This window comes from Nomascus leucogenys, chromosome 18, assembly GCF_006542625.1.
Source record: "Nomascus leucogenys isolate Asia chromosome 18, Asia_NLE_v1, whole genome shotgun sequence".
Classification (NCBI taxonomy): Eukaryota; Metazoa; Chordata; class Mammalia; order Primates; family Hylobatidae; genus Nomascus; species Nomascus leucogenys.
The window spans coordinates 38893709-38955900 of NC_044398.1; the positions used below are offsets into that span (position 1 = coordinate 38893709).

The following is a 62192-nucleotide window of genomic DNA, read 5'->3' on the forward strand; positions in this document are numbered from 1 at the left end:
CTGCACTCCAGCCTGGGCGACAGAGTGAGAATCCATCTAAAAAAAAAAAAGGTAAAACTATTAAATATATAGAAGAAAATACAAGAGAAAATCTTAACATTAGGTTTAAATTTTTTTTTAGTTAGGACACTATGATGGCTAGAATATCTGTGTTCACCAAATTCATATGTAGGAATACTGACCCCTAAGTTGATGGTGTGAAGAAATGGGACCTTTGGAAGGTGATTAGGTCATGAAGGTAGAGACCTCATGAATAGGATTAGTCCTTATAAGAAAGGTCTAGGTCTTCACAGAACAAGAAAAAAATCCTAAAGTTAACATGAATGGAACCAAAAAAGAGCCCACATAGCCAAAGCAAGACTAAGCAAAAAGAACAAATCTGGAGGCATTACATTATCCAACTTCAAACTATACTATAAGACCATAGTCACCAAAACAGCATGGTACTTGTATAAAAACAGGCATATAGGCCGTGTGCCGTGGCTCACACCTGTAATCCCAGCACTTTGAGAGGCCGAGGTGGGTGGATCACTTGAGCCCAGGAGTTTGAGACCAGCCTGGCCAACATGGTGAAACCCTGTCTCTACTAAAAATACAAAAATTAGCCAGGTGTGGTGGCACACACCTGTAATACCAGCTACTTGGGGGACTGGGGCACGAGAATCGCTTGAACTCAGGAGGTGGAGGTTGCAGTGAGCCTAGATGGTGCCACTGCACTCCAGCCTGGGTGACAGAGTAAGACCCTGTCTCAAAAAAAACAAAACAAAACAACAACAAAAACAGGCTTATGGACCAATGGAACAGAATAGAGAATCCAAAAGTAAAACCAAATACTTACAGTCAACTGATCTTCAACAAAACAAACAAAAACAAAGTGGGGAAAGGACACCCTAATCAATTAATGGTGTTGGGATATTTGGCAAGCCATATGTAGAAGAACGAAACTGGATCCTCATCGTTCACCTTATACAAAAATCAACTCAAGATGGATCAAAGACTTAAATCTAAGAACTGAAACCATAAAAACTCTAGAAGATAACATTGGAAAAACCCTTCTAGAAGTTGGCTTAGGCAAAGACTTCATGATTAAGAACCCACAAGCAAATGCAACAAAAACAAAGATAAATAGATGAGACTTAATTAAACTAAAAAGCTTCTGCACAGCAAAAGAAATAATCAGCAGAGTAAACAGACAACCCACAGAGTGGGAGAAAATCTTCACAATCTATACATTTGACAAAGGACTAATATCTAGAATCTAAAAGGAACTCAAACAAATCAGCAAAAATAAAAACAAACAATCCCATCAAAAAGTGGGAGAAGGACATGAATAGACAATTTTCAAAAGAAGATATACAAATGGCCAACAAACATGAAAAAATGCTCAACATCACTAATGATCAGGGAAATGCAAATCAAAACCATAATGCAATACCACCTTACTCCTGCAAGAATGGCCATAATCAAAAAATAAAAAAAAATAGGTGTTGGCATGGACGTGGTGAAAAGGAGACACTTTTACACTGTTGGTGGGAATGTAAACAGTACAACCACTATGGAAAACAGTGTGGAGATTCCTTAAAGAACTACAAGTAGATCTACGGTTTGATCCAGCAATCCGACTCCTGGGTATCCACCCAGAGGAAAAGAAGTGATTATACAAAAAAGATATTTGCACATGCATGCTTATAGCAGCACAACTCGCAATTGCAATAATATGGAACCAGCCCAAATGCCCATCAGTCAACGAGTGGATAAAGAAAATGTAATACACACACACACACACACACACACACACACCATGGAATACTACTCATCCATAAAAAGGAATGAAATAATGGCATTTGCAGCAACCTGGATGGAATTGGAGACCATTATTCTAAGTGAAGTAACTCAGGAATGGAAAACCAAACATTGTATGTTCTCACTCATAAGGGGAAGCTAAGCTATGAGGACGCAAAGGCATAAGAATGATACAATGGAACTGGGCATGGTGGCTCACACCTGTAATCCCAGCACTTTGGGAAGCCAAAGCGGGTAGATCACTTGAGGTCAGGAGTTCAAGACCAGCTGGACCAACATGGTGAAACCCCATCTCTACTAAAAATACAAACATTATTTTGTATGGTGGTGTGCACCTGTAATCCCAGCTACTCAGGAGGCTGAGGCAGGAGAATCGCTTGAACCTAGGAGATGGAGGCTGCAGTGAGCTGAGATTGCACCACTGCACTCCAGCCTGTGCAACAGAGTGAGTGAGGAAAAAAAGGAAAAGAATAAAGAATGATACAATGAACTCTGGGGACTCAAGGGAAAGGGTAGGAGGGGGGTGAGGGATAAAAGACTACACACCGGGTACAGTGTACACTGCCCAGGTGATGAGTGCACCAAAATCTCAGAAATCAACCACTGAAATTCATGTAACCACACACCACCTGTTCCCCAAAAACCTATTGAAATTTTTCAAAATTAAATTAAATTAAAAATTTTTTAAAAGAGAGGTCCGGGGGCAGACTTGTTTGCCCCTTCCACCATGGAGGGCACAGCAAGAAGGCACCATCTCTGAGGAGGCCAGGCCTTTACCAGACACCAGATCTGCCAGTACCTTGATCCTAGATTTCATAGCCTGCAGAACTGTGAGAAATATTACAAGCCACCCAGTTTATGGCATTATGTTATAGCAACCCAAACAGACAAACACAAATGATTAAAAATGATAAATTGAACTTCATGAAAATAAAAATCTTTCACTCTTAGTGAAATTTAAAATACAAGCCACAGACTGACAATATTTGCAAAATACATGTGGTAAAGGACTTGTTTCCAGAGTATATAAGGAACCCTTACAACTCAATAGGGAGCAGACAACTCATTTTTTAATTAAACTTTTGTATCTGATATCACTGTAAATTTGCATGTCATCATAAGAACTACATCACAGAGAGCCTTTATCCATTTTTCTCCAATAATAACATCTTACAACACTCTAGGATAATCACAACCAGGATACAGTGACATTGATACAGTCAAGAGACAGATATTCCATCACAAAGATCCCCTGTGTCTTCTCCTCCTGGGATTCCTGTTAGATGCAATATCAGCACTGTGAAACTCCTATGTTCTCCATGTTTCTTTAAAGAATTTTAAAATATACATATTTGTTCTTTGTTCAGCTTTCTTCAGAGAATTCCTTGGGCTTGTCTTCAAACTTATTTTGTATTTCAGCTGTGTTTGTTCTGCTATTCAGCCTATCTACTGAGGTTTTAATTTTGGCAAAATTTCATATTTTCTTAACGTCCAATTATTTTAAAAATAGTCAGTTATTATTTCATAGCAACAATATTCTCCTTGCCCTCTGAAGTTACTACAGTTCATTTAAAGCCTTCTGCTTGTTCCATGAGCTTGTTTTATTTCCCAGAGTTAGTTGTTTTTTGTTTTTTTTGTTTTGTTTTTTGTTTTTGAGATGGAGTCTCGCTCTGTCACCCAGGGTGGAGTGCAGTGGTGTGATCTCAGCTCACTGCAAGCTCTGCCTCCTGGGTTTACACCATTCTCCTGCCTTAGCCTCCCAACTGGCTGGGACTACAGGCGCCCACCACCACGCCCGACTAATTTTTTTTTGTATTTTTAGTAGAGACAGGGTTTCACCGTGTTAGCCAGGATGGTCTTGATCTCCTGACCTCGTGATCTGCCCACCTCGGCCTCCCAAAGTGCTGGGATTTCAGGCTTGAGCCACCGTGCCCGGCCTCTCAGGGTTAGTTCTTATGTTTATAGGGTTTGGAGCCTTTTGTTTTGTGGTTGGTTTTCCCCAATTTGGTAATCTGGTGGTTACGCCTCTTTCCTTTTTTTTTTCCTAAAGAGACAGGGTCTTGCTACGTTACCCAGGCTGGTCTTAAACTCCTGGGCTCAAGTGATCCTCCTGCATCAGTCTCCTGAGTAACTGGGACTATAGCTAGGAGCCACCATGCCTGGCTGATTGTACCTCTTCCTGCAAGAGATGACCCCCAGCCTATCTACAGCCTTCCTGTACCCACACTGAGGAAGGGACTGTATGCACCTCAGGCAGGCCACATCCACCATCTGATCCCCAAGGGCTCCTGCACAGCCCAGGTGCCTCACCAGTTGCTGCTTCAGCCAATCGCAGGGAAAGCCCAGACTAGTGGATCTCTGTGGGGCTAGGAATGCATGGTATGGGAAGAGCTGATTTCCCCAAGGGAAGCAATGTGGTCTTGTGGACAGAGGTGAAGTCCAAAACCACCACTTCCTTAGCAAGTGACCTTGGGCAAATAACTTTATATGAACCTCGATTTCCTCATCTATAAAATGGAAATATTCCCAACATGCAAAGCCATGATGTAGACAGTGTTTAATTATACACGCAAAACATCCAGCAGAAGGCCCAAGAAACGACAGACACTAAATGGGGGCTAAAATTCTTTTCACTTTATGTCACTTTGAATGTCCCTGTGGTAGAATTCAAAGTATAGGATTCAACAAGATATACTCTGTTTTTTTTTGAAACGGAGTCGCTCTGTCACCCAGACTGGAGTGCAGTGGCACGATCTTGGCTCACAGCAACCTCCGCCTCCCAGTTTCAAGTAATTCTCCTGCCTCAGTCTCCTGAGTAGCTGGGATTACAGGCACGTGTCACCATGCCCAGCTAATTTTTCAACAAGCTGTTTTTGAGGCTGATGAAACTTAACACTCCACTGTCCAACCTCATGCTGATTGTTCTTTTAGGTTGCTCATGCCAGCCCTATGGTCAGTATTTCTGTCTGTTCTAGAGAGGTTCATCTCTCTTCCTCTTCCTTCAAACACCACCTCTTCCAGGGATCCTTCCCTGACACCCAGAGCCGTCTGCGTTGACCTCCAACATAACTCATAACTCAATGAATTAAACAGCTGACATGTCTCCCCACTGGACTCCCGATGCGAAAAGCCAGCATGCAGACGGATGCCTTCCACCCAGGCCCCAGTGTCCCGCATGGAGGAAGTGCTCTGAGAAGGGGATAAATGAACAAATGATCTGTTCCAAGCAAAACATCCCTCCTCTGTGGCAGCTTCTCCAGTATCTCCACAGGGAAGCAAAGCCAACAAAGGCCAGAGTAGAGAAGCCAACAGACACTACCTGGTGCTTAAATGAAAATCTGGCGCAGTGGCTCACACCTGTCATCCCAGCACTTTGGGAGGCCAAGGCAGGCGGATCACTTGAGGTCAGGAGTTCGAGACCAGCCTGGCCAACATGGTGAAACCCTGCCTCTATTAATAATACAAAAAAATTAGCTGGGCGTAGTGGCGCGTGCCTGTAATCCCAGCTACTCGGGAGGCTGAGGCAGGAGAATCACTTGAACCTGGGAGGCGGAGGTTGCAGTGAGCCAAGATCGCGCCACTCCACTCCAGCCTGGGCGACAAGAGCGAAACTCCATCTCAAAAAAATATCCATGGAGGCGGATATTTTCTTCTCTCCATTTTTTTAACTTTCTCCCCATTCCCTACTTTCTCTCAACCGCCTATCCCTCCCCCAATTTTACAACATGAAATGAAAACAGCAAATCTCTCTGAAGCATGTTTTTATTTCTCTGTGATTTGGTTTTCTACTTTGGTACACGAGCTGTGGCTGCATTTCACACAGAAGCTCACACATCTCGCAGGAATGCCCCATAAAACAGAGCGCAAACACATCACCCAGCAGGTTCACTTCACCTGGCTATTACTGCTGAACTCCCTACTTATAAGAGCACAGAAGAGAACATCGCTTTGAATCTACAGATGAGTGAGGGTGGGGCGAGCGGCAGCCAGGGCTGCCAGGATGGGAGCGGCCACAGACACAGGCCCCCGGGTGTCTGTCTTGAGACACAGGTGGAGAAGCCGCCCAAGAAATTCCAGCAAGATGGGAGCAGCTGGGGGATGCCCCAGCACAGTAGCCTGCCTATAGGACTCCTCTGGCTCCCTCAGTCCTGGTAGATTCTGGCATGACACCAAGGCCAGCAGTGCTGGCTCTTTGGCCCTGTCACTGTGTGAGTCTGTTTTATCCTGGGGCCCCCGCAGCCCCTCTCCTGGGCAGGAGCTCCGCCCCTCCCCTTTTCATCACCCCCTTGGTCCCCAGCCGACCCACAGCAAGACCTACACAGGTCTTGCCCAGCTCTAAAATGTCTTGCCCTCAAAGGCCTGGAGATTGAAGGCAGTATCCAGAAACTTCTTCAGTGACACCAGGTGAGTGTTCCTGTTTCCTGTGGCTGGTGCAGCCGCTGGGTCCCGGCCAACATACCTGCAGGAGAGACAAGCTAAGGGGAAGGCGGAGCCTAGCCACCCCCCGACCCCTGCCCTCACCCCAGGACTGCAGGGGGGCACGCATCTGAGAATGGCTGACCTCGAAGCCATAGACCCTGCCTTTTGGCCCTGGCACCACTTCCAATGAGCTGCGAAGCCTGGGTCAAACTCAGTCACCCAGCCACAGAAGAGTGGGGAGAAACTGTCCCTCCATTTCACTGCACTTGCCCATGAGGACAACAAATGAGGCAACAACTCAAAGACTTTGGGGACAAACACAGTTTTGGCTTCTTGGAGTTTCTCAGGACCCTCTCCCATCTTCCCAGGGACACATGATGCCAGTATTGAGCACCCACCATGTGCCAGGGCTAACACATACATCGGATCTAATCTTATCACCACCCTTTGTAGAGATGCAGGGACTAAGGCTCCAAGGACTACATAACCGGCCTAAGATCTAAGGCAGGAGTTTTGAGACATGTAGCAGGTTCCCTAATTCAGTTCTGGCTGCAGAACAAACACAAAGCCAGTACTGATGATGCCCCACCATTGCTCATCACAGAGAAGGGGAGGGCCAGTTCTGGGTAGCATGGCCTATGGGACAGACGGAGCCAGGACAGAGCCTCAGGGCTGAGGTGAGGGGCAATCAGCGGCCCCACCATGTACCATATGGGCCGCGCACGCCTCAGGATGGTCATGAAGCGTGGGCTGATGTAGTCATAGTAGCCCATGTTCTTGTGCTCCTCCTGACACCAGGCCAGCTCCGCACCTGGGTACTTCTCTGCCTCCTGCTTGATCAGGTCGAAGGGGAATGGAGAGATCTGGGGAGGCAGAAACAAAGGAGCATGGCCAGAGGAGGGGCGGTATGTCCCCAGCACCCCCAGACAGGAGGCACAGGGCCTCACCGGCCTTCACCTGGCCTGCCTGGCACATTGGCCAGAGCCGGGGCCAGCGACGTGAGCTTGCCCGTCACTTGACTGTGCAAGGGGCTCAGGCGCACCTGCTCCAGGCGCGTGATGGCCACTTTCTCCTCCAGGCCCTGGCTGCTCCGCTCCTTCACCAGGTCATAGTACACCTTTCCCGTGCAGAAGATGAGCCGCCGCACCTGCTCAGGGGCCCGTGCTGCGGCCCCATCTTCAGGAATCACCCGCTGGAAGCTGGTCCCTGAGGGACCAACAGGACACGGCAGAGGTGTTGGTACCCAGAGGGGCTGGGGCAGCTCAGGACCAGGCCTGCATCCCCAGGCTCTCCTTAGCCACTGACACCAACTGCAGGTTTGGACCTGTGGCTGCAGTGGACACCTCTTGAACTAAAAAATGGAGCAGGGGGCAGATGACACCCTGAGCTGTCATAGGGAGAGGGGTGGAGACACCCAAGGGTTGAGCCCTGGAAGCATCACGTTTAAGGTGACCGGAGACGGGGGTACAATGAGAAGCACCCTGAGGAGACAGAGAAGGCGAGATGATGGCATCATCCTTTGCCCCAACCTTGCTTCTGCCCAGCTGTGCCCACCTCCTGCAGAGCACTGCAGTCCCCCACCACTAAGCAGATGTCCCAGGAGGCTGCTGCATGCTCTTCCTCTTTCAGCCTGGCAGCTGAGCTTCACCTCCAACCCCAACCATTCTTCCTTCCTGAGTCCATGATCCTGACCCCAGGTCACGCACATTGCAAAACCTCTCAGGAAGCTACTGTAGTGTCCTCGCATCCCTGCATCTCAGGTGAGGACTCTGGGGTAGAGAGGACCTATGGATCCCAGGCCCTCAAGAGAGAAGCCAGCACAGGGCAGGTAGCCCAGGTAGTCCAGTCCCGACATCAGAGCTCTAACAGCCGCCCACCTGCACAGAGGGGACATCCAAACACACATGGGAGAAAATCCAACCCCTGTCCATGCTGAGGCCCTTCCCAGCCCTCCCCCTTCTGCCCAGGACCATTTTCCAAGACAGCTCTGCTCCACCAGCCTCACACCTGTCCTTCCCTGGACATAGTCACCTCTCAATTGCAACTATAGGTGTTTTATCCGATCCGACTCCCAGGTAAATGAGGCCAAAGACTCCTGGAGGGGACATCAGGACCCCACGGCCTGTAATGTCTGTTTGGCTCACGAATTTTTAAAATGGACAAATGAATGAATGATAACTCAATATCTTGCGAACTCAGCAGGCCTCTGCCAGGCCTCGACCAGCCCTGCTGGGGTCTAAGGGGGCCCCAGTGGACTCTACCATGGATGCAGCCCACATGACCTGAGCTGGCCCAGGTCAGCCACTGTGCCAACCTCCCAACCCTATTGCTAGTGGGACCATGCCAGGAGCTGCTGCAGGTCAGCAGAACCACAGGCAGAGGGGAGGATGGAGAAGCCCCAGAAGCAGAAGCCACATGATGGGCCACCGCCCCAGTGTGGGCTGCCCCACACACCCAGGCCAGGCACGTACCGGATACCATTTGGTCAAAGCTGGACTTGGCCTCTGGGTGCCTCAGCAGAGATTTAGGTGTGAAGATAATCAGCTGGAAGGGAAACACACGCCCAGCTGCCAGCTGGCCCTGCCTGGCCAGGGCCCCTGCGTGTGACCCCTGCCCTGGGACGGAGACTCACCGGCTTGCGGAAGGGCAGCAGGATCTGCCGGCGCAGCACGTGGAAGTAGTTGGCCGGTGTGGAGCAGTTGACCACGATCCAGTTGCAGTCATAGAGCTGGCTCACCTCGAAGTCCTTGGTGAATGCCTGTGGGGATGAGATGCATATGGCCAGGGTGGCTGTCTGCTGCACCCACACCCTGGACCCTTAGCCCTGTGGGCACAATAGGGTGCGTCCCTGTCCTGGGGACAGCGGCAACACTCACAGGGTAGGCATCCGAGTCGTCATTGCTCATCTGCAGGAACCTCTCGGGCCTCGCTGATGAGTGCTCTGGGCCCTGAAAGCAAACGCCAGTCGGCCAAGGCTGGACCCAACCATGGGACTGACATCTGGCCCTGCAGGGACCCCAGGCTCAGGGGAAAGTCTGGAGGGCTTCTCAGTGGAGGTGCCCTCGCCCTGGAGCCTGAACCACAGAAAAGAACCAAGAATGTGGAACAAGGGCAGAATGGGAATCCTCAGAGTGGGGTCCGCCCAGAGCTAGCACAGTACGTGAACTTGCAGGGACAGAAGAAAAAGCAAAAAGCCCACACTGAGACGTGCTTTCTCTGGAATGTCCTGGAACAGTGGCTGCCACTGACTGAGCACCTGCTGTACAGGAGGCGGAGTTCTAGGAATCCCACATGCCTTACTCGCTAACCCCCAAAGTAGCCCCATGATGCAGACACTCTTCCCCACTGCACAGATGAAGAGGCAAGGAGAGGGTAAGAAACCACCCATGACCACACAGCCAGACAGGGGCCGACCCAACTCAGCCTGGGCCTCACCCACCCTCACCGACATGGACCGCTCTGCTCCATGAAAGCAGCAAGACAAGCCCAGGGGCATCTCCAAGCCAGCTCCGGCAGGACAGGGGTGACCCACCCCACAGCTGCCACTCGCCCCCTCTTGGTGGGGATGGCCAAGGACCCAGCCCCCCACCCCCAGCCTGGCCCAGATCCTGCCTCCCAAGAAGCTGCCTTCACAGCAGGCAGCCCCAAGCAGGGAGCCTCACCTCCCTCCTCACTGACCCCCTGTGTTGTGAGGATGCCGAGTATGCAGCCTGTAAAGTGCTCATAACTAAACATGCCACTCAGGGATAATGGTGGCGATGAGCCCCCTGCCTGTCTCCCTTCTGCCTGATCAGGCCACCTGCCCACCAGATGGTATCACATGACACCCTGCTCCTTCCTCCCTTCCTGCTAGCCCAGGAGCCTCCGGAGGATGCACCCAGCCTGCACGTCTTCCCTCTGCCCCACGTGTGGCTGCAGAGGCAGGTCATACAGGAGGGGACCAGAGGACAGGCAGTACTGCACAGGATAGCTTCAAACCCCAGCTACTAGCTGTGAGACCTTGGGCAACCTACTCCCCAGCTCTGTGCCTCAGTTTCCTCATCTGAAAAGCAGGAACAGGGCCTACTTCATTAAGTTGTATGGATTGGAAGAGTTAACATTCAGAAGTGTTGAACAGTGTCTGGCGCACAGCAAGCACTCATGCGTGGTAGCGCCTTCTGCTGCCAGGGGTAGCATCGTCGTCTCAGCAGCTGCAGCACGCACATGTGCAGACCCCACCCTGCACAGACCCACATGCTCCAGGGGCCTGGAAGGCATATACCGTCCAACCCGACAAGGGGCCCAGGGTCCATCCCGCCCCTCCGAGGCCCACCAGAGCCCACCAAGCCACCAGCCACCACCGCAGCCCTCACCATGCCTTCCATGCCATGGGGCAGCAGCAGCACAATGCCGTTATGCCGCACCCACTTGGCCTGGCCGGTGCTGATGAACTGGTCGATGATGCACTGGGCCGTGTTGTGGAAGTCCCCAAACTGGGCCTCCCAGAGGACCAGGGCATTGGGGCTGGCCATGGCATAGCCCAGCTCAAAGCCTAAACAGAAGACAAGATAGAGCTTGCTGCACGCGGTCACCAAGTGGCAGTGGCTCCAGTCAAACTCAGCCCTTTCTCAGTATATCCTCCATGCCCCCACCCATCCTTCTCACAAGCCAGGACGAACCCGGGGATTCCCTGGGATTCAAAGGGTACAATGTACCATCCTGGGGGCGGACAACATGTCCAGAGATGCTACCCTCGGCCCTGCTATCATGTGTGGTCAGGTTCAACCTTATTTAGGTATCCTGGGAAGGCAGCAGGGACCATCTGTCAAGAAGAACTCCTTAAAAACATGCAGAGCTGCTAAGGAGAAGGGGCAGAAACAACCCTAGAGGCATCTGCCTTGGGGCAGGGGGCTGCCTGGCCTCTAGGGGCAGGCAGTGAGGACGAGGTGAGCCAGCTAATGATGCATCTGAGGGAGAACATGCACAGGGGACACAGGCAAGGAAGCCCAGAGCCCAGAGAAGGGATCTCAGTGCAGTGTTCCTAGGGTGCAGGGCAGAGGAGGCAAAATGGGGCTCAAAGGAATGCGAGACGGTGGGCCAAGACTGGACTGCTCAGCAGCTGGAACCCACGCAGACTCTGTTGGGCTCTCTGTCTGGCCCACTGGGGCCCTGATACCCACAGAGCTCCCTCAAAGCAAGCAGGGCCGCCCAACTGGGATCCCCAAGGGGCCCAGATGGGACATGATTTCATCTCCCACATGGCCTTAAGGTGAGGGCAGCCCAATCACCATCCCCCAGGGCCATCCCCTAAGGGCCTCTGAGCATCTCTCGCCCCTCCCAGGCCCTGGCCCTGGCCCCTTCCCAGCCCATCTCTGGTCCCCAGGTGTCTGGGGCCTGCCTGGCCTGCAGGAGAGCATGGACCCACCCAGGACTCCGTACTCCGAGAGGGAGCTGTTGCACACGGTGTACGGGGCCTGGTCAGGCCAGAGATGATTCATAGGCACACACGTCCTGCGGTCAACCTCCTGGTCATGGAGAACGTGGTGCCGGTGACTGCAGAGACACAGACCGGGGCAGGGACAGAGGGCAGGTGGGCTGGCACCTGTTCACCTGGAGCAGGGGAGCTGGGCAGCAGGAGGCAGGCAAGCCTCCGTCACTGTCCCAGGAAACCTGCAGGGTCCCAAAGGATGGCATCCAAGAAGGCTGTGGAAAACCAGAGCCATGTGGTCCCTCCTGCAGCCTGTCCCCCGCCAGGCCTCCCCAGTCTGCCCCCTGCCTGCCAGCAGCCCTCACACACCACGCACTGGGGGGTCTGGGGGAAGGAGCTGTGAGTTGTGCCACCTCTCTGAATGTCAGCTTCTCACCCATAAAGGGGACCTGATGAGACACTTCCCAGGTGCCAGCTAGAGCCAGAGACCCTAGGAGGCCACTTCCCCTGCCCCATCTTACTGGCTTCTTTACCATCTCACCAGCCCTGTCCCAACTCACAAGAGACAGAAACCACTGTGCAGTAGCCGAGGTGGGCACAGTAAGTGAGGGGCACCTGGCTGAACCCCAGTCCCTAGCAAGGACTGACATGTAGCTCAGGGTGCATCAGAGGGGCCACCTGGGCCCTGGTTGGAGCAAGACCAGCCAAGATGAGCAACCAGGAATGAGAAAGCCAGCTGGTCAAGTCCTGGAAGCCACACCACCCTGGCTTGCTAACCAGGAGTGGACTGAGGCAGGATCTAGAACATTTTAGGAACCCGGACCAGAGGAAATGTGATGTGGACAACTGACAAGTGTCAAGTCCCCATTTGGATTCACAAAGACAACTGCAAACGAGCAAGATAGGGGCTGACTTAACAGCAGTACACACACACACACCACACACATACATACACATGCCACACATACACACACATACACATCCCCACACACCAAAGACATACATACGCACACACACCACACACATACATACACACACCACACACACCAAACACCACATATACACACACCACACATACTACACACATACAAAACACACCACACACATACACCACACATATCCACGCACATACACCAAACACCACACACACTACACACACCAAACATACACACCACACACACTACACATACCACAAAACACACACCACACAGACTGCACACCACAAACACAATCACACACACCACACACTACATACACTACACACACTGCACACACACCACACACACCCCACATATATCACACACCACACACGCACCAAACATGACACACACCACACATATCACACGCACACACTACACACCACACACACACTCCACACATACCACACACCCACCCTCACACACACCATACACACCCCCCACACAGACACACATACACACCACACACATACAAACACTGCACACATACACACCCCACATATACAACACACACACGACACACCACACAGCCACACACAGACACAAACACATACACCACACGCACCACATACACAACAAACATGCCACACACAAATAAACACACACCACATACACACACCCCCCACTCACCACACACCACATACACACCATTCACACCACACATACACTCCACACACACACACCACATACACACCACACACACCACACATATCCCCACACCATACATACACACCCCATCCACACACACCACACACCCACACACACACCACACACACACCACACACTCCAAACTCCACACACACACTCCAAACACCACACAAACATACCTACACACACATCACGCACCCACACCACACACACACCACACAAACACGCCACACACATACCCCACACCATACACACCAAACACACCACACATACGCCAAACACACCACACACATGCACCACACACACACCCCTTACACTCCCCCCACTCACCACATACCACACACACCACATACACACTAAACACACACACCACACACACACTAAACACACACACCACACACACACACAACTTGCCCACACTCACCACACCCCCCACACACACACGATCCTGAGGACCAGACAGCCACCAGCTTGACCTTAGTGGACAGCTTGGGCCCAGCAGTGAGCTCTGCACACTTGCCCCGGGGGATCAGGGAGGTGGCTATCTGATGATGCCGCCAGAAGGCAGGGGCTAGGGATGCCGTGAAGATCCCATCCCAACAAAGGCCCCCTCGGGATCCCCAAGCCAGGCCCAGCTTCTGCTCCAGGTCTCCTGTGCGGATGCTGAGCCCCACTGCGCTCACCTGAACGTGCCCCTCTCCACATCCTGCCCGCTGAGCCGCACGTGGATGCCCTCCTTCAGCAGGGAGCCAAAGGCCATGTACTCTGCCAATGCCCAGTCCACCGTCCGGTTCTTGGTCATGTCCGCACGGCCCCGCAGAATGCGAGAGAGGCCTGTGGGAGGGGAGTGCTGGCCTGAGGGCCACGGGACAGCCAGCCCTGGGGCGGGTACGTAGGTGCCCACCATACACCCCGCACAAAGCAGGGCAACCATCTATTGATTTGGTCGGAGGGCAGGGATGCTGCAGGAGGGCCCAGGGCCAGGCACCCCTCCTCCAGCTGAGACAAGGGGCCACCCTGAGCCTGTGGAGGGGTGGAGCAGGTACCACTTGGCAAGCATTGGCCACGTTCCAGACACCATCAGGCTTGGAGTCATTTACTCAGATCACACAACTATCAAGGTACTCGGATTTGACCCCAAGTCCCCAGGCCTATGCTGTGCTCCTATCGGCCCCACACACAGAGGCTAACACACAAACAGAGCGGGCACATGCCCCAAACGCTGTCAGCAGCTGCCCCAGGACATTCGGTCTCAGCACACACTGTAAGGGAACCCCCTCAGAACTCCTCCAGGTGGGTCAGAGGGTGTGTAGGCACCCCAAAACAGCCACAGGGGACCCTCTGGACTTCCCAGGCAAAGGTCACAGTGACCCCAGCCAAGGGGTGCAGTCGGTGGCCACCCACATTCCAGTCTCACCCCGGAGTGGGGGGGCTGCCCTTGGTCATTGGTCCAGGCCCTGGCAAGCCGCCGTCCTTTCAGCTGCAGAATCCTGCCCACGTTCCAGGCTGCATTCCAGCCCCTGTATGGGAGCCCTTGCTTTCCTGCTCTTCTGCCTGACCCAGGGACGCCCCGGCAAAGGCATTTGGAAAATCCAAGTTCCCCAACCTAAGACTAATCAGTGGTACCCAGCTGGGAGTGTGGCATCTGGAGCTGCCCAGCTCACCACGACCACCCCGAGAAGAGCTACTGTCACGGGCACAGACGAGGTGCCGAGAGCTACGTGGACCCACTGCAGACTGAGCAGGAATGCGACACACCATCTCTCTTGCATCCCAACCAACCTCCCTTCAAGGCACAATGTTGAGGTAGGACCAGTAGCCTGGGCTGCAGCCTGCCCAGCAACCTCACCGGTGTGGATCTTAAAGTCCTCCAGGGGCACAGAGCTGGCCACACTGCCGATGTGAGTGAGCATGTCCTCAGGGATCCCCGTGGCTGGGCACGTCATGCTTTTGGGCTCCCCATCTACGTTGAAGAAGCCTGAGAGGGAGAGAGGCTCTGTCCACACTGTGTCAGCGGTGGGCTCTGATCCCCCTGGCCAGCCTGCCTCCCCAGGACTGAGTGGTCCATGGCTTCCCAAACTCCACTGGCACTCAGACTCACCCTGAGCCCACCCTTGGGAACCGGGACAGCTGGACAGCCACAGCTGCAACTCCCCCACAGGCCCAACACCCACCTCTGGGCCCCAGGGTAACAGCTCTTCTAACCCTACCCCCCAGGGAGGCCCTCTGAGCACCCTGGCCCCAAGCATCCAGTGCCCAGGGCTTCCTCTCCCACCTGGCTGTGCCCTCCCTTTTCAGTGAGCACCTGGCCATCCATGCTCAGAGGGCAATGCTATCCTTGACTTGCAGGAATCGGCCCCACGCAGCTTTGGGGCCTCAGGGACAGAGCCTGCAGCCTCTAGACTAGGCAATGACAGCTGTCACCCAGGGCCATTCCAGTCCTGATCCCAGGGCAAGACCTCAAGGCCCAGGGGAGTCCCTCTGAGCCACACACTGCTCGCTCACCAGGCCAGGGGGAGTCCAACCAGTGCTTTATATGCAGGATCTTTTTATCCTTGGACCTGCCATAAGCCTCCTCACAGATCCGGTCATATTTGGCAATTTCTTCCTGGAATCAGGGTGAAGATGTGGACAGAGCAGCAAAGCCCTGGGCAGCCAGAGGCCCAGTCCACTTGGACTCACAAGTCCTGGTCCCCAACATCAAGTTCTTCTAGAACTCTCTGTCTCTGGCCTATAGGGACCTCATGGCTAGAAGCCAAAGTCTCAGAGTTCAGGGGATCCTGTTACAGGTACCCCGAGGCTGGGCAGGCCTGCAGTGCGCTCAGCAAGGGGCTTGGAGAAGGCTCCGGAAACTTGTAGTCCTTGCTCTCAGAGCTCCATGAAGGTGGAAGGACCAACACTCCACAGATAATTATGGGGACAACCCCAGCTCAGGGCCGCCTCCTACAGGAAGCCCTCCCGCACTCCTGCTCAAGGCTGGGCTTCCCCCACATTGCAGTACCCACTGTGTCCCACTTGACTGTAACTGCATCCTTAGTTCTTGGTCCCCTTTGGTAACTGGGGCCTCTTGGGGATAAGGACCATAGTGGCTACTTCTTTAAATCCTTAGTGCCCAGCACTGGGCTGGCAACATCTACAACCCCTCCCCAGGGTCCCCACCCAAAGTTTGTCTTGGGCGCCCCTGCAGCCTGCCTGCCCACCTCAAACTCCTGCAGGGTGACTGTGCCCTCGGCAATCAGTTTGTCTGCATACTTCTTCAGCACAGGCACCTGTCTGTGGATCTGCTTGTACATGAGCGGCTGGGTGAACATGGGCTCGTCCATCTCATTGTGGCCGCGCCGGCGGTAACAGACCTGCAGGAGCAGCCAGAGGGGCTCAGGCCCTCCCCTACGCTGTGTGGTCAATGTAGCTGCTGCAAAATTGGGGAATATCTGGGCAGGGCACACCCACTGGGAGCCCTTTGAGCTCCACTATCACCTCTCACCAAATGAATGTCCTGTCCCAGGCCTTTGCACAGATTGCTCTTGGTGGCATAAATCTCTCATCCAAGAAGCACTCCCAGCCCTGAGTGCTGAAGATGCTGAAGACCTGGCTGGCTCAGCACAGCAGGGATGGGCCACCCACCCATGCCTTGGCCTCAGTCCCCAGACCCACCAGGTCCACGACAACATCTTTGTTGAAAGTGTTTCTCCATTCGGCTGCCACACTGCACACGTATATCACAGCCTCTGGGTCATCGGCGTTCACGTGGAAGATGGGCGCATTGACCACCCGGGCCACGTCAGTCGGGTATGGTGAGGAGCGGGCCATTCGGGGGTCTGTGGTGAATCCAATCTGCAGAGGCAGTTGAAACCTGCTGCGCCTCTCAATTTACTTACAGTGAGATAGAAGGTGCCAGCCTTGGAGACTGAGCAGGGGATGGATGCTCAAGGTCCATTGAGGTGCCCAGGAGGGATGTGGGACATAACAGGGTGATGGTGAGCAGCCCCACAATTAGACACAGCAACAGCTCCCACAGGGACGGCAGGGACGGCAGCAACACCAGCCGGGTGGAGCCTGCTCTTTTTTGCCAGTCACTTTGACACACTGGTAGTGAGGAACATAGGCCTGGAAAATCCCAGTCCCAACAACTGCTAATTGCAACCTGGGGCAAGGTGCTTACGTTCCATCACAGCCTGTTTCCTCATCTATAAAAAGGGCTCACTTAAATTCCCACCTCACAGGATGTTCAAGGACGATGACGTGACTTAATGCAAACAAGGCAGTGAACACAGGGCTTTCTAGACTCCAGATGAGCTGTTAGAAGCTCAGCTGCCTTACAGAAAGGGCACCAAGGTCCCTGTATCTAAGACTGCCCATGCGGGGCTGCACACGGCCAGCCTCCATGAGGCACTCGCTACACAGGTGCTTCTTTGGTCCTTCCAGCCCTACTTATCCCTCCCTATTGTGTCTTCCAATTTCACAGACCAGGACACCAAGGCTAGGAAGAGCAGGGTCCTGCCTGGTAAGCAGCACAGCAGTGGGCTCAGGGCCAGGAGCATCTCACTTCCCCCCAAGCTACTGCCTGGATTTCCAGGGATGCTGACACTGTGAGGCCCAGCATGGAGCCTACACGCTCACCTGGTTGTTGACGACGACGTGCACGGTACCGTTGGTAGTGTAGGAGGGCAGGTCGCTCAGGTGGAAGGTCTCATATACCACGCCCTGGCCAGCAAAGGCGGCGTCCCCATGAACCAGGATGGACATGACCTGCAGGGCAGGTGTGAGCCAGGAGGGGCTGCGCGCCCCAGCCCATGTAGCCCAGCCCCGCACCTGTACTGTGGAGACCCAGGGCCCAGCCCAGCCCTCTGGGCCCGCCCTGAAGGGCCCAGGTCCTCGGGGCTCCCCTAGGTGAGCTCACCTTCTTGCCCTGGGCATCTCCACGGTAGAACTGCTCTGCCTTTGTCTTCCCCTGCACCACAGGGTCCACTGCCTCCAGGTGGGAGGGGTTGGCAACCAGCGACAGAGTGATGTTCCGGTTGGTGACGCGGTTGATCCTCTCATGGTACATGCCCAGGTGGTACTTGACGTCCCCGGAGCCCTGAAGGTGGAGATGGGAACATGATGGATCCTCCCCTCCCACATCAGACAGGCAGACACACAGGCAGGCACTGCAGCCCACAGTCAGGCTGGCACATTCCCCAGATCCCACTGCCTCGGAGGGCCAAGCTGTCCCTGACCCCTCTTCTCCTTATCATACTGCCCCTCCTCACTGGCCTGAGGGAGGAAGGCAGGGACCCCGGGCCTTGGCTCAGAGCCTCTCTGTACACTGACCACAGAGCAGGAGAGCATAAGAGTGGGGAAGGCCATCCAGCGGCAGGGAAGCCATCCAGCAGCGGGGAAGGCAGGGAGAGAAGGGCAGTGCCTAGGCATCAGTGCGGAGACCCTCGGCCAGGCCGCCAGCAAACACTGAAGCTGAATCCCCTGACTCCTCAAACCAATGGCAGCAATGAGGGACACACAACATTTTATGACCCTGAAGCAAGGAAGACTTACAGCATTCTACACAATATCCTAAGACCAGAAAACACAAAAGACACCTAAATTCTGACAAATTTGCCATGAGGAAGCAAACCTCACCCAGCGACAGGGGAAACAAATCAAGCTGAGAAAAATATTCATAAACAAATGCAGGCAAAGGGCAAATTCCCTCAATGTACAAAACGCTTTTACAAATCAGGAAGATAAAGCCCAAAAACTCCATAGGAAAATGAGCAAAAGCCACAAGCGGGAATTTACAGAAAAATATGAATGGCTCAAAAGCATGTGAAAAGATAAGCAACTGAATTCATAACAAACAAATGCATTACAACAAAATCCTCTTTTGAACCTATCATATTGGCAAAGATGGAAGGATTCGAGAGCATGTGGGAGGAAGTGGGGTGGGGGCTCTGGCACCATCACACACTGTGGATGGGCTCGCTGACATCTGCCAGCTCCTGGGAGGGTCGTTCAGTCCCACCCCCTTAGCTCCAGCCGCTGCACTGCCGGAACACCATCTAACAGATTCACTCACACATGTGCAAGGACCCTCATTAGAACAACCCAATGTCCAGCACGAGGGATGCTCTAGCTGTAAGAAGCCTGGGGTAGCCCATGTGTGCAGGCAGGAAACAATGACAACTTGTTAAGTGAAAACAGCAAGGTGCCACCCGGCGTCACAGCTATGCCCATGGCCTCTTACAAATAAGTCTGCACTGGACAAAGAGGTTTGTTTGTATCAGCATGAAATGTTTCTAGAAGTACACACCTAAACACGACAGAAGCACACAAACAAAACTGGCCACAAGAATGGAGTCTCACTGATGAACATATTCTCATTGTATTAGCTTTGTTCTGTTTTATTGTTTTCACAATGATCAAATTTCTTTTTCAGTTGAAAAAAATAGTAATTTCATTTTAAACATCCTTTGGCCAAGTTTTCCAGTATACACACAGGTCATCTTTGACTCATTGCAACCATTCTGGGCATGCACTTTTATCCCTGTTTTATGGAAGAGCAAACTGAGGCTTAGAAGGCTGAAGGTGCTAGAACAAAAGGAACAGGATGTCAGAAAGACCTGGGATAGGAGCCAGTAGGTATGGGTCCACACACACACACACACACACACACACACACACACACACACACACACACACACGGCAGCAGGCTGGAGACAGCAGGAGAGATAGTCCTGAGGGCAAAGGGACACAGAAGAGGGAGCGACAGGCTCACTGCCCAGAGGACCCAGAGAGCCACCGAAAGGGAAGATGGGCAGGACTTTGAAAGAGGCTAGGCAGTTGGCCGGAAGCGGTGGCTCCATGCCTGTAATCCCAGCACTTTGGGAGGCCGAGGCAGGCAGATCACCTGAGGTCAGGAGTTCAAGACCAGCCTGACCAACATGGCGAAACCCCATCTCTACTAAAAATACAAAAATTAGCCGGGCGTGGTGGCGCATGCCTGTAATCCCAGCTACTTGGAAGGTTGAGGCAGAAGAATCACTTGAACCCAGGAGGCAGAGGTTGCAGTGAGCCAAGATCACGCCATTGCACTCCTGCCTGGGAAACCAGACCAAAACTCCATCTCAAAAAGAAAAGCAAAGAAAGAGGCTAGGCAGTCTGGGCTGAAGGCCTGGCCAAGGCCTCCCAGGGAGGGGGTGGGAGCAGGAACAACATTTCCTCAGCAGGTCGATGGGTACGGAAAACCATCCTCACCTCCCAAGGCTCTGCTGGGCAAACAAATGAGCAAGGGAGTCATTCCTGGCTGGTGGACAGGACTTTGGACATGGAGGCACAGCCACATGAGCAGAACTGAGCAACTTCCAGCAAGCCTTTGCATCTCTGGGCTTCAGTTTCCCTAGCTCAAAACAGGGAGGTTGATCTGGATTATCTGAGGGCCCTCCCAGCTACCACAGACTGCAGCCCTTGCTCCAAAAAGCCTTAGGGGCCTCAGGCAAACACCCAGCCTCTCTCCTGCAGGCTTCTCCAATGCATCCATCTCAAGGTTTATCTCAGCCTGGAAGCTCCCAGCTCAGCCCCTCTCCAGTCCACCTCCCAAACACCCAGCTCTCCAAGGGTGCCGGGACCTGGGCATGGCACCCACCTCGTCCGCCGCCTCCAGCTTGGGGTCAAACTGGCAGAAGATCTGCTCCAGGTCCTTGCGGATCACGTTGGCCAGCACGTTCAGCCTTCCCCTGGAGCCAGAGGGGCCGGGCTCTCACCTGGCAAAGCCCGCAGGCCTCAGGGTTCCCTCCCCCACTGTGGAGGCCTGGCCTGGCCTAATATAGCCCCTTCGTGCCCAGAGCCCTCCTCAAGCCACCCAATCACCAGGCACCATCCTCTCCTACTGCTGTAATGGCCCAAGGCCTAAAGCCCTATGCTTCCTTGCTGCCTCAGGCCACTAGGCCAGCTCTGCCTAACTCTCTGGCCAGACACTGGGCATTCCCAGGCCCCCCATGACAGACAAACCCCAAGGTCCTGGCAGGCCAGCCATGGATGGGGACCCCTGCACCATGCATTTGGATGCCCTCATGCTGATGCGGCCCTGGGCTAGCCCAACCACAAGCAGCTCCCTGGTCATGGGAAAAGCCCAGGGCCCTTCCCACAGGCCACTCTGCACATCTGCACACGCCCACTCAGCAGGACCCCTGGCCACAGAGGTCCGTCCCCCAGACTGCATTCCCCCTCCTGCATCCCCACAGGCTCCAGCTCAGAGGTAACGCCCCACTGCTGAGCAAGCCTCCCAGATCTTCATCAAGGTCAAGGGAACACGCAGTCAGCTTGCAGCCAGGTCAGAGACCCTCAGCTCACCTCCACAAACCTCCCTGTGGGGGACACGACCCGGGAACAACTGCCCAGGCCCTGTCCTCCCTTCTCTGGAAGAAACCCCTCCACCTCTCCTTGTCCACAGGAACCTCAAGAAGTATCGTGCACCCCTTTCTGAAATCTCACCCTTGCTAGGGACAGCGGCAACATGGCCAGGGAGAGAGGGTGCCTGATAACCTGGTTAGTACCCGGCCCCAGGTGACTCTGACCAAGTGCCTAGCAATTTCTGTGATGAGCAGGCCAGGCCCAGGACTCAGAACTTTCCAGGAAACCCACTTCTACCCCCAGGCCCCACCAACACCTCTGCTCTGATTTCCATCTCATCTCTACCACCTCTGTCCACTGAGCTGGAGGAGAATGCGCAAGGCATGGCAGGGAGGGGGACCCACCTGTGTGGCATCCCCAAGATGACATTCTCGATCCCCATCTCACTGGATTTGTCGATGATGGTCTTGAGGGCAGGAATCATCACTTCACAGCCCTCCAGGCCAAACCGCTTCTCCGAGGACCATTTCCGGGCCAGGAAGTCTTCAAACCTGCTTGGGGAGAGGATGGGGACAGGAGAGGGAAAGGGATGGAGAGGGAGGGGACTGGGGCTCACAGGGGCTGTTCACGAGTGCTCTGAGCTGAATGCTGAGGACAGAGGAAGTCACAAACCCTCCTTCCATCTACATGGTCCAGGGCCCACCATGGATACCACACCTGTCCCACCCAGCAAAGGAACACAGGGTTAGGGGAGGCTAGGCATCTTCCCAGCTGAACCAAAGGCCTCTGCCTACACCCCTTCCCAGCTGCCGCCCTCTCTCTTCCTCATAGCCAAGCTCCTCCAACAGGCTACTGCCCACCAGCTCCTAGCCCCACTACCCTCCTGCCACCGTCCAAGGGCTCTCTTCGCCAAGTCCCAAAGATCTCCACCCAGCCGGATCCAAACTCCAGCCCGCACCTCGCTGCTCAGGAATCCACTTTGCATCCAGCAGCTGAGTCAGGTGCTCCCCTAGCCCCTGCAGCCCTGGGGGACCCAGCTTCAGAAAAGTCCAGTGAACAGACAGGTGGTACGGCCACACTCACTCCACACCAGGGAAAATTTTCTGCCCAAACATTCCCACAGCCACTTCCCGCCACTTCTGGCCTTGCTCAGTGTCCCTGCTGTCTTGTTCTCCTAGAGCCTCATCCCTGCCCACCTGACCTGCTCTGCCTTGGGCCAGCTCTTGGCCAAACTGCCTAAACACCTGGTCCCAACTCTCCTCCCTGCAGCCAGCGGTGAGACCGATCCAGTCCTGCCTTCCTGTGGCACCCTCCTGCTCTCTTAGGCAGGGTGTGGAACGTCTCATAGAGCCCTGGAGCAGGACCTCCAGCCACTTGGCCCTCCGGGTGGTGCCAACCTCATGGAGCGCACCAGCCGGGCCAGCAGTGTCCGCTTCTCCTCACTGGAGAACTGCATCACACCAGGGGTCTCAAACTTCTGCCGGATCCACTGGCACTGCTCCACATCGTTGATGAACATGAACTCCAGGCCAATGTGCTGGCAGTAGGTGTTCTGGGGAGACACATTGGGACCCCATGAGGAGCGGGGAAGAGGGATGGCTGACATCCCTGCTGTCTGGAACAAAAAAGACAGTGCCTTCCCATCCTCTGGCGAGCTCGGAAGAGCTGCTTCAGCTGCACCCCACACACTCGCCTGTGCTCACCTCCAGGCGCCGAATGATCTCCCGCAGAGAGAGGGTGTTTTCAGAGCCCCCAATGAAGGTGGTCGTCGGCAGCTGGAACTCCTTATCAAGGTCAGCCTCCTGCAGGTCATAGAAGGCTGGAGAAGGAGGTGTGGCCGAGCCCCGGGCAGCAGAGTGGAGGGAGGGAGGTCAGGCCCCGCAGTCTCACCAGACCTCCCAGTCTCCCCAGTGCCCTCCCTCTGGGTCCGGCCTGGGTAGCAGAAGTGAGAGTGAGCCCAGGGAGGCAGGGTGGACAAGCCTCTCAGGCTTGAACACATGGGGCACAAGCTAGGGAAAGTGGCAGGCGTCCTTCTCAGGAACAACAGGCAGTACACAGGCAAGGTGGAAAGGAGGCCCTGCGGGCTGCTCCCCAAGCTCCATGGATTCCCGAGGATCAGGCTGTCCCCAGGGCCCATGGGCCCCTTACTGGGCCACCCACACAGCACTGCCATGGCCGTCCTGATGAAGGCTCTTACCCAGTTTATCAATGGTTGTGATCAAGTCTGAGGGCACGAAGGAGTCCAGGTCTGCATCCAGAATGCCCAGGGGGTCCAGCTGGGCCACATGGTGACCCCGGATCTGGGAGGAGGGAAAAGAGCAGGGTGGGGCTGGGACCCAGCTGGACAGACCTCCTCCAGGGTAAGGCTCTGGGCCCCAGCCCCTCTCTTCCCATTTCCAAATGTTAAGCTCCCCATGTCTCTGCCCCGCAGCGACTTCACTGCTGCTTGTGAGACCCCAGCCACAGCCAGTAAGGTGGCAGGAGCTCAACCTGGTTTAGAAGTACAACATGCACCTGGCAAAAACAGGAAAAAGACCTATGCACGAAGGTGTTCACTGCGGTGCTATCAGTAATAGTGAAATTCTAGAAACTTCCCCACTGTCCATCAGCAGGAGATTGGTGCATGGATATGGGCGATCCACACAGCAGAGCACTCCAGAGCCATTAAAAGGAAGAAGAAAAATCCCCATCCGATACTACAAGGTAGTCTCCAAAAAATATTGTTAAGCAAAAAAGCAAATTCTAGCAAAGTGTGTATGGTGAACTACATATTATCTAATAAACAGGAGACACAAATAAATATATGCATTACAAGGGCAAATCGTAAAATTTAAAAAACCATAACATAAGAAAAATTATCATCTAGGGGAGGGGACAAAATAGGATAGAGAGGCAGGGCTAGGAGCCAGATTTTTAAGAACTTATCTTGCTTTGAAGATTTGACTTTCAAACCTAGTAAATATTTTACATTATTATAAAACAAAATTAAGTCTTAAAAATTGAAAGTGAAATGAATCAAATGAATAAATATGTCCACTTAGTGGCATAAATACACAGAGAGAAACTATTCCAATTGACTAATGGAATATTCCCTAAAGACAAACAGAAAAAAACTCATAAAGTCTTTTTTATTACCAGTCAGTCGTAATAGTGTTAGAATTGTTATGCTGGCTGGGCACAGTGGCTCACACCTGTAATCCTAGCACTTTGGGAGGCTAAGGTGGGTGGATCACCTGAGGTCAGGAGTTTGAGACCAGCCTGACCAACATGGTGAAACCCTGTCTCTACTAAAAATACAAAATCAGCTGGGCGTGGCGGCACATGCCTGTAGTCCCAGCTACTTGGGAGGATGAGGCAGGAGAATTGCTTGAATCTGGGAAGTGGAGGCTGTAGTGATCTGAGGTCGCACCACTGCACTCTAGCCTGGGCTACAAGGAGAAACTCCGTCTCAAAAAAAAAAAAAAAAAAAAGAACCGTTATTCTAAGATTGTTGCATGTGAGCTGTGGGAAATCAAACAAGCCATTGTACTGGCATCTTTGAGAACCTCTGTTTTTGGCATATCTAAAAGGCAATGGTGCCATAAGATTGACAGCGTCAAGGACAAACCCCAAATCCCACATTTGCAGCACGTTAGAAGCATCAGTATAAACCCTTTCCCGGCTCTGATTCCTGAAAAGGCCCAGAAGTAATGATCAAACCAATAGCAGGAAACAGCCAGAGACCTGGACAGTTCCGGAATAGGCAGAAACGTACAAGCTGAGCTTGGAGCATCTTGTTATACTGACATCAAGGCAGTGTTCAAACACCACGAGTGCTGGGAATAAGGACAAGTTTTGAGCAACTATAAGGACAGTATATCTACAGCAGATTGAAACTCATCAAATATGTTTACACTCATGCATTCATATGAATCCAAACAAAGGAAGATAAACTTTCATTAGTCACTTTTGGAGTGTGCTAGGGAATCACCTCATAATTTTGAAAATCACTGAATAAAAGAAAAAACTCAAGCAGTGATCCTGTCTTTCCTATACAATCTGCACCTCAGGATAAACAGAGTTAACAAACGGAAGTTTCTCCTGATAGCGGGACTTCAGTTAATAAAGAAGGGAAAACAGAATTGGCATATCACCATTTTTGCAACCCCTAGTGAGTTAATGGATCTGGGAAATCACTATCCACAGCTGCTAACTGCTCAAGTGCCATCACCATCACCACCAGGAAGCTGATTTTGAAAAAAAAAAATTGAGCCTCTAGATCTAATTGTCAAAGTACAGAAATTACATGGGACAATGGGACAGATGAAATGACATCATGAGGAAGCCATCAGCAAAATCCAGACTCAGGAAAACCCTACAGGACAAACCACCTGGTTTTTCCACATCATAAAAAAAAAAAACAGAGAGGAACCTGCAAAGTACAAGAGACGTAAGAGCCACATCAGCCTATTGCAACCTGTGGATTTAGCTGGATCCTGCTTCAAAGAAGCAGTAAAAAGAAAGCACAGGCTGGGTGCAATGGCTCACACTGTAATCCCAACACATTGGGAGGCCAAGGCGGGCAGATCACTTGAGGTCAGGAATTCAAGACCAGCCTGGCCAACATGGTGAAACCCCATCTCCACTGAAAACACAAAAATCAGCCAGGTGTGGTGGCAAGCACCTGTAATCCCAGCTACTCAGGAGGCTGAGCCAGGAGAATCACTTGACCACGTGGGGCAGAGGTTACAGTGAGTTGAGATTGCATCACTGCACTCCAGCCTGGGTGACAGAGTAAAACTCCATCTACAAAGAAAAAAAGAAAGCACAGGACAAAAGGCGAACACAAATGTCAACTGCATATTTGATATCAGGCATTATTATGTTTAGATGTGATAATTGTATCATGGCACATTTTTTAAGGAGTGCTTTTCTCTAGACATACATACTGAAATGTTCAATGAATGAAATGCTATATCTGGGATCTGCCTCAAAATAATCAGCAGTGAGCGGGGGCTAAGGGGGAAATTGATGAAACAAGGCTGGCCATGATTGATGGGTGGTGGGCTCACTACACTATCCTTCTGCCTTTTATATGTTTGAAAATGCTTTTAATAATACAGTGTTTTTTGTTTTTTTTTTTTCAGTACAGTGTGTAGGTGATTCTAACCACAGCTGTGCCTGCTACTGGCCTGTAAGGGGCTGCAGCCCTCCTGGTGGGAGCTCATCCACACCAGGCACAACAGAGTAACACACCTGAATCCAGAGGCCACCCTGCCAGGAAAACTCTCTAATGTCTCGTCTTGATTAATCAAAGAACAAAGAGCTACTGAAGGGCTGAGACCTGTGCTTAGAAGATAAGGCCCTCGGGCAGCACCCTGAACATTTCCCTGTATTTAACATACAGTTTTACATCCTTGTTCTTCATTTTTGAAGTCAAGGGTTAGATCGCTATCTGCTTCTTTCAGCCAGCCAGGAAAGACACAATACACAATAGCTGCTGTTTGCTCCTAGGTGGCCCACAATTGATGGGTCCTCAGGCCAGAAGGAAACCCGACCCTGCTCACCTTCCCTCTTCCATCCCCAGGTGGGTGGTGTACAGGGAACTCCGTTCCATCCCACACATTGGGCACCTCATTCAGAGGCAAAGCATCATTTCCATTTGCTAATGCCCCTCGTACCCTAGCCTTGCTGTGGCTTGCTGCTGCCTCACATTTCCCTGACGGAATACCTCCTGCCAGCAGTTCCCAGAGATATTCCAAATGATTACGCTTGTTATGGCCTGAACACCACAGCAGTCCTCCAATTAGTCCTGTCTGGTCAAGACCAAAAACACAGACCATCACTGGGACTCTGACAGAGCAGGGGCCCAGCCTGGGAGAGCCTAAGTCTCCAGGAGGAGCAACTGGTGGGGGAGAATTGTTTACTGAACCATTCATTCCATAAACACGAATTAGGCACCTGCTGTATCAGTCCCTGTTCTCCTGGGATGCCCATTCTAGAGGAGAAAACAGAATTAACAAGGGTTAATCTACTCACCCCTCATTCAACAGGCTTTGGAATTGGTCCCTTACTAAGTGCTCCTCCACGTACTCGGGGCATGGTGTGTGCAAGGGGCAGACCACAAGCACACAAGTCGGTATGCACAAAAAAAAATTCAAGCGGGTGGTAAGTGCTCTGAATGGTGAGGCGGCAAACACTGGCTAGAGGAGTAGATGCCGCTCAGTAGAGGACAAGAAGGGCTCTCTGGGGAGATGATGTTGGAGCTGAGACCTCTTCCCTTCAGTGCCTGGCCACACTCCAGGAGCCAGTGCAGCCTCCCAGGCTGTGCCTCAGCTGCCCCTCACCTGGTATGCCCGGATCAGGGACTGCACGGCCAGGTGGTCCTCCACCAACTTGCTGGTCTTGGTCCGACTTGAGACTGCAGACCTGCTCTCATGGACAACAGAAGGGGGCCGTGGCTGAGCAGAGCCAGAAAAGGCTTCCTTGCTGGCTTTCCGGAAGAAGCTGTCCCAGGACTAGGCAGGGCAGAAACAAGAACGCAGCCAGGTCAGGGCCTGGGAAGAGTCAGGGGTGGCCCAGGCTGAGGCCCCAGGGAGTGTCAGGTCTCCCTTGAGAACCACAGCTCTCAGGGCCTTCCCAGGGTGCCTAGATGTACATACAAGGATGTTCCCTACAGAACTATTTATAAAAATTGACAATGTGAAAACAACCTACATGGCTATCCATAGAAAACTGGCTAAATAATGATTTTACATTTAGAATCTGGAAGATTACACAGTCTTTTAAAAAGGTGCTTTCAGTATTGTGGATATGGAATATTGCCAAGATATGTTTTAAAGTGAATGAAGCAGAAGAGGAGGTATGGCTGCTACTCTCTGTGTAGAAGCAAAAAGCAGATGTGAACACACACAGGCATTTGCATGTGTTTTCCAGAAGAACAGTGTAAAAGCGCTTTCCTCCGAGCACTCCCATACGGCACTGGTGGGAGACTCAGTTGGTACAATCCCCATGGAAAGCAACTTGGCAATACCCATCAAAACTATACACAGCCACTCCTGGACCCAACTATTCCACTTTGGGGAATTTACCCTAAAGATGGCTCTGCAGGTGCAAGATGATGAAGGTGTAAGATGATGCACTGCAGCACTGTTCACCACAGCCAGAGACTAGAAATGAACCAGATGTCCATCAGCAGGAATAGGGGTGGCACATACATGCAATGGAATACTACACAGCTGGACAGAGTGAACGGTGAGGCTCTTCATGTACTGATATGGAAAGATCTTGGAGATACATCACCAAGCAAAACATCAGGGAGCAAAATAGTATGTGTTACAGGTTACTTTTGCATAAAGGGAGACAAATCCAGAGTTACATTTGCAATAAGTTTACCTAATGCAAGTCTTGGAAAGGATATAGAGGACACTAAGTTGGGGGACAGTGGGAACTGAGCAGATGAGGATAGATTAGGAGGGAGCTTTCTGACTGTGTAACTTCTTATACCTTCTGGCTTTGGATCATGTGACTGCACTGCTTTCCACTGCAGGTGAAGGGGTCAGAGAACAACTTCACTTTTCACCCTCCCATATGATTTAATTTTTTTCTTTACTATCAGCAAGTGTTTATTTTATCAGATCAATACACACACAAACACGTATGTCCCTAATTACATACAAGGGGGAATATGGAGACTGCAGAGCACGACAATGGGGCACGGCATGGCTCAGGTGTGGCTGAGCAGGGCATGGCCAGGGCCTCTCAATCAAAACCACCACCCACTGGCTGATTCAGCAACGGGAAAGCAACAGGCTTTGATGACTGAGGACCTGAGAGGCAAAGAAACCTGCCTGGGATCACACAGCAGGCAAGCTGCTTCTCCCCACTGCCCTGCCACAGCCTGGCCCCCAAGGGCTTCCCACCCTTGCAGTGGCCCAGGGTAGGGTGGGTGTGCTGACCTTGTGGACACTCCGGGGGTTTTCCAACCAGGCGAAGTACATCTCCTCCATGTAACTGGAGCCGCCTCCACCTTTGCTGCTTGGGAAGGTGGCCGGTGGCCCGGAGGACCTGCTGCGCCAGCCAAACACCAGGACGTCATGTGCAGCCAAGAGCCTTGCAGCCTGTGCCCCAAGACGGGACGGCAGCAGCCTCAGCTGACTCATTCTGGACACAGGCAATGAAGGAGAGGCATAAATGGCAGGACCAAGAGAGGAAGAGGCTCTACCAAGCCACTGTCTGCTCATCAGCACTTGTCATTCCCACTGGGCAGACGGTGCCGGGCTAGGCAGTGATGAGACTGGGAATGTGACACTCTCCCAGCCCCCTCGGCTTACTGTCTGGTGGGAGCCCCCAGCTCAGTAAACTCTATCAATAGATATCAAACAGCCCTGAGCCCCAGCCCTGCTGTGCCCCACTCATCCCAGACCACACTCCTTCCCTGATAGTCCCCAAAGCCTGTGCAGAGACATGAACTCCCCAGGCTCTGCCTCAGGGAGCACCCAACCTAGGTCCTGGAGCCCACTCGGAAAGCCACAGGGCAGGTGCAGGGAGTACCACCAAGAAGGAGTGGGTCTCAGGCCCACCACCCTAGAACCAGGGCAGGGAGTCCTCCAGGGATCAGGTGTGTCGTGCATGGTCAGGGAAAAGCAGGGACAAAAGCATCCAGTGAGCACAGGTGTCAGGGGATGATAGAGGCACACTATCTCAGGAGGGCTGTGGCTCCAGTCATTGAGACCAAAAGTGACCAGTGACTCCCTGTGACTGCAATCCTGGCCCAGAGTGTCCTCTCTCCCAGGCCCAGCCAGAAGGCTGGTGACACTAGGCCCAACAATGGCCCACTTCATTGAAGGAAGGGCTAAGGTCTGGAGGGGCAGGAAGAGTAGAATGGAAGGCAGCCCCAGGCCCAGCCCAGCCCTTGGACTGGAGCTGCCCTCTCTGGCTCCTATACTCTGGACACCCTGAGAGCTTACACCCAGGACCAGCGCCACTCAAGACAGCTAACAGCCCAGGCAGGTACAGACTGGAAGCCCACCCAGACCAGGGGGAACCAGGCCCTGCAGCTCATCTCACCTCACTCTGTCACCTGTGCCTTCCCAGGGAAAATATCTAAATCTTGGGCTTTCAGTGATGGGGGCTTTCTCCATTCCGCAGAGGATAAGAGTTCCAAGAGCCTCTGCCAATCCTGGAGAACCCCCAAATATCCCTATCCAGGCAGGTTAGGGGTTGATAGGGCCCACTGAGGTCCCAGATCACCCCATACTCCTGCCACCTCATCCTACATATGATGTGTAAAGTGGGACCTCTGTTCCCCACCCTACAACTGTGAGCAGAACCCCCTCCTCTGCTCCAGCACAACCACTGCCTGGACATAGAGCAGCTCCCTGTGAATACCAGCTAATGCCCTCCTGCCCAGACCGCCCAGCTTGTAAGCGGGGTGCAAGAACCACCCCACCAGTGGTTGCCCAGGCAGGAGGAGTCCCCTACCCCTGGACAGCTCAGGCCCCAGAAAATGTGCATTCTGGGGTATAACTGGCTTCCAAGTACTGTCCAGGCCGGGCCCTGAGCCAATGCTCCTGGTCAGGTGTGCTCAGCCAACAGGCCACCTGTTGCACCCTTCTGCCTCACCCCTGCCATCAGCTCAACCACGTCACCAGAAACTCACTGGCTGGACTTTCCACAAAAGGTCAGGCCCCACCAGAGGGCAGGGCACAGCCCTCCTTCTAACTCACATGAGCCAGAGGAAAGGGGTGATGTCACCTCGATGGAGGGAGGACAGGCTCCTGGAGTAACCAGCAGCAAGTTTGAACAGAGAACATTTTCAAAACAAAAAAGATTCCACTGCGGGGAGGAGGGAGGTGAGCTTGGGAGCCTCTGAGTGCCCCAAGCTTCCCTCCCACATGCTCAGCCCCTGAGGCTTCGGGCCATGTGGCCCAGCCCATGAGCCAATGATGCCAAGCCCTAGAGTGCGGGGCACTCGGGGCCACCTCCTCTGAGAGCAGCACCTCTCCAAGTGCCAGGCATGAGCTCTGGTGTCAGGCAGCCAGGGTCCCAACTCCTGTTTCGCCTCTGACCATCCCAGAGGCCTGGGCAAAGAGAAGGTCGTGCCAGCCCAGCTGGCCACTGGGCCCAGGAGCTCCTAAAGCATCAGGGAGAATCTTCTAGAGCATCTAAAAGAATCCACAACCCAGGACGCTTTATCATCCCCAGTCTATGGCAAAGGAAACCAGATACCAAGACCATCGTCACGGGAATAAACATAATAGGCACCGTCAGGAGCACTGATTCTAGGACAGATACTGAGCTCATTTAATCCTCTCAACATCCCATGGGGTGGGCACTCATATCAGTTCCACTTTATAAACAGAGAAACTGAGGTGCAAGAGGCTAAACTGCCTAAGCTGGTGAGTGACAGGGCTGTGTGTGGTTCCAGCGACTGTACCCTGATCACTGCAGTCAATATGTAAGCCAGATTTCTCTTAGCGATGCAGTTCCCATCAGCTGAGCCAGAGCTGCTCCCTCTGCCAGCCCCACTCCCACCCCCACAGGGGAATGGGGCAGTTTGAGCCAGATAGGGACAAAGTCTGGCTGTGTCCAGAATGGCCCGGTGCAGGAACACTGTTTTATAAACACTAAACAGTCTGGGTTGGCCATTGGGCACTGCTGTGGCCTTGACCCAGCCTGGCAGGAGGGCAGCCTGCCACCAATCCCCACCTGCATCCCAGCAGGGCATGAGGGCCCAGTATCTAGAGCCACAGCCCAAGCCAGCCCTGCTAGTTCCTGCCCATACAGTCAAGGACAGCAACAAGGAGTGAGAGTCAGGTACCCTGTGCAACCCCCTGCCCAGTCCAGACTCCAGCAGAGTTGCCCTGGGTATCTCTTGGGGGTCTCTTCTCTGGGGACAAGGTCACACAGCATCCCCAACCGAACCTCAGAACCTCAACCCAACCCCAGAAAACTGCCGACACCATGGCCACTAAGACTCCCACACACACGACCCTGTCTGGGGTGCCCTAGTGAGGACTACTCCCTAATGCACCCATTGCAGAGATCAGTAAACAGAGGCCGGGAACGGTTCTCCCCAGAGGGCCCTCTAAGCTGGGCAGCAGCAGAGCCTGGATTCTCTCAGCAGGTCTACTCTGACCCCACTTTCTGAGAAGCGGATGAGCTTTTGCTCAGCAACAAACCGCAATTCTAATTAGATGGGGCCTGTTCCAAGACACTAGGGAGAGGCTGCTAGGGCCTGCATGAGCCAGGTGGCCCAGGGGCGTCAAAGGGTCTCTCCGGTTCGGCGAATGCGTACTGCAGCCTGCTGTGGCCTCGGGATTACCCCGTCCCCCTCCCACATCTCCCTGGGGGCGGAAGAAACTCTTCCCATGCCAGCAGCGACCTCAGGCCATGCCGCCCTCTCTCGGGCCTCAGTTTTCTCATCTGTAATCGCAGACCGCGGTTAAAACCGTCTATTAGGGTCCTTGGTAGTCCGAAGCTGCCTACGGGTCCCGCCAGGTGCACAGCGCTCACCCTCCCCATCCCCCGCACAGCTCTCGCAGCTCCGGGCCCTCCCCTGGCCACGGAAGGCGCGAGGCAGTCTGAAGTCCTCGGGCTGGAGAAACCCACCGCGAGCACCCGCTCCTCTGCGCAGGACCCTGGACTAGCCGGGTGGTACGCGCGCGATGGGCTGGGGGTCCCGGGGGAGGCCACGGCCAGCCAAGGTCGGAGCCAAGGTCACGGTCTGTTCCTCCTCCCCCACCCCCCGGCGGGGCCAGACTCAGGGCTGCGGGCAGCGGCGCCCCAGGACCGGGGAGAGAGGAGCTGCGGGGCCGGTCCCCAGGACGGCAGGAGAAGCAGCGGCGCAGGCACCGGGAGGGGGCGGGCCGCCGCGCTCACCGGGCGGGCGGGCGGGGTCCGCGCTGCAGCGAGGTCCGGAGGCTGCAGGTCAGGGGGCTGCGCGGAAGGGCTGCGCGCGCGCCGTGCCAATTACCTGGGTCACGTGACGCAGCCGCCCACGGGCGCGCGCCCCTGAGACTCCGCGCGTCGTGACGTCTCCTTGGACGCCCCGCCCCGCGCCTGGCGCTGTCCACGGTGCTGGCGGCCAAGGCCCGAGGTCGCCCACGGCCGAAGGGGGGACTCCCCTCTGAGACCGCAGGGTGGGGCTGAGGCCCTGAACCCCGTGTGCTCGTCCTAAAACTAGGACGAATGTACCAGAGGACAAGCAGCCTTTGTGTGTAGGAGAGGATAGGTTTTGTTTTGTCGTCTGTAAAATGGGAATGCTATGAAAAGTTCCACTATCTTAGGGATGTTTTGAATAAAAGATGAGATAATGCGTGAAAAGTGCTTACCCCAAATCTGATACACATTTTACTGATTCATCCTCCCAGTGATGGTGACCCAGGCTGTCCTCACCACCCTGTGGCCACAAACAAGGCTGCAATGAACTTCTTCATACACATACCCTTAGGATCCTGCGTGGAACTTTCTCTGGGATAGAGATCAGCTTTCTAATTATTATCAGAATAGCAGATGCAATGTCCTGTTATTGTTTTAATCTGCATTTCACTCGTTATCAACGATTTGCATCTCCCGTTATTTGTTAGTTTGGGGTTTTCTGTTGCATTTTTTTCAGCTTTCTGTTGGGTTTTGTTCTCATTTAAATGCAGGACTCTCTTTTATAGGAGCGTAACACACCTGTGGTTCAAGTTGCCATCAACTCTCTCCTGGATTATTGCAGCAGCCTCCTAACTGGCTTCTCCGCTTCTACACTTACACTCTTGAATTTTAATCTCAAAACTACAGTATGCACTTCACAAGAATACATTCAAATACATATCAAACCAATTAATATGGTTGCTTGTCGAGGGAGGAGGATGGGGAATGTGGATATGAGATAATTAATCAATTACCCAGATCAATGCTGACAGAGTGCCACGAAGAAAGGAATACAACTAACTTCTGCACCTGAAGTCTCCCAAAAGTTCTTTATTTGGAGATAGTTAGGGATTCATGTGGTCAAGAATCTTCAGCACTTAACACAGCACTAGCTCATGGTATTTTTCAGTAAATATTTGTTGAGTGAATGAATGAGTGAGTAAACGGACACTTGACTTGGATCCTGAAGGATGAGTAACATTTTATCTGGTGCAGAAGGGCAGGGTTCATTGGGAATTCTTTGGACACAAGCACCAAAAATGACCTGGCTAGCTTCAACCGAAAACGACTTGATACAAAGGTTGTATATAAGGCAACTCACAGAATCAGAGGAAAGCTGAAAAATTTACTTCAGGAAGCAGGGCTGAGCCGTAGAGGAACTGTCTCTTCAAGGCTGTTCTGTGTTTCAAAATTCAAATTCCAGGTGAGAGGCAGTAATGTACTTGCCGTAGAGATGGAGTAAGGTGGCCAGATTTGAGAGACTTATGGGGATCAGCTCCATGGGGTTTAGTGGTTGACCAGATATGAGGGTGGAGACATAGATAACTCACAGGTGTCTGGCTTTAGTGATTTGGGCACAGTGGAACTTCTCAGCGAGCTAGGGAAAAGGAGAAGATGCAGTTTGGGGGAATAGTGGAAAAGTTTACAAGTCAGAGTCACCGATTAAGAAAGATGGAAAGCCTGACACAGAGCAGCAGGCAGGAACAAGGTTCTTGCAAATCAAAAGGCTTCAGAGCCTTTCAGCCTTCCAGCCTAATTGGTGTTCTGCTAATTGCATTGATTAAAGCAAACATTTGGGGCAATCAACGCTCCCATGAGGATGGCTGCCATTCTCAGAAGCCTGAGAGGATTAGTGGCAGTGGCTGTAGGCTTTACAGAGATCTTCAGAAACAGACACCTTTCTTTTTTTCCCATGCCTGTGGCATGTGTGTTTGTGTATACGTGTGTCAGAACATGGAAGTTTTTATTTATTCTAGTTGTACAGAACTTAAATGATACAGAAGGATACAGAACAAAATGTGAAAAGCCCCCTTCCACCTGCCCCAACCTCACCTCTTTTTTTTCCTTCCAGAGATAACTACTGGCCAGTTTGGCAAACATTTCTACAAAATTGTTTATGTATTTATATCCGTATGCTTGTACAAACATACACATAAAACCATGAAATAGATCACACTAGAATATAGTTCCATGACTTGTTTCTTTTTTTCCCTTGTCTTGAAGATTTTTATTTAAACTCAGTATGTGTAGGACCACCTCATTCTTTTTCACGGGTATGTTGTATTCATTATAGGGATGTATGGTGACTCTCCCATTGAATGAACATTTCCATTTCTTTTGACATTTACAGAAAAAAAAGGAGAAAAGAGTCCTCCTATATATTCCCTTTAGTACATGCAAAACTACTATGGTAACATTGATTTCTTTCTTTCTTTCTTCTTTCTCTTTTTTTTTTTTTCAAGATGGAGTCTTGCTCTGTCACCAAGGCTAGAGTGCAGTAGCTGGATCTCAGCTCACTGCAACCTCCACCTCCCAGGTTCAAGCAATTCTTCTGCCTCAGCCTCCTGAGTAGCTGGGATTACAGGCTCCCGCCACCACGCCTGGCTAATTTTTATATTTTTAGTAAAGATGGAGTTTCATCATGTTGGCCAGGCTGGTGTTGAACTCCTGACCTCATGATCCCCCTGCCTTGGCCTCCCAAGTGCTGAGATTATAGGCGTGAGCCACCACGCCCAGCCTGATTTCTAAATTAAGTTTAACAATGGGTCAAAAGGTATACATTCTTTAGAATTTAATATGTATAATAAATGTCTAGTAAGACCATTCCACTGAATACTTCCTCATTAGTGTTTTTGAGTTCCCACTCCCTTACATCCTTGCCAAGATTATCAGTTTTCTTTCATTTATGCCAATCTGATAGGTGAAAAATCACATTTTGTTTTAGTTTGCATAAAACTGATAAATGAATTTGAAAATCTTTCTTTTTTTGAAGTGGAGTCTTGCTCTGTCACCTAAGCTGGAATGCAATGGCGTGATCTTGGCTCACTGCAAACTCTGCCTCCTGGATTCAAGTGATTCTCCTGCCTCAGCTTCCCAAGTAGCTGGGACTACAGGCACACACCAGCATGCCCAGCTAATTTTTGTGTTTTTAGTAAAGACAGGATTTCACCATGTTGACTAGGCTGGTCTTGAACTCCTGACCTCAAGTGATCTGCCCGCCTTGGCCTCCCACAGTGCTGGGATTACAGGCATGAACCACCGCACCCGGCCTGAAAATCTTTTTATATGTTTCTTATTTTGTATTCTTTTTCTACAAATTGCCTATTGATAGACTTTGCTCATTTTTCTATCAGGTTGTTTATATTTTGCTTGAATTCATATAAACTCTCTACATATTCTGAATAAGAATATTTTGTAGGTTGTATATGTTGCAACATTTCTCCCAGTCTGTCACTTGTCTAAACTTTGTTTATAGATGCTTTGGCCACATTCTCATAGCTTTGATTACAGTATATTATTATAATTTTTCTTATATAGTCTTACTTATTGTTGTTAATCTCTTACTGTGCCTAATTTATAAATTAAACTTTATCATAGGTATGGGCTGGGTACGGTGGCTCACACCTGTAATCCCAGCACTTTGGGAGGCCAAAGCAAGTGGATCACCTGAGGTCAAGAGTTTGAGACCAGCCTGGCCAACACAGTGAAACCCCATCTCTACTAAATATACAAAAAATTAGTCGAGCGTGGTGGTGGGTGCCTATAATCCCAGTTACTCGGGAGGCTGAGGCAGGAGAATCACTTGAACCCAGGAGATGGAGGTTGCAGTGAGCCGAGATAGTGCTACTGCATTTCAGCCTGGGCAACAGTGAGACTTCATCTCAAAAAAAAAAAAAAAGAAAAAAAATTATCATAGGTATGTATAGGAAAAAACAGGGTATATATAGGGTTTGATACTATGTGAGGATTTGGGCATCCATGGGGGCCTTGGAATGTATCTCCCCAGGATAAGGACAAACTACTGTATAAAACATTTCTATCACCACAAGGATCCCTCAAAATGCCCTTCTATAGCCACACCTATTTCCCTCCCATATCACCTCCTCCTTAACCCCTCCAAACCATTAATCAGATCTCCATCTCTATAATTTTGCATTCAATAATGTTATATGTCAGTGGCATTATAGGGTAGGTAGGCTTTGGGGATTAGCTTTTTTTCATTCAGTATACTTCTTTGGAGATTCATGCAGGTTGTTGTGTGAATCAGTCATTTGTCTCTTCTTATTGCTGAGTAGTATTCCATGGTATGGATGTACCACAGTTTGTTTAACCATTCACTCATAAAGGGCATCCGGATTGTGCTCAGATTTTGGCCATTACAAATAAACCTGCTATGGACATTTATATTCAGATTTTTGTGTGAACATAAGTCTTCATTTCTCTGGGGTAAATGCCTTGGAATGCAATTGCTGGGTCATATGGTAGTTGCATGTTTCATTTTTTATAAACCTTCTGCTCTTTTCTAGAGTAGATGTGCCACTTCACAGTCGCATCTTTTCATGTGTGTGTTTGTAATCTGTATATCCTCTTTGGAGAAATGTCTCTTTATGTCCTTTAGACCTTTTCTAATTGGATTGCTATTTTTTTTCTTACTGTTGAGTTTGAGAGCTCTTTGCGTAGTCTAGATGCTAGACTTTGTCAGATATGTGATTTGCAAATATTTTCTCTCGGCCTGTAGCTTGTCTGTCCATCCTCTTAGTAGGGTTGTGCATTGAGCAAAAATTTGTAATTCTGATGAAATCCAGTATATCATTTTTTCATCTTATGGCTCATGTTTTTGGTGTTTAATCTGAGATTTTTTTTCACCTCACCCTAGATCCTGAAAATTTTCTCCTATTTTTCTAGAAGTTTTATTGTTTTACATTTTGCATTTTGGTTCATTATCCTTTAATTTTTGTATAAAATGTGAGATTTAGGCTGAAATTCTTTTTTTTTTTTTCACCTATGGACGGCCCATTGCCCCAATACCATTTGTTGAAAGGCTGTTCTTCCCCCATTGAATTGCTTTTGCACTTTTGTCAAAAAATCAGTTGAGCACATTTGTGTGGGTCTGTTACTGGGTTCAGCTTTATGGAGATATAATTCACATACCATACAATTCACCCGTATAAAATATATCATTCAATTCTTTTTTAAGCATATCCATAGAGTTGTGCAACCCACTGTGCAATTTTAGAACATTTCATTATCTGACAAAGAAACCTTTGAAAGGGGAATTTTACCACCTTAAGAATATCAAGTTGATCCAAGACCTGCATCATCTTAAAAATCATCTGTGGGTGCCCCGAAGTGCAGAAGGCGCCTCCTCTGATAAGCCTGTGATACAGCAGGTGTTGATCCTAGGCCCAGATGGTCAGCTTCTCAACAAGGCTGCTCTCCGACAAGCTCTACGCCTCCACCACTGCCTCCCACAGGCCTCTTCTGCTCCCAGCCTTGGCCTTTGGGCCCCAACCTCCAGAATACCCATGGTTTTCCTCCCTGAAAGATGGAGCCCCTAAGGCAACCATCTGCTCCTGTCCTCCAGCTCCATTGCAGCCGGCCTTTCCACCAGCCCTAGTCCAGGTGGGACAGGACATGGAGACAGCAGGGACTTGAGTTTCCGTTTGGAGGCGGCAGGATTCAGAGGCAAATTCAGCCCCTTAAACCTCTGCTGCCGCCTCCCCTGCAGCAACTGAGGCCTCCCACGTCCTGGAGAGAACCCCCAAGGAGAGCACAGCCAAGATTTTGGACTTCAGGAAACAGCATCCAGGCCATCGCTTGCCCTCGGGCTGAGGGCCACGCGTCCCTGCCCGTCCCCTCATAGGCGGCTGCACACTCGGGCCCTCGCCCCAGCCCTCAGGGCCCCGGCGGGAAGCCCCTCTCCGAGCAGGCCTGGCCGGGCCGTGCCCTCCTGCGGAGTCCCTAGGGGGCGGGGAGCCCGCGCCTGCCTAGCCCGGCTCTCAGGACACCTCTGTCTGCTTCTCCTTCGTCGCCACTCCGGGTTTCGACTCCGCGTGGCCAGGCACTCCGGGTCACGCCCTCTCGACCCAGGGCGAGCTCACGCCGCCGCCTGCGCGCTGGACTGGGAGCTGGGAGCAGCCGACATCGGTCTCTGAAACCCTGCGCTGGGAGGCCCTCGGCTGGGCGGGGATTCCTGGGCACTGAGCGAGTTTTCCCTGCGGTGTCTGTCCGAGCGCAGACAGAAGCCGCGCGAGGGGACGCGGGGTCAAGTCCCCGGGCGGCGGGGAGGGGCTGCGAGGGCGGGTGTGGAGGGGCCTGGGCTGCGCGCGGGCTAGGGGCGGCCACCTTGGCAGGAGATCCGACGCGCGGGGCCTCCCGGTCGGCTCTCCGCCGGGTCCGCGCCCCTCCAGGAGGCCGGATCCGCGCGGCAGTCCTGGGCTCCGCTCCTCGAAGTCCTGCCGCGGCCGCGCCCCGCTGGGGAAGGTGCGAGGTGAGGCGGACGAGGACGGTTCTTGAGGCTGAGCCTGTGGACCAGGCCCGCGCCCACCCAGGAATCTCTCCCGGGAAGGCCCGGAAAGATGCCAGCGGCCCCTGAAGCAGGGAGACCCCCGCGCCTGCGCTTCTGAGGCAGATGCATCAGGGAGGCCTTGCTGGGCGAGAGGGAAAGGATAATGGAGTGAGGGTAGTGTTGTGGACCAAGGCCTGGAGGGCGAGCAAGGGTCTGGGGTGTCTGGCGATACTGGATGGAGGGAAGGGGGTTCTCTGTGGCCGGCATCAGGTGCTCCAGGGCAGGGCTTGGAGATAGCCAGGCCCAGCCAAGGGTCTCAAACGTTCTACCTGACATTTCAGTCCTCAAACCGCTGTAGGGCCTCTTCAGGGTCTCAGCAGGGGACGCAGTCAGATTTTGTAGAAAAGTCATTCTGACCAGGCGCGGTGGTCACACCTGTAATCCCAGCACGCCGAGAGGCTGAGGGGGGCGGATCACTTGAGGTCAGGAATTTGAAACTAGCCTGGCCAATATGGCGAAACCCTGTCTCTACTAAAATAAAAAAATTAGCCGGGCGTGGTGGCGCACCCTTGTAGTCCTAGCTACTCAGGAGGCTGAGGCAGGAGAATTGCTTGAACCTGGAAGGCGGAGGTTGCAGTGAGCTGAGATCATGACGCTGCACTCCAGCCACGACGACGACAGAGCAAGACTCCGCCTCAAAAAAAAAAAAAAAAAATAGCCACGCATGGTGGCGAGCGCCTGTAATCCCAGCTACTCTGGAGGCTGGCAGGAGAATTGCTTAAATCCGCGAGGCGGAGGTTGCAGTGAACTGAGATCTCGCCACTGCATTGCAGCCTAGGAAGGAAAGAGAGAAAAAGGGAGAGAGAAAGGGAGAGAGGGAGGGGAGAGAGGGAGGAAGAAAGGGAGAGAGGGACGGAGGAAGGGAGGGCGGGAGGGAAGGAGGGAGGAAAAAGAGAAAGGAGAAAAGAAAAAAAGGAAAGGAAAGGAGGAAGGAAGGAAAAGAAAGGTCATTCTGGAGGCTGGTGGAGAACTGGTGAGCTCCCATAAGCACCCCAGTGAATGGAGGTTTCACCAGTGAGGCTTGGGGAGGAGGGACCCGTGCAGAGCATTACAGAGGCAAGGTCAGTGGGGCTGGGACAGCTTGGCTTTGGGTAGTAAGAGAAGAAGAGTCAAGGATGTCTTATGGCCCCTGAAGGTGTGCCCCAGGCCCCCTGCCTCTGTGGGGCACAGTTACCATCCATTAGGAGGCCTCACCTTATGCAGAGCTGGGCCTTAATATTTATTTGAGGCCAAGAGAATTGTTTCCTCACTACCCTTGGAGAACTAACCTGATCTTGCTGTAGAGAGATGTAAGCAGTCCCTGCCTTCACGGTGGTTTCAGAGTACAGATGACTTGTGGCAGGTGCAGAGAGAACCCTCAGCTCTGAATAGGCAGAGAAGACCGAGAGACCAAAGAATAAAACAAAAGAAAGAACACTGACATGGTTAACAAATCAGACAGAAGGTAAGGTCTCTTAACTGAGTGTCTTTTTGTTGTTGTTGAGACAGGGTCTCGCTCTGTCACCCAGGCTGGAGTGCAGTGGCATGATCACGGCTCACTGCAACTTCCACCTCCTGGGCTCAAGTGATGCTCTCACCTCAGCCTCCCAAGTAACTGGGATGACAGGCACCACCACGCCCGCTAATTTCTGTATGCTTTGTAGAGACAGGGTTTCACCATGTTGCCCAGGCTGGTCTCAAACTCCTGAGCTCAAGCGATGCACCTCCCAAAGTGCTGGGATTACAGGTGTGAGCCACTGCACCTGGCCCATTAATTAAGTGTTGTTTAGAGTCCAGATTTTCTTTTCAATTGCAATGTCAATACAGGCTCATTATAAAAACAATAAAAAGCACAAAAAATTGTAAAAGGAAAGAATATTCATATTTTCCTGTTTAAACTCAACCACCTTAGTTGAGTTTATCATTTAGTGTTTTCCTTCCAATTTTTCTTCCCTTACATGGTATTCAAACTTTTACCAAAGTTGTGGTTATACTGTCTTCACAATTTGCAGAGTCCCTTTTCACTTAAGATTATCTCAGAAGCGCTCTCTCGCAGGTCATGGTTACATGGCGGCTACTACGGCAAAGCGAGAGCCTCAGAGACGCCACTGCAGCCAGCACAGCCGGAGACCTGAGCTGGAGGCTGTCTGCAGGCCCTGCACTCTCTCGATGAGTTGGAGAAGTCCCATTGTATCAGAGTAAGATGGACGTAGCTTTGATTGTGATTGTGGTGAGCTGGAGCCACCTGATCACTAACAAAAGACACCTTCTGTTAAGCAACAGCCCCCAGGGCTTCCTGTTGAAATATATAGCAACAAAGGAAGAAAAGAAGCAAAACGGAAATAGTGCTTAACAGCACCTTAGAATGATGCTGCTCAGGACCAGTCCAACACTGAGTGTATATGCACTGTGAGGAGAATGTTCATAGAAGCCTGTTGTGTGCATATTTAGTCACATTTTTGTTAAATGTTAAATCATTTAGCACAGTAATCTGAGTGCATAGTATATCATTTCATTCCGTTTGAGTTTCTTGAGTGTTTTCTTTAAATGTCTGCAGAGTTGCTGCCCCTTTCTTGAACTATGAGTACTGCAATCTTTTTAATTCTCAATATGAGTAGAGCTTTTTGAGCTTTAAATCTAAGGGGAACTCAACAGGCCTGTTTGGCGTATGCAGTGAACATCAAGAAACCATATTGCTGTGGAAGCATAATTATTTTTCTTCTCTCTTTTTGAAAGATCTTTCCTTTGGATGCCAGTTTTCTTCCTTGTTTACACAAGTTCAACAATTCGAAAGGAAAAGGAAATATGATTGGCAATGATTGGCCTATACATAACAACTTTGATATTGATGAAGTTCAGCTTGATCCAAGAGCTCTGTCTGATGCCACTGATGAAGAAGAAGTACAAGCTGACCCCCGAAAATATTTGGATGGAGATCAGGAAAAATATCTGGAGGATCCTGTTTTTGATACCAATTACTCTACTGAACCTTGCTGGCAGTACCCAGATCATCATGAAAACAAATATTGTGATCTGGAGTGTAGCCATACTTGTAACTACAAAACAAGGTCATCATCATATTTAGATAACTTAGTTTGGAGAGAGAGTGAACCATTACTATGAACCCAAGCTTATTATAGATCTTTCCAACTGGAAAGAACAAGCAAAGAAAAATCTGATAAGGCAAATCAAAATGTGAAAGGAATGGATTGGTTAAAGCCCAGATAGCACTGGAGGAAGCATCATAGCAACTGGCTGAAAAAGAAAGGGAAAAGAATCAGGGATTTGATTTTGATTCCTTTATTGCAGGAACTATTCAACTTAGTTCCCAACATGAACCTACTGATGTTGTTGATAAATTAAATGACTTGAATAGCTCAGTGTCCCAACTAGAATTGAAAAGTTTGATATCAAAGTCAGTAAGCCAAGAAAAACAGGAAAAAGGAATGGCAAATTTGGCTCAGTTAGAAGCCTTGTACCAATCTTCTTGGGACAGCCCATTTGTGAGTAGTGGGGAGGACTGTTTTCTCATCAATCAGTTTTGTGAGGTAAAGAAGGATGAACAAGTTGAGAAAGAAAACACTTACACTCGTTACTTATACAAGTTCTTTAGCAGGAAAGAAGATACCGAAATGCTAGAAACTGAGCCAGCAGAGGATGGAGAGCTTGGGGAGAGAGGAAATGAGGAAGGGTTTCTGAACAACAGTGGGGAGTTCCTCTTTAACAAGTTTCAGTCGCGTCCGTGTGAAGAGACCACCAAACAGGCTTTGTGTGAGCAACAAGGCTGTTTATTTCACCTGGGTGCGGGCAGGCTGAGTCCGAAAAGACAGTCAGTGAAGGGAGATAGGGGTGGGTCCGTTTTATAGGATTTGGGTAGATAAAGGAAAATTACAGTCAAAGGGGGTTGTTCTCTGGCTGGCAGGGGTAGGGGTCACAAGGTGCTCAGTGTGGGAGCTTTTGAGCCAGGATGAGCCAGGAGAAGGAATTTCACAAGGTAATGTCATCAGTTAAGGCAAGAACAGGCCATTTCCACCTCTTTTGTGATCCTTCAGTTACTTCAGGCCATCTGGATATATACGTGCAGATCACAGGGGATATGAGGACTTAGCTTGGGCTCAGAGGTCTGACAACGAGCAGCTCTAGTCCATAGGCATCCCGCAGTTTCAGAGTCCAGTTGGGTCACCACTTAAGTCAGTGCAGGCCACATTAACACCTTCTGCTATGAAATCTTCTCCTCAAATTCCTCATCAAACATACAGTAGCAGTCTGAAACATCTGAACTAAAACACTCAGCAGACATTTATCTTTGTATTCTTCATGAAATGTGTTTTGTCTTTTTTTATTACTAGTGTTTAAATCATTTTTTACTTGAATCAGATGGTGTCATTTAGTAAGGATTTTATTAGTTCTTGGTTTTTAAAATCCAGACTCTTCTTTTTCTACGTGTGAGATAGTTTTTATTTTAACTGGCATGCCATTTGCACACAAAAATAAAGACTAGAGCAAAATAATGCAACACAGGAGGAGAAAAGAAATGCACTAAGACAAGTAAAGAACATTCTCTCATAGAACAATGATCTGTTTTACAGGAAACAAACCTTGCCTTGAAATTTACACAGTGAGACTGTACATAATTGCATGAAAATAGCTATTTTTTTCAATACATTTTTCATTCATGAGTATTTCCAAGTTTTTCATACTGTACACATTTCTCAAAACACATGAGACCAGCAGCAACTGAAAATGAATGCCGAATTTGGTACACATATGTTATCTACCTCAAGGTAACAAGAGTATGTGGCAAAACATATGCCACCATAGTGCTTCACAATATGCACTTCTATTTAGCCAGCGTTTATTGTAGTAAACTATTCTTAATAAGACTCATTCACTGTTTATAAATGTTCTGGTATGCATTCTTTATAGTGAAGTGTTAATACATCACATCTTATTTTAGTATATTTTCTGTATTTAATTATTAAAATTAACTTAGTTTTTTAAATGTATTTGCAAATACACTTTTTCCATTTGGCACTATGGTTTGTTGCCTTCCTAGCTGAATCTATAATGTCAGCTTATCCTAAGACTGTCCACATACTTACTTTACTCAAGTGTTCATTTTAAGTAACATGCTCACTGTGTATAGGAATTTGTATTTTGGAGGTGCTTGATCTATCTACAAAGAAAAATTAATTAGGAGTTACTTTATTATAAAATGCTCCTAGAAGCCTTAATTGTGTTTATTTAAAAAAAAAGTTAGACTTGTGTACATGGAAGTAATTAAGGTACATCATTACTGTAGTTTAAAAGTTGCACATGATAAGACATTTTGTTTTTACTGTGTGTTTTTACTGAGTGATCTATTCCCATCCCAAGGCAAGCATGAATAAAATTAGGTTAAATGAAAAAAAAAAAGATTATCTCAGGGGCATTTTTCCATCATATGATAAACTTGCAGGTAATTACAATATTGAACAGGTCACTCAGTCCTGGTCTGCCAGATTTAGCTTCATTCTTAAACCCCAAATTCCAGTGAATCTACAAATATGAATGCAGATGCCACTTGGTTTCCTTTCCTTTTGCATTATAATAAAAATTAAGAAAGCTGGCTCTGACATTTATTAATCCTATTCTTTTCTGAAAAATCTTTAGGCAATGATAAACACAGTGACTTAGAAATCCCAGCAGGATAATTAACTTCCAGTGGAAGCAGGGAGGAAGTATGGGCTGAGGTTAGTTAATAAGATTGGGAGAGCCTCCTATATTATATGAAGTGTGTGGGCTAGAGATGACGGCCTTAGGGAATAATCAATGTCATTGTTGGTTGGGTTCCGACTGATTTCATAAGGAAGTACTGAGCTATTGAAACATCGGCAGATCAAGACATCACTTCATTATTTAAACTCCACCGAGAGAGTTTGCAACATGTTCTTAGTGGTTGACCTGGGAGAGGAAAGGAGACATTTGTCCTTATTCACACCATGAATCACAGCTAGAAAGAGGGTCTCTGTTGACCACTCAGGAAGCTCCAGGAAACAGGCCTTATGTTTTGAGCTCAGAGACTCAGTAGCAGAGTGTTCAATGTCTTCTAGAAACTGGACTTCATCATTGTCTATGTCTTTGCTATTCAGACTTTGATCCACAAACCAGAAGCATCAGCATCATCTAGGAGTTTGTTAGCAATGCAGAATCCTAGCCTCACCCCAGATCTACTGAATCAGAATCCATATTTAAACAATATTCCCAAGTGACATGCACATTAAATTTGAGAGGCACTGCTCTCTGTAATAGCAAGAATGCTTCAGCCCTTTAGAGAAAATTATGCCCTAGGTAAGGCTGTCAACGATGCATGAAAAGGACCAACTTCGTGGCTTAATTTTCAGTGAGTTCATCTTTAAATATGTTAAATAAAAACTCCATCTTTACTTAAACAATTGAACAAGCAGAAAACAAACAACCCCATTAAAATGGGGCAAAAGACATGAACAGGTACTTGTCAAAAAAAGACATACAAGTGGCCAAAAAACATGAAAAATTGCTCATCATCACTAATCATCAGAGAAATGCAAATCAAAACCACAATGGGATACCATCTCACACAGTCAGAATGGCCATTATTAAAAACTCAAAAAACAATAGATGTTGGCAAGACTGCAGAGAGAAGGGAACGCTTACACACCACTTGTGGGGATGTAAATTCGTTCTGCCACTGTGAAAAGCAGTTTGGGATTTCTCAAAGAACTTAGAACTGCCATTCAGCCCAGCAATCCCATTAGTGGGTATATGTCCAAAAGAAAACAAATGGTCCTACCAAAAGACACATGCACTTGCAGGTTCATTACAGCACTATTCACAATAGCAAAGTCATGGAATGAACCTGTGTGCCCATCAACAGTGGATTTGATAAAGAAAATGTGGTATGTATACACCACAAAATCTTACACAGCCAAAAAAGAAAAAAAGAAAAATACCATGTCCTTTGCTGCAACATGGTTGCAGATGGAGGCCATTATCCTAAGTGAATTAAAGCAGGAATAGAAAAACCAGATACCGCATTTACTCACTTATAAGTGGGAGCTAAACATCAGGTACACATGGACATAAAGACGGCGACAATAGACACTGGGGACTACTGGGGGAAGGCCAAGGTTGAAAAACTAACATGGTCAGTACCTGGTCAGTACCAAGATACCATGGTCAGTACCTGGATGATGGGACCATTTGTATCCCAAACCTCAGCATCACAAAATATACCCACATAACAAACCTGCACATGTACCCTTTGAATCTAAAATAAAAGTTGAAAAAGAAAAACAACTGAAAAAAAAAAAAAAAACCTCCATCTTGTCTGGGTGTGGTGATGTACCTGTATTCCCAGCTATTTGGGAGGCTGAAGCAGAAGAATCTCTTCAGCCCAGGGGTTCATGCTCAGCATGGACAACATAGCAATAGCTCATCTCTAAAAAAATCAAAAAACAACAACTCCATCTTGACTATCTATGTTCAAGAGTTCCAATATTTGGAAACATTTTTCCTTTTGCCACTTCCTCAGAGGCAGTTATTTCTCTTCCAAGTGCCACTAGGGAGTGTTTCCTACTATGAGTTTTATGGAAGACCACAGAAATATGAAATGGGAAGGCCTTGCTCGTGTGTGATTCACAAACAGGCATTTCTTTTTAGGAAGGTTTGCATTGTATTAATATCTACATTTTAAAATAACACATTTTTAAAGTTTTTATTATTGTTAATCATTTATATCTGGCTCCATTCTTCTCTTTGGCCTCTCATCCTTCCATGGTCATATCATGGACCAGACCCTGACTCAGAGAAAGGGCCTGGCTGAGGTTACAGATGTGCAATCTCCTCTTTTAAGGCAGGGCCAAAGAAATAAATCTCTCGGAGGTTGGCTAATTGTTGTCTTAATTCCTAAAGCTAGAGATTTTAGCATAATTACTAAAGGAAATGAGATCTGGCTGCATCACGCAAGAAAAGTTAATGCACTTGTCCCACCAAGTGTGGAACAGTTGGCAGCCAGAAAGCATCTGAACTTTCAGGACCAAAGACAGCACCCGGACCTCCGCTCTGTTGCCATCTGGTGACCTGGCAGCTTCTGCCACTGCAGGCACAATTCCCAGCTCTGGATTTACAGCATCTCAGGGAGCCACAGAATCTCAAATGTCTCTAGCCTTCAGAATTAATTCATTAAAAAAAAAAAAACTAACTAATGTGTAGCACTTTACAGTCAGGGGAGTAGAATGTTATAAAAGCCAAATAAATGATCTTATGCTACAGAGCACAAAATATTGAAAGTGACAAGATGGTATTTAACCATGGTGGCTCAACCAAGACCAACATGGCAGTACTCTCCTTTGCCAAGCTTTCCACCTTCCTATACATCTCTGCCAGCATCTCTTTCCTCCTCCTCTGCCCAGAGCTATGGGCTCTGAGGGGGTTAATTACTGGGTGACCTGGTAAAGGACTTTGAGGTGTCTCAGGGCATCCAGATTATAGGAGTATCCATACAGCCAGTTGTAAATACATATCAGAAGCCTCAAAATGTCCACCATGGAATGCTCTGTTGGGAAATCTATCCCAAATAAGAGAGTTTAAAAATAGCAAAGTTACACAATGGAGATGTTTCTTGCAGCATTGTTTAGAATAGCCCTAAGTTAGAAACAACCTAAAAGTCTAATTGTAGGGAAATGGCTAAATAAATTAATATACAGCTATATGATCACTTATTTTCTAATCTTTAAGAAATGTGTTCATGAAGAGTGTTACACTGAAAAATGCTTCTGATAGAATGCTATTATAGTCAACACTTATAAAGCACTTACTGTGTGCCAGGTATTAAGTGCTTTAAAATTTTGAATTTAACTTATTTAATTCTCACAAGTCTATTAGGAAAATATTGTTATTATTATCCCCTTTTTGAGGAAATTAAAACATGGAGAGATTAGACCAGCCCAGGGTCTAATGCCAGTAAGGGATATAAAAAAATTCAAACTTGTGTGTACAATATAAACTCACCTACATATATATACATAGAAAGACAAAATTTTAACATCCTCCTTTTTAAAAACTTTTCTTCTTGAGCTGTAACTTATATGTTAGGTTGGTGCAAAAGTAATTGCTGTTTTTGCCATTACATACAGTTAAGTACATCAGTCTTATGTGCACAGCTTAATTTTTACATGGTATACACCCATGTAACTGTGATCCAGATAAGCACAAAGATAGTTTCCAGCATCCCCAGAAGGCTCCCAGGTACTGCCTCCCAATCAATGCTTCCCAGAGGCAGCCATCATTCTGATCTCTATCACCATAGGTTAACTTGGGCTGGTTTTGAACTTTATATAAATGGAATAGTGCAGTATAAATCTCTTGTATCTGATTTCTTTCAATCAGCATTATGCTTGTAAGATTCATCCTTATTGGATGTCTTGGTCATTTTCATTGCTGTATAGTATTCCACTGTGTGAATATACAGCAATTCATTCACCCATTCTACTCCTTTTGGACTTCAGAACTTTTTTCTACTGTAAATAATGGTCCTATGAATATTCTAGTACATGTCTTTTGGTGGACCTAAGCCCTCATTTCTATCAGATACATTTCCAAAAGTAGAATTGCTGAGTCTCAGGGTATGGTAGATACTGCCAAATGGTTTTTCCATTTGGTATGGCAGTATCATAGGAGAAAAGCCATGACACATGAAGTGATGGAGGACTTAACACTAAATTCCAGATCCGTCACTGAGTCACCCTGGATCTCAAGCGTGTAAATTGTGGGGTGAATTAACCTTATGTGAAGTATTTGGTGTGCCTGGGGAGTGATATAAAGGTGTGCAAAAGTCTTCTAAAGAACTATTTTTAGGCCGGGCACAGTGGCTCACACCTGTAATCCCAGCACTTTTGGAGGCCGAGGTGGGTGGATCACCTGAGGTCATGAGTTTGAGATTAGCCTGGCCAACATGGTGAAACCCTGTCTCCACTAAAAATACAAAAATTAGCCAGGCGTGGTGGCAGGTGCCTATAATCCCAGCTACTCGTCAGGCCGAGGCAGGAGAATCGCTTGAACCCAGGAGGCGGAGGTTGCAGTGAGCCAAGATTGCGCCACTGCACTGCAGCCTGTCGACAGAGCAAGACTCTGTCTCAAAAACAAAACAAAACAAGACAGTGCTAAAGGACTTTTAGGACAGTTAAAACTATTCTAATGGTAGATATATGTCATTTGACATTTGTCTAAACTCATAGAATGTATAACACCAAGATGAACCCAAATGTAAATGGTGGCCTGTGATGATCATGACATGTCAATGCAGGTTCACACACTGTAACAAATGGGCCACTCTGGTGCTAATGTTAACAGTTGGGAGGCTGGGGAGTGGATATATGGGAACTCACTGCACTTCCTGCTCAATTCTGCAGCGCATAGAAAACTCCTCTACAAAATAAAGTCTATTTTAAAAATTAAAAAACTTTAAAGACGGTGCTGAACACAATGCCCAGCACATGGCAACTGCCCTGTGAACATCAGCTGCAACTGTGGCATTATCGTTATCATTATTATTGTCTTGCTGCTAGGGCCGCGTTCCTGGAGAGATGCTCCTGTGAGCCGTTTTGGGAACTTACAGATGGCACCTGAATCTTCTGGTGGTCTCCTAAATGAGCCCTGTCCCCCACCAGACCAAAGCCACACCACCCTTGGGGGAGCTCCCACTTGCCTGTCTGCCACACTTGCTTCCTTACCATCTTTTGTTCTTCATACTTAATTGCCTGGTTTGTTGAACTGTACTCAAAACACCTATTTTGCTAGAAAACCTAAACCAAGGTCCTTTGAGCTGGATCAAAGGCATCTTATCCAGTTAACAGAAATGTTTTAGAAATTTAAATCCATTGCCTTTAGATTGGGTGTGGCAACTCTACTTGGTCACAGACCTCACTATTCCCTACTACTTTCCTCTCTCCAGGTTGTGTAACCTCCCTGGCTCCTGCAGTTGTCTGTCTTTCCGGCCCCTGACATAAATTCTGTGTGAGTCTATCATTATTTTCAGACAGATAATGACTTTTTGTCAAGCCTTAGGATAAGGAAAGGGTATGTTGAGGAAGGCCAAGTCCTCAGCTTCTAGCATTTCAGGGTCTCATTCAGTCCATTTCAACCCTTCTCTCCTCCCTTCTTTCTCTCTCTCTCCTTTCTCTCCTTCTTTCTTTCTTTCTCTCTCTCTCTCTCCTTTCTCTGTCTCTCCTTCTTTCTCTCCCCTCCTCTCAGATATCTAGTACCTACTCTGTGCTATGCCGGGGATGCAGATCTGAGCTCACAGCCCTGGGGAACCAGCCCCTAGGGATTCTGGCTAGGGAAGGAGATGAGAATGCAGAGGGAAGGGAAACTCGTACCACGTGGAAACCACACCCAAAGGTACTGGATCCACAGTACCTTGTCTCCACCACCCTAGAGGAACTTCTGGATGGGCAGCTCGGAGAACATAGCTCACCTCCAGCTGGGGAGGAGCTCCTGTCCTTATGTGCTCTCCTGCAGCTTCCAGTGGAGAAGAGCCCAAAGACAAAGTATCTCCTCTGTCCCCAGAGTTCTTGCCAGAGTCTTGTCAAGGGGTCTTGACAGGGCTAAGCATCAGCTGTCAGCCTCCTAATGGGACAATCTTGAGGGGCTGGACCCCACATTCGTCTTGGAGACCTCCTCCAGGTACACGCACAGGTTCGATTTCTAAGATCCCGGCATCCAAGACTGCTCTAATTGATTCACTGGAGTCACTGACTTGGAGCCAAATACTTTTATAAGTATTTAGTTGGTAAGTCTAGCTATTATTAACATGCAATAATGAATTGCTAATAAGAAAACTAAATCAATCTAAGGAAATCTCAAATTGGGACTGGCTAGAAATAGAAGAAAGATCTCAGTCTCCAAGTATAAATTATTTCACCAATAAACCTCTAGAAAAAAAATAGCTTTCAAGGTCAGCTCTTGGGTGCAAAGCTCTTTGGGTGCATTCATACGACTTGAATGGAGCTGTGGCACATGGAGAGGGGACCGAGAACAGCAGAGGCAGGGTTGGCGGCCAGTCCTCCTGATCCCCAGCCCAACACCCCCGGCTGCTCCCTCCTAAATAGGACGTGACTCCCCTCAAACAAAACGCATGTTTGATTGCCCATATTAAGTGCTCGATAAATGTGTGGAATCTAATGGAAATGACTATGGAAGGAATGAAGTAAGTTTGCTACATAAACAAGAGACTCTGTCTCAAAAAAAACTATTTTTAGTCATTAAGGTCTGATCACTTCTGCTATGCATGGTGGCAGATACATGGTGGCTTTTCCTTTGATGAATTATGTTTTCTTTGCCATTTCTGAGATTATTATAGCTTAGCTGTGTCTGAACACTGACATCAAATTACAAGATGCATGAGTCATCATGGAAGAGACCCAAGGGAAAGAAGCAGGGCCTAATAAACTAGCCTCTGGGTCACAGCCTAACAGCATCCTTCTCCAAAGGGATGAGCTAAGCCTGCAGCCAGACATTGTCAGTGACTATTAAGGAGATCTGGATGCAAAATGTGAATGTCACCTGAGTCAGGATTAGTGGATGCATGAGACTCTCCTTTTCCTAGCAAGTAGATTCTTACCTTACTGAGTTCTACTCTGTGCTAGGGACATGATCCCTGCCCTCAGGTGTCTCACAGTCTGCACAGCGGAAACAGATAAGTAAACGGGAAATTATGACCCAGCATAATAAGTCATGTCTGATAGAAACTGCAGGGCCCAGGGCCTAAGAAGGGCAGATTTTAATGTCTTGAAGAATTAAAGCTGACACAATGTTGAGAGGTGAAGCCAGCTGGACTTCCTGGGTCGAGTGGGGACTTGGAGAACTTTTCTGTCTAGCTAGAGGATTGTAAACACACCAATCAGTGCTCTGTGTCTAGCTAAAGGATTGTAAATGCACCAATCAGCACTCTGTGTCTAGCTAAAGGATCATAAATGCACCAATCAGCACTCTGTAAAATGGGCCAACCAGCACTCTGTAAAATGGACCAACCAGCAAGACGTGGGCAGGGACACATAAGGGAATAAAAGCTGGTCACCCCAGCCAGCAGCAACAACGTTCTGGTCCCCTTCCATGCTGTGGAGGCTTTGTTCTTTCGCTCTTCACAATAAATCTTGCTGCTGCTCACTCTTTGGGTCTGTGCCACCTTTAAGAGCTGTAACACTCACTGTGAACCTCCACGGCTTCATCCTTGAAGTCAGAGAGACCAAGAACCCACTGGAAGGAACCACCTCCGGACACAATGTGAGTCAAGAAGAAGGGCAATAGAACTTTTGAGCAAATAGTGATGCACCTTAAATTTTTTAAAAGTTAGCTTTCAGAGGCTAAAAGAGGCTTTCGAGTCTCCCAGACACAGGAAGTGTATTACAGGGAGACTAGTTCTAACCATCAGGTTCAAGAGCAAGGGGTTGCACATGTAAGGAAGGAGTTGCCAGGGGTCCTGGTTACTGATCCTAGCTTGAATGCACTCTGCTTCTGGGGTCCTGGGAGACCAGGTGGCTTCTCTGGGCTCAGTTTCCCTACCTGGGAATAGGTATAGACCAGAGGATCTCTGAAAGCTTCTTTCCAGATAGGACATGCTATGGCTGCTTTATATTTTTAAACAGGACAGAACTGCATCATCTCAAATGCTCATGGCAAGTCAACTCCACTGTATGCATTTTATCACTTCATGATATAATTTAATTTTGCTAGTGAACTCATCGTACATATCAAACCACATGCAAAAAAAAAAAAAAAAAAAAAAAAGCCAAGCCAGAGAGAACAGAGAAAAAGACAATGGCTTGAGGACATGATCTGGGGTCAAGAAATGAGACCCTTTTAACTCTTGAGTGCTCATGATGCAAAGTGAACCTGAGACCACCCAGGGACGGATGAATGGATGAGAGCCACTCCTCCTCCACAAACTTCACCTTCCTTCCACCATCCTCAGAGTACCAAGTCTAAAACTAGGATACTCATCAGTTGAATTAGATGGGAATGAAATCCAAGTCCCACCTCCATGGATTCCAGCCACACTCACTAAACATGAGAACAGGCAGAACGCACAGAGTGAGAAATGGGCATGTGAACAGGGAGCTGACGTCTGGAAGGCACTGACCAACAGAAGCTACCAGCTCTTTCGCTTTGAGAAAGCCTGGCTGTGCTTTGTATCTTTTCTGTAAATATCTGTTTACTGAGTTAAAATGGAAAGAGTCTAGGTCTGCCTTAAAATAAAGTGAACACCAAAAAGGAAAGGCCTAGCCCAGTTCAGTGGCTCATGCCCGTAATCCCAGTGCTTCAGGAGACTCAGGTGGGAGGATTGCTTCAGGCCAGGAGTTTGACACCAGCCTGAGCAACACAGCAAGATGCTGTCTCTACAAAAATTTAGAAATGTAGCCGGGCACAGTGATGTGCACTTGTAATCCCAGCTACTTGGAAGTCTGAGGCAAGAGGATCTCTTGAGCCTGGAAGGTTGAGGCTGCAGTGAGCCATGATTATGCCACTGCACTCCAGCCTGGGTGACAGAACAAGACCTTGTCTTTAAAAAAGAAAAGAAAAGAAAGAGAAGAAAAGAAAAGAAAGAAGAGACAGAGGGAGGGAGGGAGAGAAGGAGGAAGGGGAGGGGAGGGGGAGGGGAGGGGGAGGGAAGGGGGAGGGGAGGGGGAGGGGAGGGGAGGGGAGGGGAGGGGAGGGGGAGGGGAGAAGAAAGAGACCTGTGGGAAAGCTGATGCGAGCATGACAAGGGAGGCATCCTCATTCAACACATTGACTTTTGCGGTTTGCTCTGTGCTCAGGGCTGGGAACTCAGGGATGAGGTAGCCAGTCGGTGTCCTGCTAAAGCAGAATGATAAGACACACACACAAATGAGAACCAAACCCTGTGCTGAGAACGCTGCTTTCTTCCACTGGAAGCATTGCATGGACCTGCAGCAGCAGCACCACCTGGGGGTTTGTTAGAAATGAATCTTAGGCTCCAGAACCAGAATCTGCATTGTAGCAGGAACTCCAGGGTTTTAGAAGCATGGCTGCATAGGGTAAGGGGCCCTGGGGAGCTTGCAGTGGGAGGAGAAGGGCTGATTCTGTCTAACAGGGTCAGGGAAGGCCTCCCTCAGGAAGTCACATTTGGGCTGGATCTTCAAAGATGAGTAGGAACTTAATTTGAGAAGAGAGGGAGGAAATTCCAAGCAGAGGAAGGGGTAGGATGAGATGGTGACAGACTGCAGAGAGATGATGCTGAACTGGAAACGGGCTAGAATCTGATTTTGAAGACACCTGTACTCATCTACCATATTAAGGAATTTATGTTTTGTTTGTCTCCTGAGGATGAGAATCAAGTAAGGAGGGAGAACATTCTCCAGGCACCATGCTGATGTTTAATCAGTGCAGGGTGTTCAGTGCACATTAGAGATGCTGATGACCTTGTTCACAGCACAGATTTGCTCTCAGGGAAAATAGTGAGTAAAGCTACTGCCTTTCAGTTCTGCTCACAGAGGGTGGGAGGGTCCTGCATTGAAAGGTAAACAGAAAAAAATGTTTCCATCTAAGGACTTCTTTTTTTTTTTTTCCTGAAGGTGATAAAAGCAAGGGAATTATCAATTACTCTAAACGGTAGCAAGCCAAAACATGGTGCCAAAGGACTGGAAAGTAATTTTTCTTGGAGGCAAAGTAGCAACTGTTTAATCTTTTAAACAGCCCCATGGAAGGCCAAGGCAGAGAGAGAGAGAGCTTGCTTCGCCTTAGCAGAAACCCGGTTGTAACTCAGGACTCAGAAGCCTGGTGTTGTCCAAGGATGGTCCACAGACACACCGGTCCCATGGTGGGTGGAGCCCACACTGCCCAGGACCTCGGCTCTGGGAGCGATTGCCTTCCCCATGCTGGCCTGGGCCCTCCTTCAGCTCCCAACTGGCCAGATCCTCTCAATGACGAGCTAGAGGAAGCCATGTGCTTTTAAAAATGCCAGAGGACATTTGTCATGCTCTGTTATTATAATGATTATTGATTGCTTAAGTGGTCTTGTGTGTGTGGAATAATATAGCACATCCAATCTAGCACAGATAATTCAGACAGCTCCCACTTTTAGAGATAATGTTGTCTTGGCATCTGAAGGTGTTTTATTGTAGCAAAAGTCCTTGGGCCACTGGGACTGTGGATTGGGGGGTATAGTACGTGAGAAGTAAAAGGAGAGCATTAGCAACCAGGACTAAACTATGCTGCAATGTGTAGAAGGAAAAAAAAAATGTGGGAGCTTCTGGTATTAGCACTCATTAAATGCTGGCCCTATAATGAATGCTTTCTAGCACTCATCTCTAATTCATTCCACAACCCTACAAGAGAGCTATCATTAGCCCCATTTTCAAATGAGTAACCTGGGGTCTGGTTGAGGGTGGTTGTCAGGACCCCGCAGCCAAGCTGTGCAGAGCTGGTGTTCAGGCCTAGGTCAGCCTGTTGTGGACCATAGCTCACCACTCTGACTTCCTGGAGTGCACTACCCTGCCGTTCAGAAGTCTCTAAGATGCTGCAAGTTTGCTGAGAGTTTGTCTAGCCTTCAGAAAATTCACACAAAAGAAAAAAACACAGAAAAGGCAGAAAACAGACAAAATCCACATAAGTTAAACATGAATTAAATATTAATTATTAAATAACATACAATGTGTAAATTATATATAATCATATATAATAACTTTTTATTGAAAAAGCTTCATTTTACAAAAGACTTCCACATAGGTTTTATGTATACAGCTTCTAAACGTACTTAAAGTGATGTGTTCACAGATATTTAGTTTGTAGTTTTTCCAGAATAGTTTTCATTTCCATATTTCGCAGATGAAGAGGATTTCACATAAGCCCAAATCTATGGATCCATTTGATTTCTTGAGACATTGGTATGAGCAAGTCCATGAGCATTTATCTATGACTACTCCTTTAAAGATGCTGTGTTAAATCCTGGAGGAGAAATGATGGCGAAGGAGATACAGGTTCATCTCTAAAGAGGTCTCTCTCCAGCAGGGGAGATGAATCAAACAAGTAGAAAATTAAGTGAAAGAACTGTGTTGCTGTTGTCGCTGTTGTTTTTAATATTAGTGACAAAAAATTAGAAAGAGAGATAAAGGTTTTACTGGCCTAAGTAATATTCAGATGACACTTACTGTAGGCACTCAGAAAGGAGAAATGAGATCGGGTTCAGGAAGGAAAGCGGTACAAAACCAAGACTTGTTGCTGAATTTAGAAGGAAGGAAAGCTGTACAAAACCAAGACTTGTTGCTGAATTTAGAAGAGAGATAAGATGCTGAAAGGCAGAAAGAAAATGTATTTATCAGAGCCCAACAAAAGTACACAGGAAGATGTACTTAGAGAAGAGTATCCAGACTAATTTCAATTTGAAGAAACATTTGCAAATGGACTAAAGAGTGTTAAGCCCGAAAAGGCAGGTTGGAGCCATACCATCAAGAAAGTCTTGAAAGACTCATGCAGCAATTGGGACAGCTCTCTTTGGTTTGGCAGCCATGGAAGGTGTTTGATCTGCTTAAAGTACTTTCTTCCTTTTCAATAAACGGAGCTGGGAGAACTGGATATGCACATGCAAAAAAAAAAATGAAGTTAGATCCCCTATCTCACGCTACATCCAAAAATCAACTGAAAATAAGGGTGGGCATGGTGGCTTGTGCCTGTAATCCCAGTGCCTTGGGAGGCTGAAGTGGGTGGATCGCCCTGAGCTCAAGAGTGCAAGACCAGCCTGGGCAACATGGTGAAACCCTGTGTCTACCAAAAATACAAAAAAAAAAAGCCAGGTGTGGTGGCCTGTTCTGCAGTCCCTGCTACGTGGGAGGCTGAGGTGGTAGGACTGCTTGAGCCTGGGAAGCAGAGGTTGCAGTGAGCCAAGATGGCACCACTGCACTCCAGCCTAGGCAACAAAGTGAGATGCTATCTCCAAAAAAAAAAATTAACTCAAAATAGATCACAGATGTATATGTAAGAGCTAAAATATACAATTATTAGAAGAAAACACAGAAGTAAAGCTTTGTGATCTTGAAGCAATTATTTCTTAGGTATAACACTGAAAGCACAAATTATTAAAGAAAAATTGATGTTGAATTTAATAAACATTTTAAAACTGCATTTCGAACAACACCATCAAGAAATAGAAAGGAGGCCAGGTGCAGTGGCTCACGCCTATAATCCCAGCACTTTGGGAGGCCGAGGCGGGCAGATCACCTGAGGTGGGGAGTATGAGACCAGCCTGACCAACATGGAGAAACCCTGTCTCTACTAAAACTTCAAAATTAGCCGGGTGTGGCAGCGCATGCCTGTAATCCCAGCTACTCAGGAGGCTGAAGCAGGAGAATTGCTTGAACCCAGAAGACGGAGGTAGCGGTGAGCCGAGATCACGCCATTGCACTCCAGCCTGGGTGACAAAAGCAAAAAACCCTGTCTCAAAAAAAGAAAAAAAAAGTAGGATTGCTTGAAGCCAGGAGTTTCAGGCCAGCTTGGGCGATATTGTAAAACTCCGTCTCTACAAAAAAAACTTTTTTAAATTAGCTGGGCCTGGCAGTGCACACCTGTAGTTCCAGCTACTCAAGAGGCTGAGGTGGCAGGATCACTTGAGCCCAGGAGGTAAAGGCTGCGGTGAGCTATGATCACAGCGCTACACTGTAGCCTGGGTGACAGAGCAAGACCCTGTCTCTAAAAAAAAAAAAAAGAAAGAAAGAAAGAAGAAAAGAAAATGGAAAAGACAACTTATAGACTGGGAGAAAATATTTGCATATCATATATCCAATAAGAGACATATGTAGAATTAAGAAAAAAACTCTTACAACTCAGTAATAATAAAAAAAAAGTTTTAATGAGCATAAGATTTGAACAGACATTTCTCTAAAGAAAGTGTAGAGCCAGGTGTGGTGGCACATGCCTGTAATCCCAGCACTTTGGGAGGCCAAGGCGGGCGGATCACCTGAGGTCAGGAGTTCAAGACCAGCCTGACCAACATGGAGAAACCCCATCTCGACTAAAAATACCAAAAAAATTACCAATTTTTCTCCTCTTACCTCGGCATCCTAAAGCTGGGTGTGGCGGTGCATGCCTGTAATCCCAGATACTGGGGAGGCTGAGGTGAGAGAATAGCTTGAACCTGGGAGGCAGAGGTTATGGTGAGCCGAGATCGTGCCATTGCACTCCAGTCTGGGCAACAAGAGCGAAACTCCGTCTCAAGAAAAAAAAAAAAAAAGGAAAAGAAAAGAAAGGAAAGCATAGAATGTGCAATAAACACATGAAAAGATGCTCAACGTCATTATTCATTAGAGAACTGCAAATCAAAAACACAGTGAGACACCACTTCTTATCCACTAGGGTGGCTATAATAAAAAGCAGACAATAACAAATGCTGTTGAGGATGTGGAGAAAGAATCCTCATACACTGCTGGTGGGATGAAAAATGGTACAGCTGCTGTGGAAAACAATTTGGCAGTTCCTCAAAAATGTTAAACATAGAGTTACCATGTGACTGAACAAGTCCTCTCAGAGAAATTCTTTAAGAGAAATAAAAACCGGGCACGGTGGCTCACGCCTGTAATCCCAACACTTTGGGAGGCTGAGGAGGGGTGGATCACTTGAGGTCAGTAGTTTGAGATCAGCCTGGCCAACATGGTGAAACCCTGTTTCTACTAAAAATACAAAAAATTAGCCGGGCATGGTGGTGTACGACTGTAATCCCAGCTACTTGGGGAGGCTGAAACAGGAGAATCACTTGAACCCCGGAGGCAGAGGTTGCAGTGAGCCAAGATCATACCATTGCACTCCAGCCTGGGCAACAGAGTGGGACATTGTCTCAAAAATAAATAAATAGGCCAGGCACGGTGGCTTATGCCTGTAACCCTGACACTTTGGGAGGCCGAGGCGGGCGGATCACGAGGTCAGGAGATCAAGCCCATCCTGGCTGACGAGGTGAAACCCCATCTCTACTAAAAATACAAAAAATTAGCCGGGTGTGGTGGAGGGTGCCTGTAGTCCCAGCTACTCGGGAGGCTGAGGCAGGAGAATGGCGTGAACCCAGGAGGCGGAGCTTGCAGTGAGCCAAGATTGCACCACTGCTCTCCAGCCTGGACGACAGAGCAAGACTCTGTCTCAATAAATAAATAAATAAAGAGAGAAATAAAATGACATTTGTACTAAGATTTGAACATGTATAGTCATAGAAGTCTTACTCACAATAGCCATTTGGCTGTGGAAACAACCCAAGTGTCCATCAACTGATGAATGGAAAAACAAAATGTGGTATATCCATATTGTGGAATACTATTTAGCCATGAAAGAGAATTGAGTACTTACACATGCTACAACATGGGTGAACCTCAGAAGTGTTATGCACAGTGAAAGAAGCCAGACACAAAGACCATGTGGAAGGAAAATTAATCTTGGGATCCCCAAATCACTAAAGCAAAGGGAAAAGTCAAGCTGGGCACTGCTAAGGGCAAACCTGCCTTAGTAGCTTAGACAGCTACTAAGAAGAAAAAGCTACATACCTCCCTCACAAGGAATTCCCTTGTGGATAAAGGACAGACAGAGCTCAAAGTCATCCCTCAGCTCACTGAGATAGATGCATATCTGATTGCCTCCTTTGAAAAAGCTAATCAGCAACTCAAAAGAATGTGACCCTTTGTCTCTTACCTATAACCTGGAAGCCCCCTCCCCAATTCGAGTTGTCTCGACTTTCCAGATGGAACCAGTGTACATCTTAGGTATACTGATTGACATCTCATGTATCCCTAAAATCTATAAAACCAAACTGTGCCCCGACCACCTTGGGCACATTTTGTCAGGACCTCCTGAGGCTGTGTCAAGGGCACAGGTCCTTAACTTTGACAAAATAAACTTCCTAAATTGACTGAGACCCATCTCAGGTATTTAGGGTTCACAATCACATACTATAAGATTCCATTTCTAGGAAAAGTGCAAACAAGGCACATATTCAGACAGAGGGCTGGAGGTGAGAATGGGGTGTAAGTGAGCATGAAGTTTCTTTTCAGGATGAGGGAAATATTCTAAAATTAGATTAGAGGGCAGCATCGAAGTGTACACTTAAAACAGGCGTTTTATGGTATATAAATTGTATCTCAATAAAGCTGATTTTTTAAAACTCTTCCTTCATTCCTTTCTTCCTCCTTTTCTCCTTTCCTGTCTTTCTTGTCTTCTGTTCTCCTGTCCTTTTTTTTTTCTCCCTTACTCTTTTGCCCAACTTTTAACCACAGGTAAGCATTTAAAACATAAATGTTGAGCAAACACTCAGGTTGCCACCACTCAGGTCAATAAAGGGAATGTTTCTAGCTTCCCAGAGGCCTCTCCTGCATATACAGTGTCTCTTCTCAATTGCAACTTCCCCCTCCTCTAAATGCCGATTATCCTGGCTTTTATGGTAGCCACTTTCTCACTTTTCTGTACAGTTTTACCGGTTTTACTACTAAGTATGCTTCTCTAGACAATATTAATTTTGCTTGTTTTTGAAATAGATATACAGGTACAGATATTCATACATTATGCATAGTTTTCTGTCTGGTTTATTTCATTCAACATAATGTTTGTAAGAATAGAATTGTTGATGAAAAGAGGCAAACTCTAAAATATTTGAAGAGATTTATTCTGAGCCAGCTATGAGTGACCAATGGCCCATGACACAGCCCTGTCCCCTTCTCAGGGTAAACACACCTGGCAGTGGCATTTATCTGGTTCACCAGGCTGGCTGCTCCCTCAAGAATAACTTCCTATGTGTCCTGATCAGATATTTTCATCAGCGATTGTTTAATAGTGAGCTGTGGGTCCTGCATCAACCCAAACATGCTCTTTCATTCTCTGGCATTGAAAATTAAAGATACTGGCCTGGTGTGGTCGCTCATGCCTATAATCCCAGCACTTTGGGAGGCCAAGGTGGGTGGATCACCTGAGGTCAGGAGTTCAAGACCAGCCTGGCCAACATGATGAAACCCCGTCTCTACTAAAGATACAAAAATCAGCCAGGTGTGGTGGTAATCCCAGCTACTCAGGAGGCTGAGACAGGAGAATTGCCTGAACTCGGGAGATGGGGGTTGCAGTGACCCAAGATCATGCCACTGCACTCCAGGCTGGGCAACAGAGT

The 62192-nt window shown here is 48.9% G+C and overlaps 1 protein-coding gene and 1 pseudogene across 4 annotated transcripts; one reads left to right on the forward strand and one right to left on the reverse strand.

Moving 5' to 3' along the window:
* Positions 1-5547: 5547 nt before the first annotated feature.
* Positions 5548-33579, reverse strand: OGDHL (oxoglutarate dehydrogenase like). Of its 4 annotated transcripts, none has more exons than XR_004026685.1 (23): positions 33445-33579; positions 29520-29724; positions 27909-28079; positions 23780-23882; positions 23286-23401; positions 22980-23134; positions 21987-22133; positions 20876-20966; positions 18155-18334; positions 17875-18003; positions 16909-17088; positions 16455-16607; positions 15760-15862; positions 15104-15232; positions 13938-14088; positions 11627-11754; positions 10575-10753; positions 9099-9170; positions 8855-8980; positions 8694-8766; positions 7265-7703; positions 6931-7085; positions 5548-6262 (listed from the first exon to the last, which is right to left on the reverse strand). XR_004026685.1 is itself a non-coding variant. In XM_030798002.1 (23 exons), exons 2-23 carry the CDS (start codon positions 29721-29723, stop codon positions 6139-6141), a joined length of 3033 nt encoding a protein of 1010 aa, XP_030653862.1. In that variant the 5' UTR covers position 29724; positions 33445-33579; the 3' UTR covers positions 5548-6138. The 4 variants fall into 4 exon arrangements, 2 of the variants coding, with proteins under 2 accessions (XP_030653862.1, XP_030653863.1); XM_030798002.1 differs by having other exon boundaries at positions 7265-7428; XM_030798003.1 differs by lacking the exon at positions 33445-33579 and adding an exon at positions 33175-33401 and having other exon boundaries at positions 7265-7428.
* Positions 33580-42835: 9256 nt separating this feature from the next.
* On the forward strand, positions 42836-44314 carry LOC100607650 (annotated as a pseudogene).
* The last annotated feature ends 17878 nt before the right edge of the window (positions 44315-62192 follow it).

Excerpts from the sequence above, each read along its gene's own strand:
- OGDHL (XM_030798002.1), bottom strand. The coding sequence starts at position 29,723 with ATGAGTCAGCTGAGGCTGCTGCCGTCCCGTCTTGGGGCACAGGCTGCA. Across the intron at positions 18,004-18,154 it reads GAGATGCCCAGGGCAAGAAG|GTCATGTCCATCCTGGTTCA; the intron begins GTGAGCTCACCT and ends CCTGCCCTGCAG. Across the intron at positions 11,755-13,937 it reads GTGGAGAGGGGCACGTTCAG|TCACCGGCACCACGTTCTCC; the intron begins GTGAGCGCAGTG and ends GTGTCTCTGCAG.